At 40.8% G+C, this 54,348-nt stretch overlaps 3 protein-coding genes across 9 annotated transcripts; 1 reads left to right on the top strand and 2 right to left on the bottom strand.

The window, feature by feature from the left end:
• Positions 1-6,046: 6,046 nt before the first annotated feature.
• On the top strand, positions 6,047-19,577 carry LOC101166305 (troponin T, slow skeletal muscle). 3 transcript variants are annotated; one of them, XM_023957787.1, is made up of 15 exons: positions 6,047-6,158; positions 11,101-11,128; positions 11,221-11,234; positions 11,302-11,367; positions 11,495-11,512; positions 13,660-13,680; positions 14,667-14,688; positions 14,769-14,829; positions 15,302-15,418; positions 15,502-15,579; positions 16,935-17,048; positions 17,120-17,229; positions 18,042-18,132; positions 19,274-19,314; positions 19,402-19,577. In XM_023957787.1, the coding sequence occupies exons 2-15, from the start codon at positions 11,103-11,105 to the stop codon at positions 19,445-19,447; spliced, it is 825 nt and encodes a 274-aa protein (XP_023813555.1). In that variant the 5' UTR covers positions 6,047-6,158; positions 11,101-11,102; the 3' UTR covers positions 19,448-19,577. The 3 variants fall into 3 exon arrangements, with proteins under 3 accessions (XP_023813555.1, XP_023813553.1, XP_023813554.1); XM_023957785.1 differs by lacking the exon at positions 6,047-6,158 and having other exon boundaries at positions 11,088-11,128; XM_023957786.1 differs by lacking the exons at positions 6,047-6,158; positions 11,495-11,512 and having other exon boundaries at positions 11,088-11,128.
• Positions 19,578-20,950: 1,373 nt separating this feature from the next.
• On the bottom strand, positions 20,951-38,017 carry LOC101166053 (synaptotagmin-1). Of its 3 annotated transcripts, none has more exons than XM_023957783.1 (10): positions 37,902-38,017; positions 30,934-31,072; positions 30,204-30,218; positions 29,291-29,472; positions 26,675-26,761; positions 26,048-26,215; positions 25,779-25,946; positions 25,573-25,690; positions 23,951-24,084; positions 20,951-22,524 (listed from the first exon to the last, which is right to left on the bottom strand). In XM_023957783.1, exons 2-10 carry the CDS (start codon positions 31,055-31,057, stop codon positions 22,315-22,317), a joined length of 1,206 nt encoding a protein of 401 aa, XP_023813551.1. In that variant the 5' UTR covers positions 31,058-31,072; positions 37,902-38,017; the 3' UTR covers positions 20,951-22,314. The 3 variants fall into 3 exon arrangements, with proteins under 3 accessions (XP_023813551.1, XP_004072047.1, XP_023813552.1); XM_004071999.4 differs by lacking the exon at positions 37,902-38,017 and adding an exon at positions 32,593-32,716; XM_023957784.1 differs by lacking the exon at positions 30,204-30,218.
• Positions 38,018-41,614: 3,597 nt separating this feature from the next.
• On the bottom strand, positions 41,615-48,714 carry LOC101171084 (ferritin, middle subunit). Of its 3 annotated transcripts, XM_023957781.1 has the most exons (5): positions 48,483-48,614; positions 48,183-48,329; positions 47,966-48,091; positions 47,706-47,892; positions 41,629-41,655 (listed from the first exon to the last, which is right to left on the bottom strand). In XM_023957781.1, the coding sequence occupies exons 1-4, from the start codon at positions 48,582-48,584 to the stop codon at positions 47,737-47,739; spliced, it is 531 nt and encodes a 176-aa protein (XP_023813549.1). In that variant the 5' UTR covers positions 48,585-48,614; the 3' UTR covers positions 41,629-41,655; positions 47,706-47,736. The 3 variants fall into 3 exon arrangements, with proteins under 3 accessions (XP_023813547.1, XP_023813549.1, XP_023813548.1); XM_023957779.1 differs by lacking the exons at positions 47,706-47,892; positions 47,966-48,091; positions 48,183-48,329; positions 48,483-48,614 and adding exons at positions 41,920-42,045; positions 42,138-42,284; positions 42,438-42,692 and having other exon boundaries at positions 41,615-41,842; XM_023957780.1 differs by lacking the exons at positions 41,629-41,655; positions 47,706-47,892 and adding an exon at positions 41,676-41,842 and having other exon boundaries at positions 48,483-48,714.
• Between the last annotated feature and the right edge of the window lie 5,634 nt (positions 48,715-54,348).

Here is a 54,348-nt window from a genome sequence, read left to right as displayed (position 1 = left end):
AAAGCTGCAGACAAGATGGCGTCTGAAAATCATTATCCACTAGTGGAAATTCACCAGGATGTCAGAGTAGTAGCTCCTTTTTAAAAATGTAAAACGATTACCGATTTTTCCATCTAGCATACTAAACCGTTTATTCTCTTAAAAGTTTCTAGGTGCTACTATTTCTGCTTCAATGATGTCTGGGTTAGGGTTAAAAAAAATGTGCCATCTTGTCTGCAGCCAGGTCCCCCTTAATAATGTAGTTCCCCAATCCCCCCCCCCAATGAAGAGCAGACTTTCTGAGTCTAAAATCCTCTGAAGCTCTTCTACCAATTCGGCCGTCCACTGCCAGGTCTGTACCTCCAAACCCAAAAATTCATCCATGGTCTCCAGCTCTGTTCCTCCTGAGCTGCTGCCCTGCTTGTTTTGTAGCTAACCCTGCTTCAGTGATTACTGGTCACCTGGATCAGGTGTGTTCAGTCCATCAGAAACTGGGCTCACTCGATCCGGCTAATCAGGACTTCCTGAAGCAGGTTAGCTGCATAACAAGCAGGGCAGCAGCTCACGAGGAACAGGGTTGCAGACGCCTGATCTACACTCTGGGTGGAAATCTGTCACCAACATTGGCTTGAAAAAACAGGGGCAGCACGTTGGTCTGTTGGCAACATGGTTAGCTGACGGATCCGTGTCTGCGTGGGTTTTCTCCGAGTGCTTCGGTTCCCCCCCACTTATCCAAATGTATTATTGATCGATTGGTGACCTTCAAACAGGTGTCGACCAAAACTTCCACATTGAACGTCCAGCTTTTTAAAATTGCTGTGGAGGTTCTCTAATCAAAGAGGTACAGCTCAAATTTCCCACATCCACCCCCCAACCCCCCACTAAAATAAAATAAACTAATGAGAATTGTTATAATTATCTTAATTGGAAAAAAATCAGTCACCAAAATGAATAGATTACCAAATTAAAGCCTGGCAGTCTTGTGGGTTTCCTCCGAGTTCTTCGGTTTCCCCACAGTAATTGTTAGTGATTGGCTAGTGACTGATAACCCCCTCCCTGAATCGCCACCTTATCGTGGTGGAGGGGTTTGCGTGCCCGAATGATCCCAGGAGCTGTTAGCCGGTTGATGTTCCACCTCAAACACTTCATGGGAGACGGGCCAGACTAAGAGCGATTCAAGCAAAAATCTTTTTATTTCTACCCCCCAACAAAGCTTTATCTGACCCACCCTGGAGCCAGATGAGTTATTTCTCATCTGTCCGCTCTTCCCCTATCTACTCTGGAGCAGCAAGCATGCTGTCCCGAAGGCCTCGCCTACTCAAGATCCCAGCTCCACAACTACAAGGGAACTTTTCCTAAAGGTCTTCTTGTGGTTGTGGATGTCACCAGTCCATTCCAGGTGACTGATGCTGGGGCAGGACGAGTGACAGTGGGACCCTGGCCATCTGTGGTTGGGTCCCTCACAGTGGATCAGTCAATCTGTCTGCACAGTGGCATCAGTATCAATGCCTGATTGAAGTCCACAGAAATGCAGAGCAGACTGTGAAGGTAAAGCAGCTTCATCAGGCCCTCAAGCACCAAGGGAACCTGCAGTGACTGAGGCTGTGCTAACTAAAGAGGAGCTTCTGCACGGCCTGAAACAGTTTGCTGCCATCATCTCTTCCAGAAAGGCTCTCCGGCTGAGAAACTCCTTCATGATCCACTTTCCTGCAGAGGCATCAGATCCATAGCAGCTTCAGAATGATGTTTTCTGTCCTCCAAAGATCCACAAAGGCTCTTTTAGGAGCCATCCACAAAACCTTCAAGAGCTTAAAATTTCTCATTTTCTCTGTTTGTAGTCCTAACTTTTAATGTACTACACTTGTGTAGAAGTTGATAAAGTAAGAGACTAAAACAGGCTAACTAGTACATTTGTAATGAAGCAGAGCTGCTCTCTTCTATGGCCTCAGACTTTAAACCCTTTAACATCAGAGCTTTAGCTCCAGGGTTCACATTCTTTCATCTACTGTAATTTATCAACCATTAATACAATTAACCTAATTCCAGCAGATTCTGAAGCAGCCTTGCACTGATGTGTAGCACAGTTGTGAAGTGTTCATGTAATCAACATTTATCAGTATATTAACAATGACAAAGAATTGTTCTTTTCCTCCTATAATCACACTCCTAAATGTGCTGCTCAGTAGCATAAAAGCAGTGTTTCTTCTTAAACAGTTACCTGCAGTCTAAAATCTGGCTTGTGGGAGTGTTAACATGCCTCTATGCTACACATAACACCTAAAATAGTCCAAGTAGATTATAAACTGTATGGTTTAATGGTGAATGTGCATAATTTACAGTGGCTGTGCTGGGAAAAATGTGGACTTAAGCATCTTTCTCCAAGGACACTTGGACAAATGTGCGAGTAAAGCAGGACCTGAACCATGAGATCAAAGGTCAGCTGTTCTTCTGTTCTATGTGTCACTGACTGGATAAGAGAATTGTACTCAACGACCCCTCCCCCCGGCGTTTCAAACAGGGAGTATCCACTAGTTAAAGGTTAAATGTAGCTTTTTAATAAGGTGTTTTCAAATTATTAGAACTAAAATTTGTGATGGATTTGATGTATGTGTTTGTGGTTACCAGGTTAGTAACTTTGTGTTCAAATTTCTGTTTAAACTCAAAGACTGAAAGAAATGGACAAGGCCATGTCAAACCTTCACCCAGTCTGAGAGCGCTGGAATTGTTGCAGCTCTTTGAAGATCACTTTGGACACTGTTACATTATTTATTTATTTTTTTACTATTGTTTAACCAGGAAAATGTTCCTTCAGATTAACTGATCTCTTTTCCAAGGAAGTCCTGGCCAAGACGAAAGCAAGTTCACTGACATGAAGGACAAACAGGCTTCACAGCTGGAAAAGTCTTAGCTGCAGTCATGATGCTTGTAAAAAAAGAAAGAAAAATAGAGACAGAACCCAGGAAACAATAATGTGGCCTGACAAAATGCAAGGCTGTTGGAAACAAAAGGGGGAAATGAGACAAAAGAAGGAAGCAAAACAGTTTTTCATGTGTCGCCCTCTTCTGGTCCTAACATCTTTTATCTTTCAACCATCATGCGGTCTCATGCTCGGTATGGTCACTGGGTTACTGCGGCCCATCCCAGCTTTTAGGCTGAAGGCAAACCTGAGCAGGTCAATTAGAGGTCACATGTTCACACTCATTCATTTCTGAGAAACAATAGAAATTAGGGTTGTGTATCTTTCCCTCTCACATGACTGTAAACACATCTCGATATATGGTCCACAAACCAATACAAAAAAGATTCAGCTAAAATCTTTTACCAAAATGAATACAATTTAGATGTTTACTATTCATTTGGCATTTAAAGCTATGAATGAAAATTCCTGTCAACAGATAAACTATTTTTTTTCTTTTTACTGGCTTTACTGGTTACGGGGCGGCCGTGGTGCAGCGGTAGGGCGGTCGACCCATGATCGTAAGATTGCAGGTTCGATTCCCGCCTTGCACGCCCATGAGTCGAAGTGTCCTTGGGCAATACACTGAACCCCACCTTGCCTCTGGTGGTAGGCAGGCACCTGTGTTTGGCAGCGGAGCCGCCACCAGTGTGTGAATGTGTGTGTGACTGTGTGAATGGGTCCGTGACTGTAAAAGCGCTTTGTCCTTGTAGGAAGAAAGGCGCTATATAAGTATATGCCATTTTTATGGAAGCATATTGCATTAATTTTTCTTTTTCTTTTTTTTGGTGTATTAAAAACAACTTTGCCCAAATCTTTTCTGTGAATATTTTTAAGAACTACAAAAGCAAAAAACTACAAACTACCCTCATCTGCTCATGACAACTATAAGATGAGCTGAAATTAAAAGTAGAAAAGTCACAATGTGTTCGAGTCACAGACATGATCCGTTTAGTTTATGTGTTTGCCACGATATCACCAATCTGTTTGATTCTTCCTACTGACTTTATCTACAAACATTACAGAGAAAAACGTTGATATATTTATATATATATATATATAGGACTACAACTTTTGCAATCCTGAAAATAATTATAGCGAATTGTAATTTTTTTTAGCTAAGTTGACAAAGTTGGCCACACCCACAACATCATCGACCAGCAGATCACTCATGTACTTTGCTGCTTTGTGGCCAATATTGTCGTCAGGATTGACTCAAACCAAAAAAATTAACAGTACATGGTCAATAAAACTATATCCAATGTTTGGCTCAGTAATGGTGGGAATAAGGAAGAACAAAACAGACGGGCAATATCATGACGAATACATAAAAGTAAACAGATCATGTCTGTAACACGGACATATTGTGGCTTTTCAACTTTTTTAGTGCAGCTCATCGTATAATTTTCATGAGGTTAGAGCCCAGCCTGTTTGGAGTTCTTTGCTTTGTAGTTCTTAAAAAAATTAGAACAAAAATCACAGAAAGAATTTAACTCGTTTTTTTAACTGAATCAATACGCTTCCATACATTGTGAATGAAACAGGGACAGATGAAAAACTGTGTTTGAAAAAGCTCTTAGGTCTGATTTACAAACTGAAATTGACGGGCCAAAGTCTCCCTGCTCAGCTCCATTCTAATGCATCCTCTTGTGCTTGTTCGTCTTTGGTTTTCTCAACCAAACTGGCATCTTACTCAAAACTGTACGGCTGGATAGCTCCAAGGTTGCCTGTCGCTTTGCTGCACTGGTAATGATAAGTTGGTGTTGTAAGGGGCTGTAAGCTAGCGGGGCAGCGTGTGAAATATGGCCCAGGAAAAAACCTGCACGTGTGAACTCCAACAACAAATCAGGAGCCATTTTACTGTGAGCAAACATTACTAACAAATCTTTTTCAAAATGAGATAAACCTATAATTGATGTTTTATGGATTGAGACATGGTAGATTTCTATTACTGTTGGGTAAAAATGAATAAGTGTATCAAGGTGGATAACGAGTCACACTGGGTGAATTTTTGGCCAAAGATCTCCTGTAACAATTTTAAGTGAGTGAATCAGATCCAATCAAATCGTTAAAAATGAACTAATATCAAGTTAGTCGCATCGGCAATGACAAATTATGATATAAATGTAATTGTTGCTAAAATGAATCGTTACACCCCTGTTAACACCCATCAACTGTCTATGAGAACTGGACTGAGCGAGTGTGACGTCATCTGTAGTAAACTGTCGCCATGTTAGAACCAGACAACGTCAGTAAGCAGTGATTGGTCCGAGTCGGTCCAATACATTTTTTACATGGCTCCCACTTTCACCAATCAGGGGTGAGCTTGCTGGAAGTCCACACCCCTACCACTTGAAAGAGAGCCTCAGCAGTGTGTCTGCTCGGGAGAATCTGAGAGCTCGGGAGAATCTGTCCATCATAGGTTTCAAACCTCAGACGTTAAACCTACTTTTATTGAGGCATCTGATTGGTCAGTTGAATAACTTTCATTAAGGAAAAACTATCATGAAAAAAAGAGGACTTTAAAAAAAGTATCAGATCCAGAACGGTTATTTTGACCAATAGAATGACTCAGTAACAGCTGTAGAAGTCTTTGGGATTTTGGCTTCTTGAAGCCACTTCCTGTATGGAACACCAGGGGGGAGGAGTCACTCAGTCCAGTTCTCTTATACAGTCAATGCTAACATCTTCCTTTACTGATAAACATGAGCCAGTTTGGTTGCGTTTCAACACCCAAAAGAGAGGAACGTCATGTCGGATCCGTCTCCCCTCGTTGCATTGCTGCTGGATTCTCTCCCTTCATCTGCCACACCCTCTCTCTCTATTTTCTGACACCCCCACCAGCACCTGCTTTACAGCACCCCTCCATTTGTCCAGTGAGGTCATCCCTCTGTTCTCCTTAATCCTGAGAGGTGCTCGTCTTTCTGCCTCCGCTTAATCCGCCTGTGGCCCCCAGCCCTGACCACACACACACACACACACCCACACACACACACACACACACACACACACACACACACACATACACCTGCATGGATTTACACAGAATTGCAGTTATTCTTGTATTGTATGCTCACGCTCAGTTATTCCACCGCATGCAGACACACGCAGTCATTCAACCACACACCACAGCCTCCACGTCCGGCTATAAAACTCCTCTGACGGTCTTCCTTTGTCATTCTCTGGGTCTGTCTGTCTCTTCTGATTTCACTTCTCTGCTCAGGTATGTCTGTCTTCCCTTAAACCTTTCTCCTCACAGCTTGGCCTCAGAAATAAATAGAGCAATTCTATTCATCATAACAGCTTTAGGTGCTGATTTATGGAGTTTGTTGTTGGATTCATGTGCTTCATCTTGACTGCTTCTACTAGAATAACAAGAAACATAATTCAAACAGACAATTATCAGCGTGTTTTAAGCAAAGTTTCATAGAACAGATGGGAGCTGGGAAAGGCTGTCAAAATACAGAAATGATAATGGTTTATTGATCTGAATTGACCCTTCAAAATACAATTAGTTTGACTGTGTTAAACCTTTGTCATAGACAAAGTCATCTAAAGTAAACAAAGGTAGAATTTCTATAAAATAAAATGATTAATTTGATTTGAAATGAACAGTAAAGCAGTCACTCCCCTGAAGTTGGAAGAAATAGAAAAAGATTTGTGGATATCATAGTTCAACACTGCATATTTTAAGTTAGATAGATTTTGATCAGTCCATTTTTTTTAATCCTACCCTCATCATGATGAGGGTAGGACTCATCTAGGTCAGGGGTGGCTGCACTTTTTGCAAAGAGGGCCAGATTTGGTGAGGGGACAATCTTTTATGGGCCAACCATTCAGCCTGCATTCTGAGGGTTAAATGCGCTGCCAGCTCCGCCCCCAAGCTAAGACAACCCCCCACTTTCTCCATGGAGCTAGCGGTGATCGACTAAACGCTTTACTCTTATAAACACGAAATGCACATCCGTCTTTGCAAAAGTATGGATGTTGTTTGTTTTGGTGGGCAAAACGCAGACAAGCTGCTGAGGCTGACTCTAGGTTGAAGTCATGAAATGGGCAGCACCCACAAGGAGAACAAGGCGGAGCCTCAGAGATCGAGTCGTCTTACTCCTGGGTAGGGAAATGAGCAATAAAAATAACTCATATTTTATTAAAAAGTTGTTCGTTGGTGTACCAAAAGTAATATACTATCATATACATGGATATAGTTTACTCTAAAAAGGCTCAAGAAAAGCAGGATATGGGCTCTTTAATCCTCTGAAGGTCAAGAAGTCATAGGTTGTCATCACAGGTTAATCACTTGTGCTATCGTGTGGGGTCCAGATGAACCCACAAAATAGCACAAGGGTTATAAGGACTTATGACATAATTTAGCAATTACAATCAAGAAATCGCAGTTCTCAGGAAGTGCTGATTATTGATATTATGACAGGTGCCTATAGGCTGCCGGTGAACGAGGGCTGCATTTGGCGCACGGGCCGGACTTTGGACAAGCATGATCTATCTATAATTCTAGTATTTTTTTATGTTAACAAAAAGTGATTTTTTTTCACCTTACATCCAGGTAGCTGAAAATTATTTTGGCTTTAACTGATATTTTTCTAGACCAACTTTCAATGGTTTCTTTGATTTGTTCCTCCAAATACATCAAACTGAATGAAATACGCATAAGTAAAGAAAAAGTGAGGAGGAGCAGTCAGCCAGATTCATAAATTATCATTCACTTTTCACAACCTTGGACGTCCAAAAAGGAGGATTTTATTCCTCCTGCCACACTGAACAACTCATTGTTTGCAACTTTACTCCGTCGTGACAGTTGTCGTTCTGTGGCCTCACAAAAGGAGGGTGTAAATTTAGCATCACGGCTGCTCCTCTACATTCCTCAAATATACCATGGGAGCACAATAAAGATCCATCAGTCGTCCCTTTCATCAGGCCGGTGGGATTAGCCACAGAAACACCGGTGTTCACTTCAGCGCCCACCTCACTCTCATTTCCGTGAAAAGCATTTGGCTGCACAGCAAGCGGCCACAATCCTCCCGAAGGGTTGGTTGGGTCTCATTTTTTTTCAATAATTCTTCACGATTTGTAATTTGATATTTTATTTTTGCTACCGGGTTTAGTCCAATCCTCCCTCACCCTAATTTGTAATTGAGACCACTGTAACATCCCTATTGTTCTGTGTGAAGATCTTTTGTTTATCCACACAAACTCTAGTGTTAACATCTTTTTATTGATTATCGCAACTAAATGTTTTTTTCTTGTAAATGGCTCTCACCTACCCTTTCCTCTCTCCTCTTAAACCCAATAAAAGCAAACAGAAGCCTCCTGCCATTGCTTCTGATGATGAAGGCTTACGCTTGCGTACACACTTCTACCCTCCCAGCCCACAGACTCATTGTCCTTGACCACTAAAGCCTGTCACCCTCTGGAATACGACTCTCACATTAAATCCTCTGATTTTTTTCTCCCCCTTTCATTCCTGTCTGAGGCAATGAAATGTGCACCTCTGACTGTTTCTCCACATGATCCCCAATCCCCAAGGATGATCCCCAATTCTCATCCTTTATCCCTTTATCCCTTATCCCTTTATTCATAGACCTCAGGGAAAAATGAGTGAGGGTTCCCCCTTTCTGTCCTATCTTCCAAGTGAACCTTGGTGTGTCTCATCTACTGTTTCAACGTGGAACTGAAAAAGACTGAGGGACAAAACACATATTGCAAGTAGTAAAAAATTAAACAAAGCAGAAAAAAACCCTGAAATAACTAGAAAGATCTGCATTTCCAGAAGAAAATGCGGGGTTAAATGCTATATTGCTGAATGAAAATAAATACTACAATAATAATAATAATAATAATAATAATAATAATAATAATAATAAATGTGAGTGCGGGGGATCGAACTAGCGAGCTTCTGCACCCCAGAAAGAAGCAAAGGTTTTCAAGGATTCCCCATGTATTTCAATGGAGGCAAAAATCCTGGAATTTCTTGAAAAGTTCAAGGATTTGAAGGTCCAAAATTCATAGCTGGAAAAGGAGCTGAACATTTTAATAGTTGAATGAAAATAGCTGAAAAAATGTAGAAGGGGTTAAGTGCCAAACATGGTGAATGATACTAGAATAAAGAGAAACAGAAAAACAATGGGTTAAATGCTTTATAGCCTTTAACGCATTGAAGACTATAGATGTACAGAAGTCAGGAAGTGCAACAATAGAGAACATTTAACAGCTTTTAACTTTATGGCTGTGGTAACTAATATGATGCACTCTATGAAAGTGTTAGATAAAAGCAAACTATTTTAAGTAGGACTATATTTTCTGAAATATAGACGGTTTTTCTGTCGTTCTAGGTCATTTAGGTCAAATCCCTAAACCCTAATTTATGCTTCTTTATGGTTAAATAGGAGCTGAAGCTGGTCTCCCTTAGCAGAATCCAGAACAAAGCCTAAATTCACTCAAGAGGAACAGCCCCTTTCAAAACGTCAATCATGTTCAATTCAGTAACCATTCCTGTGCTTCTTTGAAGTTGGAAGTTTTTGCAGACGCTGAGATACTTCCAGCATGAGAGCAATACTAACTGCCAATAGGAATGTGGGCATCCTTTACCACTGCATAACTGTATAGGTGTACAGCAGAAACACCAGCTAAAGAAAGGGGGGAAAAAACTCACACTTGCATCAGAGTATTTACTGGATTACTAACAAAAGAAACCAGGACAACAAATGAAAATTTGTTGGATCCAAAGGAGCAGCTGTCCAAGAAATTAAAACAAAAAAAAAAACACTATGCTGCCTTTTTTAAATGACTGCTGAGCTATTTGTGAGTTATTTAAAGACTAGAACAAAAACAATAGTCTAATAAATCCATTCAAGACCTACACGTCAATACAGACTTCTGGACATGAGGTGGACATGCCAGTATTGAATACAGAAACAGTTCACTGTTTCCAAGAGGATCAGTTCCTTTGAAACCCACGTCATCTAAATCAGAGGAAAGCCTGGGGTCGCTGTGAGCCAAGTCAAAGGTGTAGGAGGGGGAACTAGAAAGTGAGAGAAACCCAATCTTCTCTGATGCTGCCCCCTCCCAGGTCACATTCACACCTGTTGGCACCCCGTCCATCTCCTGCCCGCTCCCAGCCAGGAGGATGTCAGCAGAACACGCTCTCGACAAATGTGTGTTTGTGTCAGAACAATGGCAGCTCAGGACGACGGTGCAGAGCTGAGAGAATCTAAGTGTGAAATCCCAGGACAAAAGCCACAAATGCCTCCTGGGATTCAGGGAGGACGACTCACTCCTGCCTGATACACAGGACAGCTCCTCACATAGTTTGAACTCTCAGTTTGGCCTTTTTGAGTTCTGAGATCATTTATACTTCAAGCAGGCACCCAACAAAACCAACAACCACATATCACTGAAGACGAGAAAAGTCCAGAACTTTAAAAGTTCCCCAAATCAGGTGAAATCTCTAGAATCTGCAAAAAACACTTTTGCTTTTGTTTTGTCTCTACAGCTAAAACGGCTTTGGTTTATTCTTCCACAATGTTTGGGGTCTTTGAAACTGTTGACCCCAGAAATTTGACTCCAAAACAATCCAAAAGATTTATTTTGGCGCCGACCTTCTAAAAAGTGAGGGTGGTTTAACCCTTGTGCTATCCTAGACACTTTACCATTGTGAGTTGGGTCATCTAGACCCACTAGACAGTGCGCTGAACCTTTGTTCTTCAATGATTTGTGATCTTCACTGGTGTCCATGGATTACATGAAATCTTTCCACCTTTATCCACCTTTGTCATGGTAGGGAGAACACGTCAATGGAAGGGTGGGGTCATCTAAGATAGCACAAGGGCTAAGAAGGGAGGGAAGGCTGTGGTCACATGATGCCAGGGAGGAAAAGGGAATCACACACCAACTTTATTTCATAGACTCTTCATCAAAAATGAAGAAACCATTATTTCAAAATTAAAATGCTAAGGGGAAAAAATGACAACTTCAGTAAAGTTATCCAAATCTCTGCATTGCACTTTGCACCAATCCTGCTGGTTACAAGTTTTTATACTTATTTACATAAAATATTTGTTTAAAAGACAGTATTTTAGATAGTATTTCTTGATTTTACATGTCCTCCTCTTTGTCAGAGACTCTTCATCTTTCTCCTTTAATTGCAGCCATGTCGGAGGCAGAAGAGGAATACGAGTAAGCAAAGCGAGATTTGCGACAGCATCTTCTTCAGGCTGAAATCCATGTTATGTGTTATAACTTTCTTCCTTCTTCTTTTCTCTCTTAAGGGATCAGACTGAAGGTAGGTTTGTGGGTTTTCCACAGAATGGAAGACTGTCCGTCTCACGTCTCTGTGGATTTCCTTCCAGAAGTCGAGGAGGAGGAGGCGGAGCCTGAGCCAGAGGAGGAGACTGAGGTTGTGGTAGAGGAAGAAGGTAGCATCTGATCTGAAATTTTTCAACTAAGACCATAGAAGCTTTTCCTTTTTCTTTCTTGAAGTTGTAAACCCCCCCTGCTCCCCCTTTCTCCTTCTCCTCTCTTGACTCAAACCTGGACCCTCAGAGCAGACAGAGTACCAAGGTGAGATGAAACCACATCATGGATCTCCACCCTAAAGTCAGATCATTATATTTGGGTTTAGATGAAGACACATCTGAATCGGATTTAGTTTCTGAAATCAGATTCTGAAAATCAGGCATCGTTTTTTGTTTTTTTCTAGAGAATAATTTCTACCTGTAGCGTTAGAGATGGTCCTCACAGCCGTTCTGGTCCTTCATTCTCATCATGCAGACATTTTATTAATGGTGCAAACTCTCAGAACAGCAAGAGTTCAAGAATCTTCAGGTTTTCTGAAATGTTTCCAACACATTACATGTTTTATCCTCCTGACTATGCCAGCGATGCGAATGTGTCCCTTGTAGAGGACATTTCCAAACCTGAATATCTCTACTGAATGACCTTTTTGATATACAGAGGACACTGGGGGCTTATCAGTGATACCAACACTGAGGGGGTGGGGAGTGTGGGAATTAGAGTTTTGGGTGAATTCAAAGAATTTTGACGTGCCAAAATGTTTTTCTCAGTCAGTGATTTATGATACAGAACACCTTGACTTTCCACAGTGATTTGCAGAAAAGGCAGCCGTTCCTCACATTTCAGCGGACGACAGCGTCCGTTTTGGAAGTCGAGGAACTTCCGTGTTTCTGTTCATTCCAGAAACATCTGATTGTCTGTTCCTGGGATTTAAACTGAGCACGTCTTAACCATTAAATAAACCTCCAAAATGTTCACAGTTTTGTCTTCAAAAGTATAAAATCAAACTGCATCCATAGGAGAACGACCAATGTCAAAAATATGTTGTATTTTTTGATTGAATATTTGATTTGACAATTGTATATCAATTTATTGAACTATAAACATCAGGAGCTCCAAAGACGAGGACACAGACTGCTATGTTGAATATTTAGGCAACAAATACCAGATGTTTCATAAAATAATAGTCTGAACATTGTAGCACGAGCGTTGAGAATATCTAGCAAAGCAGTCAGCTGGTGATCCACAGAGAGGTTTAGGTGATCCACAGTGAGGTTTAGGTGATCCACAGAGAGGATTAGGTGAGCCACAGATAGGATTAGGTGATCCACAGAGAGGATTAGGTGATCCACAAAGAGGTTTAGGTGATCCACAGAGAGGTTTAGGTGATCCACAGAGAGGATTAGGTGATCCACAGAGAGGTTTAGGTGATCCACAGAGAGGATTAGGTGATCCACAGAGAGGACTAGGTGATCCACAGAGAGGATTAGGTGATCCACAGAGAGGTTTAGGTGATCCACAGAGAGGATTAGGTGATCCACAGAGAGGACTAGGTGATCCACAGAGAGGATTAGGTGATCCACAGAGAGGATTAGGTGATCCACAAAGAGGTTTAGGTGATCCACAGAGAGGTTTAGGTGATCCACAGAGAGGATTAGGTGATCCACAGAGAGGTTTAGGTGATCCACAGAGAGGATTAGGTGATCCACAGAGAGGACTAGGTGATCCACAGAGAGGATTAGGTGATCCACAGAGAGGTTTAGGTGATCCACAGAGAGGATTAGGTGATCCACAGAGAGGACTAGGTGATCCACAGAGAGGATTAGGTGATCCACAGAGAGAAGTAGTGAACCACAGAGAGGTTTAGGTGATCCACAGACAGGATTAGGTGATCCATCATCCATTCTTGTTTTTTGGAAAGTAAAAAATAAACAGCAAAGTTGTTTTGCAATGGGAGAGATTTATAATATAAGAAAATCCTCAGTTTTAGTTTTTATGCAGAAAAATAATACAGTATTACATTTCTGATTTCTCTAATCTAAAATATTAATTTTGTATTTGAATTAAGGAATGCAAAACAGAAGACTTGAAGGTATTGTCCAATATTATAAAAATGCAGTTTTTTCTAATAACTTGATGCTATTTGTGGTAATTCTACATCTTTTTAATCATTTCTCGCTTTCCTCGTGTTTTTTCTGTTTAGCCAAAATTCTCAATTTTTCACATTTTTCTTCAAATTTTCACTCCCTAATTCTTTTTAAATAGGATGTTGAAATTGCTCATCTTCATGTTGCTTTCTCCTTTTGATATCATTTTCTTTTCTTTCATATTAAACAATTAATATCTTTTTCCTTTCATGTGACGTTTAATCAACATTTGTGCGTCTTTCCCGTCTCTGTGTTCCTGCCCTGCAGATCAAGATGCTCCGGAAGAAGGTGAGACATGGGAACAAACATTTTCATTGAGTTCACATCCATCCATCCATCCATCCGTCCATTCATCCATCCATCCATCCATTCATCCATTCATCCATCCATCCATCCATTCATCCATTCATCCATCCGTCCGTCCATCCATCCATCCATCCATCCATCCATCCATCCATCCATCCATTTATCCATCCATCCATCCGTCCAGCCATCCATCCATTCATCCATCCATCCATCCATCCATCCATTCATCCATCCATCCATCTGTCCATCCATCCGTCCATCCGTCCGTTCATCCATCCATCCGTCCGTCCATCCATCCATCCGTTCATCCGTCCATCCATCCATCCATTCATCCATCCATCCATTCATCCATCCATCCGTCCGTCCATCCATCCATCCATTCATCCATCCATCCATCCATCCATCCATCCATCCATCCATTCATCCATCCATCCATCTGTCCATCCATCCGTCCATCCGTCCGTTCATCCATCCATCCGTCCGTCCATCCATCCATCCGTTCATCCGTCCATCCATCCATCCATTCATCCATCCATCCATCCATCCATCCATCCGTCCGTTCATCCGTCCATCCATCCATCCATTCATCCATCCATCCGTCCGTCCATCCATCCATCCATTCATCCATCCATCCGTCCGTCCATCCATCCATCCATTCATCCATCCATCCGTCCATCCATCCATCCGTTCATCCGTCCATCCATCCATCCATCCATCCATCCATCCGTCCGTTCATCCATCCATCCGTCCGTCCATCCATCCATCCATCCATCCGTTCATCCATCCATCCATCCATCCATCCATCCATCCATCCATCCGTTCATCCATCCATCCATCCATTTATCCATCCATCTGTCCATCCATCCATCCATCCATCCATCCATCCATCCCCTTAAATGAATCCAACATTCTGTATTTGTATTCTTCTACATGAGTCTAATGCTAAAATCTGCTGCTTTTCTCTCCAGAGGAGGAACGTCCGAAACCCAAGTACGTTCCTCCACATTTGGTACTAAAGAGTCTTTTCAAATTCTTTGGCTTTTTTCCTCTAAAGTTTTTGTTTTTCACAGACCCATGGTGCCCCAACTCGCACCTCCAAAGATTCCTGAGGGAGACAGGGTGGATTTTGACGTAAGTCCACATCTAATCCAATCAAACGGGAAGTAATTTTACCATTTCCTCTGACTTCTCTGGTGCAACAAAAAAAAACCTTGTTGCAACTTCAACTGCTGACGGCTAATAATAAAAGTCTGAGTTTGGAATTGGACTGTTGTTGAATGTCAGTCATCCGGTTTTTAGTGTGGAGAAAGATAAAAACATTTGACCAAAATTGGGCTAAGCATGGAAATATCAGCTTGTTGGTGGGACTTTCCTGGGATGTTGTGTGGAAAACCTTTCATTAGCTGTTGGATCAGGAGAAACTGAGAAACTAAGAAATCTGTATGAGAACTACTCGTAGAGCTGGGATTGAATCCTTTTGCAGCACAACTTTTGTTCTGCGTGTATGAGTTCATTTCTGACTTCACGTCAACTTGCTGTTTTGAGACGTACATGGAGAGAATCCGTCTTCATCCGGTTTCACTGACAAACTTTGGTGACACAGGACATCCACCGGAAGCGCATGGAGAAGGACATGCTGGAGCTCCACACTCTGATTGATGCGCATTTTGAGCAGAGAAAGAAGGAAGAGGAGGAGCTTATTTACCTCAAGGAGCGAATTGTGAGCTTTTTTATTTTTTAAAGATGCATCAACTTCCTGTGACGGTTCAGTGCTGAAATATAAATACCAGATGTTTCCTGCAGGAGCGCCGGCGGTCTGAGAGAGCCGAGATCCAGAGGGTTAGAGCTGAGAAGGAGAAGGACCGACAGCACAGGATTGCGGTAACAGAAACCGTCACTTCCCACGTTCCTCATTTGAGGAATTAACAGCCTCATCCTGAACATACAGCGTTCAAAGCTTTAGTCACATGCATCTATGCAGGGGTCGACCTCCGTGCCCTGTGCGCCTTTGCCCATTTCTTTTTTTTTTTTTTTTTTTTTTTTTTTTTTTTTTTAACTTGTCCTGTCCAACAGCTAGGCAAACAGATGAGAGCTGAGGGCCTCTTGTGTTGGACATATTTTATTTTAACAAGAGGGGTTATTCATCTTCAGACAAACCAAAGGTATGTCTGAATAAACCCCTTTTGTAATTGAGGCCAAAATTTATTAATTTCAATCATGTTTGAAAATCTTTGGTGTTGGACCGGACGGAAAAGGAAAGAGGGGAAGAAGAGAGAGGGACGTTAGAGAGAGGGGGGGGGGAATGAGGGTGATAATAGGAGGGGAAGGGGGGTAAGACCATGAAGCAGCATAGAGCAGACAGGCTTACTGGTTGTTTATCGTTAAGGTACGGTTCAAATGTAGTACAAAAAGGGCGGGGCCTGTTCACACACACTCAAATATTATCAACACACCTGCTAGCCGCAAAAATGTCCACATGTCAACATGCACACAAAACAGATAGTGTTCACGAACGCATACCTATGCCTTTAAACCAACTAGTGTGAAATCTTTCATTCATTCAATCATGCAAACTATTAGTGCAAAGGTGAGCCAACACCTGTGCTCAGGTGAGTATTTATGTTCTTCTAAAATGGATGGTGGAATGTGAAAAGAAGGAGGAGGAGCGCCCAGCCACCCCCACACCCATACCCCCGCCGCAGCAGCAGCGGCAGCCGGAATTCCCCCAACGACACACGGGAACAGGCCTTTGCCCATTTCTTACCTATAGCTCGCCTTAAAAAACCTACACCAGCTTTAGTATCAAACAATACAAAAAAAAAGCATTAAAAAAGCATATAGGTTTTCTATCACCAAAGAGAAGCTCATCGACTTTATTTGGAAACACGTTACTTCCTGTTTAAGACCAATTTCAAAATAAAGTTGAATTGCTGATCAGAACGTTTTCATGAATCTCTGGAAGCTGAATGCTGCAGAGTTTAAAGACCCACTCCAATGAAAACTGTGTTTTTGGTGTTTTTAACATCTTCTTGTAACATTTGGTCCTGATTTACGATTTATTTTTTAATAAAGAAATACTTAGAAATGCCATTTTAAGCTTAAGTTCTATGTCCTTCATCGTGACAAAAATGCCCCAAGAATATGTTAAAAACTCAATTTCTGTCAGAGTGGGTCTTTAAAGTAAAACAGGACATCCACCGCTCTATTGTCATCAATGTCTGCTTCCCACATGACAGGAGGAGCGTCTGAGGAAAGAGGAGGAGGAGGCCAAGAAGAAGGCAGACGACGATGCCAAGAAGAAGAAAGTGCTGTCCAACATGGGGGCAAACTTCGGAGGCTTCCTTGCTAAGGTGACAGTCAGGTGGGATGATGATGAGATGAAGACAGACTTGGGGTGACGGCAGACTGTGCTCCATTCCAGGTTGAGTCGAGGAAAGGCAAACGCATGACAGCCAGAGAAATCAAGAAGAAAACTCTGATTGAAAGACGGCAACCTCTAGGTATTGAAAACCTAAGGGAGGATGCTCTGAAGTAAGTCACGTGTACTAAAGATTTTTAGCTCTTTTATTGTTATGTGAGAAGACTATTTATATTTCAAATGTGTTTTGGGTGTTTTTTTAAATGTTCCTGCAGCATTGTTTTCATGTGGGAGGACATATGCAAAGAAAATGAAGGATAAAACTGAATGTCTTAGTATGTCTTTATTCTAATCATTGTGAATCAGGAGCAGACAAAAATATGCCAATTGAAAAAGCTCTCAGTTGTGATTCAGCAACAGAAATGGGCGGGCCAAGGTCTCCCTGCTCCGCCCTATTCCGATACATCCGCTTGCAGACGAATACGTCTTCGTTTTCCTCGTCTGAGCTGGAATCTGACCCAAAACTGTTCGGCTGGATAGCTCCCATTTCGCTTTTTGTTGCACCAAAGATTTTAGGTCGGGGTTGTGAGGGACTGTAAGCCAGCAGGGGAGAGTGTAAACAAAGGAATGATGGGATCTGAGGCTGACTTCTGCATCAAAAGTCCTGCCCGTTAATAAGAGACGGGTTTCTGATGAACCACTGTCGCTCTGCACAAGCTATGTCCTAGATAGAAAACAACACAGATTGTTTGATTTAGGCTAAAAATGGCATCATCATGCTTTTAATTCATATTGTTTATTTAAAACACATTAAAGCCTAAAATATTTATTGTTAATTGGAAACAGGAAAGGTCTATTTAATCACATGTTAAGTAACAGCAAATGAAAAACAACTGCATTAGTAAACAGAAATGTATGAACTAATAGGAGGAAGAATCCACAGAATATAAAATAATCGGTTGACTACTAACTTTGTGTTTCTAAGGAAACGGGCTCAGGACATGTGGAACTGGATTTACCAGCTGGAATCAGAAAAGTTTGACTACATGGAGCACATGAAACACCAGAAATATGAGGTATACAGAAATGTCAAGATGACAGATGTGTCTGTTTAAAATCAGAGTCGAGACGTTAACGAACAAATCAAGACTGTTTTTTAAGGCGCTGGCTCTTTGTTTCTATTTTGTGAGTTCACAACAGAGAAAACGTGTTTCAAAAAATAAAACTTGGTTTTTATTAAAAAGGCTTTTTATTAACTTCAATTTTAGCTTCATTTTTTCTGATCTAATTTATTAAGGAAAAAAGAAAGATAAATATTTGTAAAAATATCAATAAGGGTAATTCAGAATGGACCTAAACACAATAAGGGGCCAAAAAAAGATCTGACCATTTCTATAAGTTGTCTGGTTCAAATTCAACACAGATTCACTTCAACTGAAAAAGACAGAATGTAAAAAGGTTCCAGGAAATCATATTGTTTGACTTTTAAGGATAATAATATTCATACATTTCCTAGCATTTTTTACAAGATTTTCACACTCTGCAGCAGCCATGTTGGTCCATTATCCCACACAGATCTTCTCAAGAGTGGGGATGTTTTGATGAGGAGGAATGTCAGGGATCTTCCATTTCCTCCAGATCCTAATAATTGCTCCAGAAGTCAATCAATTCTCTCCAAGCTGCTATTTTATCGTAGTTTGGTTCATCCCAGTCTTGTTCAGGTCTACAATCTTGTCCCTGGTGTCCTTCGACAGCTCTTTGGTCTTGCTTGTTGGGAAAGTTGCCGTTTGACTGTTTAAGGGTGTGGACAGGTGTCTTTAATACAGGCATACAGGTAATACAAGAAGTAACGTGTGTGAGGAACAGAATTCTGGCTTGTTTTCATGATTTAAATGCTCATTTTCTACACCAATATACAAACAAATTCTTTAATGATATCCTAGATTTTTTTTACATTCTGTCTCTCACAGTTAATGTGTGTCTAGACTGAACATTACAGACCAAACTCATCTTTTTAAATTGTACATCTTGCAGAATCAGTGGCTGACAAATACTTTTTACCCTTCTGTCTGCATTTAAGTTTGTCTGTTTGTTTGTTTGTTTGAATGAAACAAACAAGAAAAAATGAATAAAACCTCTCATCCGGATCAGTTGTATCCATATTTATGCAGAATTTAATGAACAAAACAAGAATGAATTTCTCCATGCCTCCTACAGATCACTGTGTTGCTGAACAGAATCCAGCATGCTCAGAAATTGTGAGTAGTTGTTCTTGCAGCGTTTATAGACTCATTGTCTACACTGTCAAGAAACATGACTTACTTTTCACTTTCTTTCCCCTTCAGTAAAAAAGGCCATGGCAAAGCAAAAGTGGGCGGTCGCTGGAAATAAACGCTGAGGATGTCAGAAAGAGAAGAAACATTTCTGCCCCATGATCTTAGCTTCCTCTTTGCAGGCAATTTTAGTGGGTGAAGAAGACTACTTCAAAATAAATATTGATAATAAAATGTTCAGCCACTAATATCTGGATGTTTTATGTTGTTTACTGCAGTGGTTGGATTGGATTCACGCACATTTTATGACGTTTTTGATATTATTGCAATCATTTCAAGGTCAGCCTGTGTTCACTGACTCTTAAGCTACGTTCACATCATCCTCTGCAACAAGCATTAGTGGCCAATTACAATGAAAAGTCTATGGGTTTCAAGCTTCTGCGTTCACAACTCTTGTCTTCACACGGAGCTACGCAAACTTCTATGTGTTTATAATCATGACACGCCATTGAACGCACGTTGGATTTGTCAAAAGCAGCAGACAAATCCAGTAAAATACGGACAACACAGTTCCTTTGACAGTTGCCTGAAAGATATGAATAAAAATCCTCAACTGAGCAGATTCTGTGCTTTAAAGAGTTTTAAAAGGCCTATACCATGCAAAATCAACTTTTTAAGCTTTTAATTGTATTATAATGTTCATTCCTCACAAAAAACAACCCCAAATCAGTATTTTGATCCAGCTTTTGTAATATATTATCATATATATGGATAAACAGTAGTTTACTCTGAAAGGTTTAACCGTTGTGCTATCCTAGGCACTTTAACATTGGGAGTGGGGTCACGTAGACCCACTAGACAGTGCACTGAACCTTTTTTCTTCAGTGATTTGTGATCTTCACTGGTGTCCATGGATTACATGAACATTTCCACCTTTATCCACCTTTGTCATGGTAGGACAAACACGTCAATGGTCATCTTGACGCTATAGGATAGCACAAGGTTAAGAAAAGCATGATATAGGCTCTTTAAAGCCAGACAGACACATCTCCAGGACATTGTTCCTCTCCTGGGAGGATTTTCTATTGTAGGTAGACCACTCCTCATTCTCATCATATTAAACAACAGAACACTCTGAGACCTTTAAGGGTTCATAAAGCCTGCAGTCCTTGTTACCAGAGGAGATTCCTTGATCTTTATTGTAATACATCTTTCACTAACGGATGTAGCAGGCCAATGTTTTCATACAAACAGCTCGAGGTGCAATTCTCAAGAGAAACGTCAATCATCAAATATTCCAGGGAGGGTGCACCTTATCTGTAACACCAAGATATTTTCCAGCTTCTTCTTTTCTGTTATCTTTTCATGGATATGGGCTCATAATACTGTTACAGCTGGGGGGGGAAAAAAGAATATCTCCTATCTCACTTGTGATTTTGGGTTTCTCAGTGATAAATCAAAATTCATAACCAAAACTCTACATGAACTTTAGAAAGCAGTTATATTTCTGTCCTTTTCATTTATATTTTGAGGGATATCTTAAAGTGCTTTGTAAAAAAAAGTGTGAAAAAAAGTCAAATTAGATTAAAAAAAATCAAGAATTAAATCAAATCAAATCAAATCAAATCAAGCCAAACTTTATTTGCAGACCACTTTTACAATGGGAGCCACTTCTTTCTTTTTCTCAGTAATTATTAGTTTACATTAAAAATAAATTAATTAGAATAATTACAAACTAGTCTTCTGGGAGCCTGGGGGAGGAGGGATGGAGTTCAGGATGTCAGCAGGACAGCTTTGGAGATGCAGATTAACAGTATTTTGCAGTTCAATTTGATGTAAACACTCATAATTTTATAAAATGTGAGATTAAATGAATTATATTTACAAAACTTAGCTTCACATCTTTTATAATTTACAACAGATTTTTATTTATCCTTTTTAATATCTCCTTTTTCAGAATATTCTCCATTTGCCATAATTCCACATCTACCCTCCCTCACAGAATATTTCCTGTTGAGCTTTAGAGACAAGGATTCATTGGCAATTCATTGTCTGCTCATGTAAATGCATCCATGCTGTTATGTTTATATCAAAAGTATTTCATTCCCTCTGCTAAGAACAAAATGTCAACTTTCTATGCACAAAAAAATAAATCCATGCTTCCACCAAACCATCTGTCACATGTTTATTTACTGCTCTAGTTTGGATAATCAGTCAAACAAAAAAACAATTTCCATTTTTAGGAAGAATATAAATGATAATACACACCCAGACACTGTGTTCCCACATGCAAACACTGATAACAAATCCACGATTGGTGGAAATAAACCAACACATCAAATCACAAGAAAAGTGATGACCAAACTAATCCAGTCGAAATTATCTGACATAAGTAAACACAAACATTATATGTCGTAAAAAGTAGCAAAAATCTTGTTTTAGGCCTTCTTTTTTTTCTAAAAGTCATTTTAAAACATGTCATTTCCTTTTATAGGTTGAAGAGTTTGTTAAAGAACAAAAATAAAAACATTTTACTCAACAAGAAAAGTAAGACTATGCTAGAATAAGTTACAACTGATCATATTTAGATGTATTTTCCTTGTCTGCTTTATTAACATGTTTCAATAAGAAATAACAAGTGTTCAAAAAAATCAAGACAAAGTGGGATTTTTGAAATATACAGTCAATTCCGTGAATTGAATTTGTATTTCTTTAAATATGTAAGAAACATCTGAATAATTTAAGGTGGAGAAAATTATTCGCTTGGTGCAATCTCTGGTGCTAAAGTGAGTTTTTTAAATGAACAAGTCAACAGAAATCTGTGGCGGCACATTTAAGCTAGTGTTATTTCATTTTATTTATTCAGACAGACACAGCTGGATGACAAAGGAAAGTTCTGACAGTTTCTTAAAGTTTCTATCCAAGTTCTGTCTTCTGTTAGAAGACCTGCGCTTGTGTGTTTTGACGGCAGCCTGGCTGTTGTGCTCAGCGGATGGGGGCCTTCAGAGCAGCATCCACCTCCTCTTCGGGCAGGAGCGTGTGCCACTGGGCCACCGGACGCCTGGGGTTGGCCAACATGTCAGACCAATGGCGCAGCCCGACACCGGAGGCGCCATAACCGATCCAGCACTTGCCAATGGGATCGTTGCTGCCCAGCTTGTCGTAGTCGTAGACTGTGATGAGAACCTGCACTTTCTACAGAGAAGACGAAGGAAAATTGCCAACAGAGTTGGGAGATGCAGATGTTGAGTCTGTGTGGCGGATCTTTAAAGGTTTTGAAATATTTGATCTTAGAACTCGGAACCCTGTTCACCGATGTTTAAAAACCTTTGTTCTTTCAGTTACCATAATTTTGAATTACGTGTCATACTTTGTTTTTTTTTTGCTAAACTATGTGACCTTTGTTTTTTCATCCCATTCTAACGTTTGGGTGGCAGTATCATGGTTAGGGAAGAAGCAGGCCATCCCCTCATCATATCTCATGGCTACTTTTGCTTAAGGACTGTTGTAATCTGGGTTGAGAGAATGCCAGGTGATTTTAACCCTATTAAAATAAAGATGAAATATCAAAGTAAAGAGAAAATAAGAGAAAAAGTAAAAAGTGCATTAACTAAAATTCCATTTTTTGAACTAAGAAATATTTTATGGCAACAAATATTTAAAAAATGTCACGTTCTAATGATGGGATAAAACAGAAGCTGAGATTTACCTGGAACAGATTTTTAACTGATACTTTTATTGAGATGCCTGATTAGTCAGTTTCTAACTTGAATAACTTGCGCTACAGAAAAATTATTGTGAAAAATAAATTAGGATTACAGAGAACATGCTAATAAAAAGTAGTGGAGGAAGAATGGTTATTCTGATGAACATAGTGACTGAGTAATCGCTGTTTATTTCTCAACAGAAGTCTACGGGATTTTGACTTTTTGGGAGCAGAGGGTACTTCTTATTTGGAACGGGGGGGGGGGGGGGAGTGGTTGTTTAGTCCAGTTGTTATTTTACTGTCAATGCTTTGAGCCCATGAGATGATTGGTTTGGATCCTTGGAAGAGTCATTTTGCAGACATTGATAATAGGATGCAATGCCAGTATAAGGGCTTGGAGTAGGGGCTTACCCCTTTAACACTATAGAGATTTTTCCATTGACATGAACTAACACACGCTCCTCAAATTACTGTAATTCTTTGATTATTTGACCATTTACGCCGTTATTGTAATTCCAATTGATTTTGAAGTGCAGAAAAGAAGCTTTGTACTGATATGTAACACCTTATTACTCTACAATAGAAAAGCAAAGAGCTACTTTTCTCCGCATAAGAATCGGTTTATGTTGATTGCGGAAACACTTTACTACTGGAAAGTGTTGCATACCAGTGCAAAGCTGCTTCAGAACTCGTTGGAATTACGTGAATTGCGTGAACGATTGAAGAGTTATTGTAATTCAAAGAACATCAACACTGGAGCTTAAGTTCCGGTGTTAAAGGGTTAATTCCCAAAGTGGTTCCTGAGCACAGCCATGACCATAGCACTCTACTCCCCCCGTGGATGGCTCAGTTGTGGAGAACAATTTTCACACAGCTGGGTTGGGGCACTAGAATTTATCTCTGTGGAGAACCAACCTGGATCTGGGAGAAGGGAATTTCAAAGCTGAAGCTCTCGTTGAAATAAGGATTCAGGGTGTTTTGTTTGACGGATGTCTTCTTTTTCTTGAGTCTCTTGCCGTTGTGCTGCAGCACCACCTTCACAAAAGGATCTGGAACCGACAAACACACATGAATCCTTGGTCCTTTGTTAACAGTCCTTGTGCATTTAATGTTTTCAGATCCTTGTAGCTGGGTATAGTCAAAGTAAAAGCTGGACTGTAACCCAACGGTGTTTGGGTGAAAACAAATGTGAGTCACAATCTCAGCCAGACAACAACATAAGAGAACATTAAATCCACCCATCCATCTTCAGAATCCGGTGAATCCCTTCCATGGTAATTGGGTTGCTGGAGTCAATGCAGTTACTGGGTGGGGCTGCCGAGGTGCAGTGGTTGACCTCTGATTGGAAGATTGCAGATTTGATTCCCGCCTTGCCCGCCCATGTCTCAAAGTGTCCTTGGGCAAAACACTGAACCCCACCTTGCTTCTGGTGGAAGGTTGACCAAGGTGTTTGACAGCAGAGCCGCTGTAGGTACCTTAACCATTCGGCCTGGAACTTCCGTTCGGGGTCCTGGGACTAATGCTGACGTCACATTATGTGATTGGTCAGACGACGCATCAGATAGTGATTGGTCTGGACAAATGACGATACTACAATAAAAGAAGATATTATGAAGTCCGTTGTAAACAAACAGAGCTCCGACTTAGAGCGAGATTATCTTTTAAACGTGCCTTTATTATTGCTATGATTATTATTGAATGCATGTTCGCTTATAGTTTTTTTAATCCATGAGCACAGTGCTTTATAATTGGCCGAACAGTCCCGGAAGAACAACATATAGCCGTGCTAACAACATTTTCAGCCAAGGCTGTATTTATACTGGAATAACAAGCAGATTGCGGCTAAATCTCTTTAAAAAATTACAAAGAAGATCATCAGACACAATTTATGAGGGAAAATAACTTTAACTTAAGCCAGAGCAGATCGACGCTACGTAGTTTGTCCAAGTGGGGTTACCGTAGTGTGACGGTACCTTCAGTCGAAAGGACCTTGAACGGATTTTCCAGGCCGAACGGTTATGGTACCTACACCGCCACCAGTGTGTGAATGTGTGTGTGAATGGGACTGTGACTGTAAAGTGCTTTGGGCCTTGGAAGAAGGTAGAAAAGCGCCACATAAGTATGCGTCATTTGCCATTTACTGTTGTGCAATGGCAGGGTACAACCTGATCTGCTGCAGGCCCACACACTCACTCAGTCACACCTAAGAACAATATAAAGATACCCACTGTACTATGAAGCATGTTTTTAGACTGTGAGAGGAAGTCGGAGTGCCAGGAGAAAACCCACACATGCACAGGGAAAACACGCAAACTCCACACCGAAAGAACCCAGCTGGGATTTGAACCAAGACCCTCCCTCTCACTGAGAGGGAAGAGCTGGAATCACTACTCCATCATGTAGTCCCAACTTCCAATCCCAAGAGCCAAATTATGGCTACCAGTTAAACCATCAAACCCCTGGATTAATGCAAATGTCTGTCATCCATGACATTTATGCTATGATGTGAGCCAACCTTCTCCCCTCTAGATATTCACCTGACAGTCCTCCTACGTCCATCTTTTTCAGATTCTTGGCTTCCATTATGTTGACCGTTAGCTTGCCAGCCGTGGGGACATAACGCAGGGAAATGCAGATATCACCCAATTTCTCTTGCTGTCAGGAAAAATATAAATTGTTACGTTTTAGATATTAATCATTAATGTTTAATTCACTGTGGATATGATGCATATAAATCAACAACCTCTTCTTTTTCTCCTCCAACCAGATCCTTCCATTCATGTATTGGTTGTCCGAGGTCAATACTGTTCATTGGGATCTTGATTTCACCAATGACGTCATGTTTGCCAAAACGATCAAAGTCAAAAACCTGCAGCACCAGAGTCTGACCCCCCAACTCACTGTAGGGTATCTGGAAGAGGAAGGGTGAAGTTCTACATGAATGAGCTGAAAACAATAACAGAAAAACAAGTCGTCAGGTTAGACATCATGAAAATGTCCAAACGGATGAACCTTGAAGGTAAACGTCTCATTGAAAACGGGGCACAGGTTCTTGCGTTGAACTTTTGTCTCAAACTTTTTTTTCTTGTCTGGCAACATGTACACCTTGACGTAGGGGTCTGAAGTGCCCCCCATGTCCATGGCTGGAAGGTCTTGAGCCTGAAGGATGCCCACTATGAGCTGAGAGGAAGAAAGAGATTAGGTTTAGTTTAGCTGTGGAAAACAACACATTTCCAGATGTTTACCTGCACGGTTTGAGGAACGCTTGCGACATTAGTGATCAATATTGCAATGACTATATGACTTGTGATACAAGACATGGCAAAACAAGGAACTACTGACACATAATTTCCAATTCACTACCACAGTTTTGTTTAAATAAAAGAAAATATAACTTAAATTATACTCCAGAAGTTCTAGGAGACGGTCGTTTAACATTAAAGGGCTCCATCTTATTGGTCAAATGCATGCAGGGCTTTATTTGATTTGTTCAACACTTCCAGCTGCCATGAGGTTGTTTTGTTGTGTCTAAACATTTCTGGTAACCATTTATCGCAGTTTACATCGTCTGATACATGGGCTGATATTGCATTGATGATACGTTTTCGCTTCAATGTGCAGGTCTACAGCCCAGTGTACCTGGTTATCAGTGAAGTTATAATCCAGAGAGTACTCCAGTTTTCCTAAAGACTCCTTCTCCTCCTCCTCTTTCCCTTCCTCTCCTTCCTAGAAGACAAACAAAAATCAATACATTAACCTTTTTCACTTTTAACCTCTTGTGCAGAAGTGAGATGAGGTTTGGGTTCTTTTCTGAGCTAAGGTGGAGTTTGGGTCCTTTTTCCAGTACATTCAGTTCTATCCTGCTACGGCTTTCATCCCTAGTCCTGACCTGGATGGATGCCAAACAGCTGTGGACAGTTAAACAGAGATTACAGTCAAATGGAAAATGCAGTGAGACTCTGGAAACAGTCATCTTCATCTGTATTCCTTAATCCAGGGGTCGGCAACCCAAAATGTTGAAAGAGCCAAATTGGACGAAAAAAACAAATATGTCTGGAGCCGCAAAATATTAAAAGCCCTATTTAAGCCTTATAATGAAGGTGACACATGCAATGTGTATTTATGTTAGCTTTATTAGCCTGCTATCAAAATGACTAAGTTGCTACAAATACATAATGAGCATTATTAACGATTAAATGTTTATTTGCCCTGCAGTGCATTCTGCGGAGAACGACGCGTCACGTGACTGCTCTGTTGTGCAAGTTTAACTTCATTACAATATCAATGAATTATGTTTCATTGCTTTGATAAAATAAAGAAATGTAATAAAGAAATCCAATTTTTGATGTCATTTTTATTTTGAGGATTCGAACAAAAAACAACTAAATGGAACGTGCCGACGTGCCCCTCTCTGGGAACTAAACAGAGTGCAATAAAATGCAGCCTACGTTTATAAAAATAAAACAACAGCCTTTTGAAAAGGTAAAGTATATCAAATCGAATTGATACAGTTAAGTTTGATTTCTGTGCAAATGCCAAGCAAGTCAGTGCAAGCGTAAAACGCAGCGGCATCCTCTTCTCTTCTTCGCTGTACATCTCTACAAAGACAGTCAGCTTGTGCTCGAATGACAGAACAGCTTCAAGCATTTGCGGCGCCTGCAGACTTTCATTCAGCTCGTTTAGGTGACTTGTCACAGTCATATCCACTAAAAAGTGCAGCTTTTCAAGCCACTCAGTATCTTCCAGTTGCGGGTAGTTCAGGTCTTTGCTTTTCAGGAATGTTTTCATGTGTTCTGAACAGACGACAAGTGACGCAAAACGTCACCCTTGGACAGCCATCGGACTTTGTTGTGTAGGAGGAGATCAGAATATTCGCTTTCAACTTCATCAAGCAATGCACGGAACTGACGGTGGTTCGATTTCCATCAGCCACCTGCCTAGTGGTCCGCTGCCCTGCTGGTAGAAACGTGTGTCGCAGACTATGACGCAAATCTTCGGTGACAGAAATGTTGAAAATTAATATTTATTCTACACATTGTTACAGCATTGGAAAACGTTAAGAATATTTGTGTCTTGTTTTTCCTCCTGCAGAAACCATATCTAAACAAAAAATATATTTGTCTCTCCCATCTTTTTACATTTTCAAACATTTTTGAAAATGCTCCAGGGAGCCACTAGGGCAGCGCTAAAGAGACGCATGCGGCTCCGGAGCCGCGGGTTGCCGACCCCCGCCTTAACCACACAGATAAATGTTTAAAGAAATATCTTATTTCATTTGCACAGAAATTGAGTCATTTAGCCAGCCTCACCTTGAGCATGTAATCTAACAAGCAGCTCTCAACATGACACAAGCATTTTAAAAAGAGAAATCGTCCTAAAAGCTTTTTATTTTATCCTCTTGTGCTTATTTTTATCAAAGAAAATTAAATTCAACACAAGTGAGTTCAGGTCCTAGTTGTTTCAGAGGGTTGAAAGCTTCATTGAACCAAAACATCCCCGGCTGCTTAAACCTAGCTCACACATCCCAAAATACCAACACGCAGCAACCTGAATGCAAGTTTTCCAGCAATATCAGCAGATGTCCGCGCAGCGACATTGGTAATTTTTATACACCGCACGGCAGCCACCAAGGTTTTAAAAAGAAGTTAAAATTAAAAGACAAAAAACCATTTTGTGACATCGGTCAGTGGTCATTTGGTGGTCATGCAGTGGCAGTCCAGCTGCAATCGGTTCGCAGGACGACAGCAGGGCGATAATTAACTGATAAGAGGATGTCCAAGGTCCCCCAAATCATCAATGATCAGCTAATTTCAGACTTCCACTTCAGATACTTCCACCTTTGTTCAGCTTAAATACTAATTCAGGCCAAAACTGTTTTGTTTTTTTTTCACACCAAAACAAAAGCAGGATGGTACTTTAAAACAAATCAATATCTAATAAATTTCTACTTTTTTTTGTGAATATTCAAATAGAATCGTTAACTTATTATTTAGAATTGAACCGATTGAGAATATTTGTCAGTGGTAAAAAAACAAAAAACACTGAAGCATAAGTTTCCTAAATAACAAGTCTACATGTAAATAAAGGATATTAGTCATCAGAGTTTTCAGAAAAACAACACAAAACTCACTCAGAGCCATATCTAGTGTCACATTGAAGTTCCTGAGAATGTTGTTTGAAATGAAACAGGAATATGTGGTTCTGGCTTCTCTGAATTTCTTCTTAATAAATTCTACATAACAGAGGGTTTCCCACCTTTTTCTCCTCTCCTTCTTCTCCCTCCTTGTCCTTCTTCCTGCGTCCTCGGCCTCCTTTCCTCTCTCTGGTCTTCTTGGGCTTTTTGCCTTTGTTGACGCACTTCTTGTAGATGCAGAATCCCAGACAGCCGACAAGTGCGAGGACCACGACCACGATGGCACCCACAGCCCACATGGGCACTGGAAGAACGGAGAGTTGTTTTTTTTATCAATTAAACTCAAAGAACTTATTTGATGGGTCTGAGTTTTACACTGCAAAAACTGAATTTTAAGAAGTTAAGAAGAGCCTTATTTCAAGAAAAAAATAGTCCGTTGGAAAGCTGTTGTCATAAAAGTCTTTTTATGAGATATCAATAGTATCAATTATGATTTGTTAGGTAATTTGGTAAGTTTTTACATATGACCATCTCAATTTAAAGTATAACAATATTGACACGAGTGTTTAGAAAAAAAAAAGCCCCTTATTTACGCACTGACTCAAATTTGATCCATATTAGTTATGCAGATAAAGAAAATTCTGAAAATTTGATTAACGCAGCTAGGAGAGAATAAAAAATTATTATTCCTCTAATGATGAGTCAATGGAGTAAAAAGATCTGCAGAGATGTTAGTTTGTGGGTAAATTTGATCTTGATTATGACTCAGTGTATAATTGACATTTAAAGCCCCGTTAATGTATGTTTTCAAGTGCTAAAAGGATTTTTCTCTCTAACTTTTCTAGTTACCAATCCATTTTACTGGGAAATATTCCAACAAACGTCTTTTTTGGTGAATTAACTGAAAATATATATATATTTTTTAAATATCCCGTCTGTGCAGGGACATCTCTGTCTTTACTTAACGTTCTCTTATAATAGTTTTCATTCATTTCTTCTTCCGAAAACAGCAGGATGGGAGTGAAACAGACTTACTCTTGAGCTTATGATCTTGAGGAAGATGGATGATGGATCACATGAGGAGAAGATGAAAAGAGGCAGAAAATAATCAAACAAATGGATGAGAACAAATGAAGAGACAGTGATGAGATGATGTGGCAAATGCTTTGTAACGTGTAATGTTAAAGATTTCAAAAAATACTGTTTTTCCATGTTAAAAGATTATTAATCAAGATAAAAAAATATATTTTTGCTACGACTTAAAGTCTGATCATTACTGAAATCTATTTTTTTAACTTCTTGAGGGCCACATATTTGGGTGTTTCTGCTTAAAGACCCACTCCAATGAAAATCATGTTTTTGGTGTTTTTTTAACATGTTCTTGTGGTATTTTTCTCATGATGGAGGACTTTTATAAAAGAATTTAACTTTAAAACAGCATTTCTGAGTATTTCTTTATTCAACATTGTAATCAAAAGCCCACTGGGAACGCTTTGAAAACAGATCCAAAGATGGTCGGAGTGGGACGTTAACCCTTGTGCTATCTTAGATGACCCCCCCTCACATTGACGTGTTCTCCCTACCATGACAACGGTGGATAAAGGTGGAAAGATTTCATGTAATCCAAGGACACCAGTGAAGATCACAAATCATTGAAGAAAAAAGGTTCAGAGCACTGTCTAGTGGGTCTAGATGACCCAACTCCCAACGTTAATGTGCCTAGGATAGCACAGGGGTTAAAGTATGGGCCTCACAGAGAGCTCACTTGGCAGATGTGTGAGCTCATTGAAGAACTTGTTCTTCATGCTGGTGAACTGGTGGTTGGAGTGGTGGGAGGGAGGTGGAGGCGGACGCTCCTTCTCCTCCTCTGCCGCCCTTGGGAGTCGCATCCTTCACCAGTTGTTCTAAAAGAAAACAAAAAAAACAAGAACATGAGCTCCATCATCGGAGTCAGATCAGTGAGGAAGATGTTCGGTCCCGGAATCAGGAGCTGTTGAAAGACAGAGTGGAACTTTTTCCTTTAGAATCATAAAGAACAAATGATCATTTCTCTTTAATACACTTTTCAAAATCATGGACTTGTTGTTGTTTTATGAATCTGTAAAGTTGAAGAGGCTGTCTCAAAGAAGAGGTTCCTGCGTTCCTGACTAATCCTGGACATCGCTGTGTCCTTCTCAGCAGCACTCAGCGCCATGGAAGATTCAGAGAAACCAGAGAATTCCTCGCCAACATGTGGCTGGAAAACCTGTGTATCATTCATTCATTCGTTTAGCAAATTAAATAAAGAAAATTTAAATCCAGATCAGACTTTAACATGTTGTCCACACATGTCAAATGAAGCTATGGCAGATGTTTCAAAAATAATTCATACTCCAGATCTCCGACCCTGTGTTTATTTCCAGGATTAAATGAATAAACTCCAGGCTGGCTTCTGAAAAATGACTAAATATAAAAAGAGCCAGTCTTTTTAAATGGCTCTTTGAAATGAACATTCCACCCTAACCTTAATGTCTGAAGAGTGTCAGTTCATGACACTTCTTTACAGAAAACAAACGAAGAGGCAGAGAGGGGGGGGGGGGGGGGTTGGAGCACGACTGAGCAGACCGATGACTCCGTGTGTTTCTATTTTTTTCATTAATCAGGTCAAAAGTGGCATAATTTTTCTATTAAATGCAGAACCACTCAGCAAAATGGAACCTAAACAAATGCAAACTCAAACTTTTTCTCATAATTCCATCATCTGAGTGTTTAAAACGTTCCAGGACGTGTTGAAAACAAGCGTTTAATTTCACTAAAATTACACAATTTCACTTTCACCATCTCAGTAACAAAAAAAAAACTGCACAGTTTTAATTTTTCTTGAAGATATCTCTAAACTTAAAGTTAAAACTTCTACAAACAAAATATTTTTCATAAGCCTTTTTTGTCATTGCAACAGTGGTTTCACAAGTACAACCAATATTGCACTTTTTCACGATGGAAAGGGGGGGGGGGGGGGGGGGCAAAGTACAATAGGGGCAGAATATAGGTGTAAAAAAAAATTACCCCACCAAAAACTAAATATATATGTAAACTGAACATTGTAAAAAGAGCATCATTTCAGCTTCAGCATCCTCCACAAAGCAAACTTAAGTTTATAAGGTAAAACGTTTTAAACCAAAGAATGACGTTTTTCCTTTTGCCTCTTCTGTTTATTCCATTGCTCATGTTGCTTTCTGCGCTCATGTCTTCTTCTTCTCTGATTCACATCTTACACGCTGAGACAACAGGCTGTGTGCTCTTGGACTTACAGGTACAAGATCCAGCAATTAGGACCACTTTAATACCTTTCTCTTCCTGACAGTACATTCAAATCTCCTTTTACTTTATGGTTCATTTTTAGCACATTTCAGGATTGAATGTATAAAAGCAGATAAGCATTTACCTTCTCCCTTCTCTGTCACAGCGAGGAGAGAAAACAGTGAAAAGTAATAAAAAGTCAGATTTCCTTAATCATGCCTTCAGCTTTAGGACTTATGAGCCCAGTATAGAGCTGCAGCTGTCAGTATTTTCACTAACACACACACATGCACAGGCCCCGCCCACACCAGACCCTGTGTTGCTGCACAGCAATGTAACAAGATTAATTGCCAAAGGTAATCCTAAAATCCTCGGCTTAAACAAATTGAGGCCTCTCTGGTTTTCCTCCCCGTTCTCCATCCATCATGCTGCGACCTTCTTCACTGCTTCCTCCCAGCCACTCTCTACACCTCCTGCTAGCTCCTCCTGCCCCATAAATATGCACACAAAACATATTTACAGAATAAAATCTGATTTAGGATCAGATCTGTGACATTGACCTTTGGCATTACTTGCAGAAGATTAGGGAGAGACTCTGCTGCTTGTGTGACATTAAAGTGACATATAGACACGTACAGTCAGGACCATAAATATTTGGACAGAGACTTTTTTTTATTTAGTTTCTCTACATTACCACAATGAATTTTATAGAAAACAACTCAGATGCCATTGAAGTGCAGACTTTCAGCTTTCATTCCATGGGTTAAACCAAAAGATTTCATAAAAATGTGAAAAACTAAAGCATTTTTTAAACACAATCCAGTAAGTAATTGGACAAATGAAATAACTGAAAACAAAATGGTCATTATTAATGATGCTGGGTTTTCTCCTTCTGAATGCTCTGCCAGGCCTTTACTGCAGCAGCTTTCAGTTGCTGTTTGTTTGTGGGCCTTTCTGTCTCAAGTTTAGTCTCCAACAAGTGAAATGCTGCTCAATCGGGTTAAGAACAGGTGACTGACTTGGCCATTCAATAATATTCCACTTCTTTGCTTTAATAAATTCCTGAGTTGCTTTGGCTGTATGTTTTGGGTCGTTGTCCATCTGGATTATGAAACGCCGCCCAGTCAGTTTGGCTGCATTCACCTGCATCTGCGCAGACAGTTTGTCTCTGAACACCTCAGAATTCATTGGACTGCTTCTGTCCTGTGTCACGTCATCAATAAACACTAGTGTCCCAGTGCCACTAGCAGCCATGCACGCCCAGACCATCACACTGCCTCCACCGTGTTTTACTGATGATGTGGTGTGCTTTGGATTATGAACTTCTCCACGCCTTCTCCATACTTTTCTCTTGCCATCATTCTGGTAGAGGTTGATTTTGGTTTCATCTGTTCAAAGAATGTTTTTTTAGAACCCTGTTGGCTTTTTTAGATGCTTTTTAGCAAAGTCCAATCTAGCCTTCCTATTCTTGAGGCTTATGAGTGGCTTGCATCTTGCAGTGTTCTTATTCTTAATATTCTTCGGTCTTCAGAGATGCCAGACAAGTAAAATCTTAATGAAAGATTCTAATTCTCTTCCAACACTTACTTGTGGATTTAAAACATAGGATATGGATATCGTATGTTTTCTATCTAGGAGTGAAAGTCAACTAAGGCTGACAAATATGAGACACTTTTGATTGCTAAAACTCATGAAATCCATACTCAGATCAGGGTCTAATCACTGCTGGATTATAAAAGCCATGCTTCTGTCCCTGCTAAAGTATTTTTTTTCATTATATTTCATCATATTATTAGTTATTTCCATAACAAGATTCCTTGAGGGATTTCTGCTGATAATTTCTAACGAAGTGCAACTGTCAGGAGGGGTTATTTGTGACCATGTCAAAGAGCACATTCAACTTTACTAATCCTAAAAAGTGGATGAGCCTCAGTTCAAAAGCTTTCAATATGATCAAAAACGATGTGGGGGTTCAGATGTGGTTGTTTGGACTTAATATCAGTTTTTAAGTGATCAGTGGAGATTCTTAGTCATCCAGATCTTCTTTTTTCCTTTCAGCTTTTTCCTTCAGGGGTCGCCACAGCCAATCAGCTTCCTCCATCTAACCCTGTCTTCTGCATCCTCTCCTCTAACACCAGCTACCTTCAGGTCTTCCTTCACTGCATCCAGAAACCTTCTCTTTGGTCTTCTTCCAGTCTTCCTGCCTGGCAGCTCTAGACTTAGCATCCTTCACCGTCTCCTCTGGACGTGTCCCAATCATCTCAGTCTGGCCTCTCCAGATTTTTCTCGAAAACCTCTAACATGCCCTGTCCCTCTAATGCTCTCATTCCTGATCCTGTCCATCCTGATCACATAGTCATCCAGCTCAATGTATTTACTGATGTTTCTTCATCTTGGAGTGAAATGTCCTCTCCATAAACTTTGAATATGACCTCATTTGACGCGGTAAAGACAAAGTGTGAAACGCTGGAATGACTGGTTGTTCTCTGTTTACCCAGTGTTCCACAGTTTTCTTGTTCAGTACAACTTTAGAGTTTGTCACTTTTTATTGCCACTGATGCAACAACTGGAAACATAAAACCGAGCAGAGTGTGCAGCTCTGGACTGAGCAGCAGGGCCCATAGCTGACCAACGTAAAGAGCAATTCATACTATGGGACTATAATCTGACCCAGAAAATCTCTGTCTCTCTGGTTTGAAGGTAAACAATCCTCCAAACCACTTAATGTTTCCGGGATTTTGTCGAAGCCAAAAATGTTAAAGCCTCAGTGACTCATTTTAAACGATCTGACCATGTGGACATCACAAACACAGGAATTCAGATTTGTTTCAGACGGCATTACTGATGGCGTGTTTGCTACAGGAAATGTGTTGCTGAGGCGTGGAAGATGAAGAGCACTGGCCACAGTCCAAAAGGAAGCAAGATGGTCAAAAACAGATACACATAAAACGCACTTCACAAATGACAAAAACGCTTTACAGAAATGACAACTAGTCCTGAGCAGATGAAGAACATGTGAAGATCTGGGGCTTACTCACACTTATGAAGTCACAGAAAAAATCTAAAGGCCGTGTCATACAGCGACTACGTACAATTAAGATAAGATTTGTCATATTTGAATATACGTGAAACACGTGAGAAAAGTTTTCGTCTTCCATGTAACATTTTTAGAAATTGACGTAGAACATGAATTGTGTTTGATTACTGCGCTGTTTGTATGCAATTCATTAATGATATATATATATATATATATATATATATATTTATTTATTTTTAGATATATATTCTTTTTAATGTCATGTATGAAAAGAATGTGAAAAAGGGCACTTTTAGGAGTTTCTCATATAAAGGATTTATAAGTCTTATAAGATGCTCAATATATGTGAAACACACTGCATGGTGATCTAAGTTTTCTTATGATTTTTCTCTAGTTCTTTTCCGTATGGGACGTGCACCGTATACGTGATATAAAAGTTCTACAAAGGTGGTACACATGTTAGAAGTCCGTTAGACATACATGGAACAGTCGTAGAAAGTTTGTGTGCATCTCACAAAAATCACCTGCAATTGTGTAAGATTTATTTAATAAATATGTATTAACTGCGCAAAATACGGATGAACTGCATAATTTTGAACCAACCAAAATTTCTGAACAGCTCAAAACCAAATTCATGCAAAAACCCGCCGGCCAAAACCCTCGACAGACATCTGCCCACTTCGACGAATGAAAAACACGCATGTGCTCAAAACGTACATAGTGGACGTCTGACACGCCCTTTTGTCACATTCACCCATACGAGTGGTGTGAGTCTTTGGGTTGTCCGGAGGGTCGTACGGAGGAGCGACCACATCTTAAAGAGGAGCACATGCATGGAACCTACCATTGTCATGCGTGTGGTAAGGTGAGCGTACTGGCTCCTTACTGACTGCACAGAAATGCCGCACACCCTCGGTCTGTAGGTGATACATAGGATGTCCTCACAAACTACGCTCTGATTGTCTAATTTGCTCGTTTCTAACATTCAGACTGGACACCCTTATCACTTGAACCGCTCAAAATGCGCCTAAAGTTTTGTTAGAAGACTTTAAGAACCTCCACCAAAGCCAGGTTCTTTGTTAGGAAGAGATCCAGACAGGCAGACACATCTACTAGCTCTGTATAAGTAGAGACGACTAAAATATGTATCACACAATATGACGGCTGGAAGCGTTCTGGTTAAATAAGAAAAAACAGCTTATACCAACGTTGTTGAATTAAAAACTGGGAAATCCAGTACTTTCTTTGGATCAAAAACTATAAGAAGTTTCCAAAATAATCAATGACCCATCAAAAACAACACAAAAAAGAATTGTCATGGACCAACAGCACCTAAAACTGGAGATGATTTGTATTAACTAGTTTGATGAACCCTTTTGCACAGGCTTGAACTTCCACAGATCCATACATAGGACTTTCATAATCTCACAGGTCGTGCAGTAAACGTATTAAACTTCAGAGACTAATATCAATAGAAGACATGCAGGTATATTCCTTCAAAATCTGGACTCTGAACAGGGTCAGCATTCTGACACACAGATCTCTCTGGTCAGATTAACTTCAAAACCCTTATAGCCTCAGCTGTCAGCCAATCACTTTGTTTGTTTAAAATGAAGCAGAAATGACGCCCAGCGCCCATTACTATCGTTTTCATTTAGTATTTAATGTGAAGGTTTTAAAAAAAGTATTTAAAAAAAGCTTTAAAACAAATATTACAAGATAGTATACCCTTTGGTCATTTAGGGGAGGATTGCTTTTTTAATGCAATTGTTTTAACCTCGTCTTTTCTTTGGATTTATACATTTTTAAGTAGTCTGTACATGTTTGATATGTTTTGTATAAACATTTTAACTGTTTCATTTCAAAATTTGCTTTAAAGAAAATGACCAAATTGAGTTTTTTAGTACAGTTTTAGGTGTATTTTGGAAAAATTATTATATTGAAAATATGTTGTACTTTGGTTCCAACAGGATCAAAGTCTTTGCAAACAGCAAGGCGTCTTTATATTTCCAGAAAGTGACTTCACGTGAGCGCAGAGGCTCTCCAAGCAGAACTGCTTTAGCCTCCAATAATCCACTTCTGCTAATCTGTGCTACTTTGGGAACAAGCCCCACTTCATGACAAGTGAAAACACTCTTCTTTTGCTCAAATCTGTTTAGTTAAACCCAATAATGAAGACCTAAAAAAGGCCGTAGATGCAGTAAAAAGGTCTGATTCGTGGGATGTTAATTCAGAAGAAAACAAATTCATTTTGAGCAGAAAATGCTGCAGATGAACCTCCTGATGCACAGCAGAGGTTTAAATCAAAAGCAGGATCAATGACAGTTACCCTGAAAAGCTTTTAGGAACTAAAACTCTTCCTCAGCAAATGAACCCATAAAAATATTGACAACTGAGAGAAAATCATCCAAACTCACATAATTCTGCTTCCTTTCTTCTTTCTTCGTCCTTTGTTTTACTGTTACGACAAACAGTTCACTGAGTGGTGAGATGTAGTTATGTGCAGCCTCTCCTCCTCCTCCTCCTCCTCTTCCTCCGGCGTTAATCTTCACCGGATCCGTCTTTACTGGTTACATGCTCAAAGCTGCAGAGACAGGACTGCAGATTTTGCTGTTTGAAACTAAAAAAAATAAAATAAAATAAAAGATCTTCTTTGTGATTTCTATCATTTTTTTGTTTTTGTTTGCAGGAAAGCAGGAGGTGGTGTTTTAGGAATTTGCTCAGGATTAGTTCAAATAAGAGCAGAGCGCACACAGACAGACGTGCTCCTCTTCCCTCAGCAACGTTGGTTTGATCTTAATTAAAGGTTTGACCCCCAATAAATTGAGTTAATTCCAACAAGTATCCGTGCTGCTATTTTTAAGGCACTTGCTCCATTTCTGCAGTCTTTGTTCTTGTGCTCACATCTGCACACTGAACTTCAACGGAGTTTGTGTTACTAACAGGTGAAGAAATCACAGCTGATCAAGCCCTTTCTGATGAAAAAAATAAAGAAATCACTCCTTTGACCTCCATGTTTCTGCAGATGCAGTACGTTTCTCCACACACACACATACAAAACTTACCGGTACTCTTTTTCCTGTTGTGCTGAAAACTAAATCTGCTATAAAAAAGCACATATTTAGTGGAACTGAGGAACACAACAAATAGAAGAGATACATAGGAGTATCAAAAACCATCATTTTTCATTGATAATTTCTAGATCTGATCCGGATGTAGCATATTTAGCTGAGACAAATAGACAAAAACAGTGTTTGTGAGAATCAAATTGTTTTCAGATTTCTCTTGAAAGCATAGTTTGTGATGAATTGCAGTATTTGATTTGAGACATTGACATTCATACAATATTTATGGAGGAAAATTGTAAATTTTCATTTGTTATTTTTGTGCCTCATGAACCTTTTTCTAAACTGAAGGCTGTCCATTTATTTTCATATCTGTTTGTTTAACTTTAACATGTCTCTTTATTTTTTCCCTTTTGAATGAATGCAGCTGTTTTCTGAGGAGTCAGATAATCTGCTCCAGAGTTTCATCTGGAACACCGTCAACACTGAGGCTAATCCCAGTTAATCTGAAAGGATTAAGGGCATTTTTATTTTTTAATCAAATTATAATGTTGGAGATGACTGTAACTTTATGAGAATATAAACTCTAAGAATATCAAGTGATCCAAATGAAGGACAGTGTTTTACAACATGTACTTTTGGATAAATATGTAACTTTTTATGTTAAATATACGTCCTGGATATTCGACAAAATACAGTCTGATAGGAAAGATCTCATCCTTTCTTTGACCTTTACCACATTCCCCTTGTGCTTCATTTCGTTGTGCTGTTGTCTTCTGTCCTGTCAGTGTCCCACTTTGTGTCCCACTCTCTGACAGGTGTTGCAAACGTGGCCAGGCTGGCCGCAGTAGCGGCATTGCTTCTCGTAGAAACTCCTCGCTCTCTTCCCTGGAGGGAGCTGGGTGGAGCCAAATTGCATGGCTCCACCCAGCAGCCCCTGGGAGAAAAGGTGAGACGGGCATGACATTGGCTGAGGTTGGGTTGCGTGGCCGCCGGGTTCTCAACAGGTTATCCAGTTTGATGGTGAGGGATGGTGAGGTAAGCTGTCACCTGCGAGCTGCTTGTCCAATCTGTGCGCCCCGACACAGTCCGGATTCGTGGCAAGTAGGCGGCTGCGGTCTGTCGCCCCTGTTTGATCCCAAATAACTGTTCACCTGGATCTTTGCTGTCCGCTGGGTGGTTAAACACCTCCAGAAGTTGCTGTGTGAATGTAGGAGTGGAAAGGTATCAATCCTCCAGTCCAGAGTGCAGCTATCCACTCTCACGCTTCTCCGGTCAGGAGGGATCACACCAGTGACACTTTGGCATCTTCTGGGGGATAAAGGCTAGATTGCTGGCACAGAAACAGATCACACTGTATAAAAAACCCCACGCCTTGCTTGGGGTCTCCGTTGAATTTGTCCGGAAGTGCCCTTCTCGGTCGCGGTACATAAGAGAGCGTCCCTCTAGGGGCGCCAACTCTGGCGTCCGCTAAGGACTGAGCGACCGAAGGATTCGTGGCAGATGTGTCATTGACAGGGGGGTTGATTTGTAGCCATGACATGATGGCTTCGGTGGCAGAGGTTAAACAATGGATTGGCGACTGTACTCCAGCAACAAAGCAGCAAACCCCATCGGGTTCGTCGGGCCAGGAACTCCTGCTGATGTTTCCATGTTTGGCAAAGAGTTCTGTAAAGAACAGGCAGACGGCTGGATCAAAATGCAGCAGGTTTATTAGCTCAGCTAAAAGTCCATAAAGCTAAATCAGGGTCAGGCTGGCAGGGGTCAGTAACAGGCATTAGATCATCAGAGGAGAGACAGGGTAGTCAGGATCCAGGTGAGAGTTGGGGCAGGCAAACAGAGAGACAGAACATCAGGGACAAATCTAACGCAGATGCAGCACGTTTCTCCACACAGACATAAACAAAACTCACTCTTTTTCCTGTTGTGCTGAAAACTTTAGTCAATTAAATCTGCTATTTAAAAAAGCACAAATTTAGGAGGCAGAGTGGCACAAACAATACTTTGCACTGAGTGTGGCTCAGTGCAGTGCTTACGTAAACTGTGAGTGGTTGAGTGAATGAGAGTCAGGTGTGCGGCATTCAGGAGTGTTCGCTGGGGTTGCTGGGAGATGAAGTGCATTCGGTGCTCTGGAGATGGTTCCCACTGGTGACCAGAGAGGGAGAGACAGAGTTCTGACAACTATGATCAGGAAAACATTCTAAGGCTTAGTCGCTTCAAGGCCATAAAACTCTTTTGGGAGATTTTATCAAGATGTTTGAGGATCTGGCTTCAACAATCAGCTCTTTTTGGCTTTGTTAACCCGGCGGACCACCAGAACTTCAGCCGCATTTTGTGGTAAGTTCCATAAGAGACTTGGACTTTTCTCCTAAACCTCATTCCAAAGCTGGTGCTGCTGCTTTCGTCCATCTCATCTGCCTCAGGAGAACCACCTCTGTCTGAAAGTCGAGTCCAAGTCACCTTTATACAGACACACACACATTCAAATTATTGAATTCTGCCTGTTTATTTATTAGCGTTTATCTTTTTAATGCTAATCTAAGAAATGTCAAAAAGGCATCCATCATTCATCTTGTTCTTTGTGATTAGATCCCTTCAAAAGAGAATTTACTTCTTAAAGTCTTGAGATTGATTTTGAAGATTCCTCTTTTAAACTGTTTTTCATATAATTTTGATACATATACAAAATTGAGCAATTTGTCCATTAAAGAAGGTGGTGCCCCTTAACAAGACATTGACTTTGACCCCTTTACACGCTACAACAAACTTCTCCATCCCTTGCTCATCAGCTGTTTCCCTCTACCACAACTGTTCAACAAAAGGTACAATAGTGGTTACTACTAAAGTTTTGCTGCCATCTTTTGGTTGGAATAAATAATCATGGCCATAACGGGCAAAACTGTTAAAATATCTAAAGTACTAAAACTACATTCAAACTTTTGCTTCTGCAGTGAGACAACCATGTTTAAATAAAATCATAAGATAGGACTCCAGCTCAAATGTTTATTGATGGTAAAGTTAAATTGATAAGATATACTAAAGTCACAGAAAACAGATTTAATACATTTTCCAGTCTTTCAGCAGGCGGAGCAGGACGGTTTGAGGCCTGCATCTGGAAGGTTCCTCCAGTTCTTCCTTTAGCTTTTGCTGCCCAGGGTGTGCTTGTCAAACAGGTACTCTGCCATCTTGTTGGTGTGAGCATCCATGCGGGTGAGGTTGGTGATGTGGTCACCAATCTTCTTGATGGACTCCACCTGTTCGTTCAGGTAGTGAGTCTCCAGGAAGTCACACAGCTGGAAAAAATACATATATTTAATAAAGTTACTTCAGATTCAAGTTTAATTGGTGGAAGGAGTTGAATGTAACCTACATGAGGGTCATTGCGGTCAGAGGCCACCTTGTGCAGGTCCAGCAGAGCCTGGTTGACGTTCTTCTCCAGCTGTAGGGCGCACTGCATGGCTTCCAGCCCACTGCCCCACTCATCACGCTCTGGTTTCTGTGGGAGCAGACATGATACCAACATGAGTCATTCAGAACCCCAAATGAAGAAACATTTAGCTTGTAGGAGACCAGAGTCCGTGTTCAGACCTTGACGTCCTGCAGGAAGATGCGTCCTCCTCTCTTGTTCTGGAAGGACAGCAGTTTGTCCGCGTGCTCCTTCTCCTCGTGGCTGTTCTCCTTGAAGAAATGGGAGAAACCTGGAAGGGCCACATCGTCACGGTCGAAGTAGAAGGCCTGTGAGGGAGAGACGGGACACAACCAGACGTTGGACCATTCAGTCATTGATTTCTGACTAAAACACAGCTGCATAGTCACAAAGTAAAAACCAATAACTAGATTTCCTGTAACTATAGATAGAAAACATTTTAAGACAGCCAGAAGTCTTACCATAGAGGTGTAGGTGTAAGAAGCAAACAGCTCCATGTTGACCATCCTGTTGATGGCGGCCTCACAGTCACGGTGGTAGTTCTGACGCACCTGGGACTCCATTTCAGCTGGTTGGTTTTCTCGCTTTATTAACAAAAGGCGGTAGAAAAATAAACTTCTTTAGGCAGCGTTCAAGTAGAGCAGGATTGAAGCAGTTGAAGAAGAAGCTCCGTTCAAACACTGTTGAAGCAAGAACTCCTTTCAGCTTTCTCCACGAGTGTGAAGGAGGAGGAGAGCTGCTCCCTGTATTTATACCCAGAGCTGATCTCGTGACCAAAATGACGTCACTTTCACCTTTTGACCAATCACTGAAATAAGACATTGAGAACAGCTTCAACCATGGTCATGGATGATGCACAGGACTTTTTCCACCAAGTGAGAATGACTCAGGGATTTGGTTTGAAGTGCTGACTCTCTGCTGAAATGACAATGCACTTTTTGCTTTTTCCAAGAAACAGCAGACTGAAATACAGCCTCATTCTGTTCAATAATTGATTGTTATCTCCACTCACACTGATGGTCTACAATCCAATTCCACATTCAGGACCAAAGCAGAAAAATGCTGACAGGCATCACCGGCAACGTACAGAAGTCTGGAATTTGGTTCAGTCTGGACTCTTCATCTAATCTGTTAAACTTGCAGATGTAAACATTTCAGATTTTTAGACAGAAGACCCAAAAGAGGAAAATGCAGAGGCAGTAATTTCTTTTCACTGAGAGATGTGCACTTAAATATTCAAAGCAGACGTCATTAATTATTTAAAAAAAAAGACTAAAAAATGAAATGTGCTCATTGGTTTAATATTTTTAAACAAATGTGGAACAACACAAAGTTTTCTACAGCTGAACAAAATATTACACATCTTTTAGTTTCTTTGTTCCTGTGACAATGACAAATAAAGATTGTTCTATCTATCATTGTCAGGGGACTTAACAGACACAGACAGATACAAACAAATGGGAATGACTACAGAACATTTCTATCACCTCAATCAAACTCAACAATACAGTCTGACTTCATTTTTAAAACACATGAAATTCCACCATTCTTTTTTCCACTTTTTTTTATGAAAATGATATTTTCCCAAAATCAGGAGGATGTTCACTGATTTTCTTGTCTCTTTTGACAACTTCCTGTTAGAATAATTATATTTTTCTGTGAAATGAATGATGTTCATTCTTTGACTAAGTCAATTATGAACATCTTGTCAGAATCTTAAGATACTGGACATGAAAAAATCAGCTGTCTGGTTGTTTCTGGGGCTACATGACAGAAATCCCACGGATCAACCTCAAAGCCAAATACTCCTAAATGCCTCTGCCGATGGGTAATAATTGTTTATCATTTTGAACTGCATTTGTTTAAGTCTGGGGACCACTGGCCATTTTATGACTTTCCATATTGAGCTCCATGATGTCACAGGTTTCTCAGTGGTTTTATATTTCACTTTTCTGTTAAAGTCACGGTATAATTTTGTCATGGGTCAGCTGGCAGCTGCACCCTCCTCCTCTCCCTTCTATGTGTTCACCTGTTTCTCTCAGCTGTTTTCAGTTTCCTGATTATGTGGTTTGGTATTTAAGTTTCTGTCCTTGTTGTTTTCAGTGTCGCAGAGTCCTGTTTGTTTGTACAACTGGATGTTTGTCTTCTTTGAGAATTCGGGTAAATCTGTGACAGTCTACTTGAGTTTTGAGTTCTTCCTTCCTGCGTTTGGGTTCCTTCGGTCACGAGTCATAACGAATTTACCTTTAAAGGATTTGTTTAGGTATTTATTATCACGTTTTTTTATTAAGTTTTATTTCAGCTATTACTAAGTTTGGTAGTATAATTTGAATATTGGAAGAAAATATTGTATTTTTTTTATGTATTGGAGGAATTAGAATTGATCTGCAGGTTTTCTGAAATTCCTTGGTTGAACATTTGATATCATTTTTGCTTTTAAAGTTGTTTATTGAAGAATTTCTCCATTCAAATCAAGAATTTTGCGTACAAAAATAATATTGTGGTCAAACCAATTCTGATGAAACATTGTCTTCCAGTTTGGGGTAATTACTTTGTTGTTCCACAGGGTGGCGCAGTGAGGAGTGAAATTGTGACTAAATATCACTTTCCAGTGGAAAAGTACTTGTTTGTGAAATTCTGAAATCTTTATAGGAAGTTTGGAAATTTCAAAGTCACATATCCGTAAAAAATCGAATCGACCTACATTTTTAAAGATGTTTTTGGGAATGTGAAACCTTATTAAGTCAGGGTTAGCCATAAAGTGTTTTAACCTTTTTATTCTAAAGGTTCCTACCATTGATTCAAAATCAATTGTCTTTATACCTCCCGAATTATATTCCTTAATTAGTTGAGATTTTCTGATGTAATGGGTCTTATTTCTCCAAATAAATTGATAAATAATTGAGTTAATTTTTTGACATTCTTCAGGTTAATGTAGAGAGATTGGCATGGATATATTGATTTAGAAAATTAGTTCTGATTTGGACAACAAGCTTCTTCCAAAAATGATTAAATCTCTGAATAACCAATGATTTAATGACTTCTGCATTTGGTCCATTTTTTCCATCATGTTTTTTCTTCTCTTTCTTTTGCATCTCTAATTGATTTAATTTTGTTGGAACTGAGAGACTTTATGAGCGGAATCAGAACAAGGAAGTGAAGACTTGAACCACTTCTGATTGGTCAGACTGATGACGTGTGATTAAGCCTCCAAGAATGATTGGTGGAGACAGTTAAAGGGACGGGACTTTTCTGAAAACAGAGTTGAAGCTGCTGCTAAATGGCGGTACCGCCATTCTTATCAAAGTGTCTTTAATAGAATCAAATAAACAAAGAAAAGTATTTTATGATCTTTCTTATTCCTAACTACTCAGTGTTTTATCAGGGCCCGTTTGGATGAACAACGAGCTGATATCCTGGAGATGGGAAATGTTTTTAGATCAGTTAAAATGGCTAATTTCCCAAGGTACACCTGACCATCTAGTGTGCTGTGGCACAACGGCTGAAATACACTGCCTAAAGAAATGGGTGCTGCCTTGAATGTTATCTTAAGGACGCTAGACCTGCTTTTGACCAAGCACAAAGCCCTGTGGTATACCATGAACGACTCTGTTGTGTGATTAAAAGCTAATCTTTTACAGACAAAAATGGAAATCTATAATAAGTTGTTTCTAACTTGTCCTGTCCAACAGCTGAGCAAACAGATCGGCACAAAAGGCGTCTTGTCTTGGACATATTTTACTTTTACAATAGTGGTTTATGGATCTTCTGACACACGAGATGTATATTTGAATAAACCCCTTTTGAATTTGATTCTACCATTATTTGATAGTAATTGTGTTTTTTTTTACATTTCCTGTTGTACATGACATAAAAAAAAGGGGGGAGGAGAGAGTGAGATGTTAGAGATGGGAGATAAGCTCACTGGCCTTGTGGTTAAAGTGTAACTGGAAGGTCGTGGCTTCAAACCCCGGCCGAGTCATACCAAAAACTTTAAAAATGGGACCCAATGTCTCCCTGCTTGACACACAGCATTAAGGGGTTGGATTGGGGGGTTAAGCCACCAAATGGTTCCCGAGCATGGCTGTGTCTGCAGCTCATTGCTCCCCCAGGGGAAGGGTCAAATGCGGAGAAAATATTTCGCACACCTAGGTGTGTGACAGATAGTGGGACTTTAACTAACTTTAACTAGAAAGGGGAGAAAAAATGGGGTTAAAGAAGTTGGAAAATGAATAAAAAGTAGGACGGGGTTGAATCACAAAGGCTAAGTTCACACTGCAGGGCTTAATGCTCAATTCGGATTTTTTGCAAGACCGTTCACATTTCCAAGTATATCCGAACGTTTGTGGTCTCCAGTGTGACCGTGAGATGACCCAAAACTGACCCGCATGCGCAGAAGAGTACTCAATGGTGAACGACGTCACTCGTTGTTTGCGGAGCCAACGTGAACAATGGATGTCAACAACAGCGTTGTCAACAGTGGAGCTCTTTTTGCAATATTACATTTCTTTTCACGAAGGAGCAGCACAATTACAATCTTCTCATTTTAAGAAGGCAATGGAGTCAGAATCGTCTGTACCCACTGTAGTAGAATGAGGATGTGTATGTGTTTGGGCCCCGCGTGCAGCGGTGGAGAATTGGGGGGGGGGGCAGTGTGGGTGCGCATTCATGTTGTGTGTTACGGAAGAAGGAGAACGGTAATAGAAGAAAGTTTCCCCCAGAATAAATGCTATTGATTCTTTATTAACCCGCTCTGGAGAATCCTGGAGAATCTAAGGCTCAGAACAGGGAGGAGGAGGAGGATCCGCCTTGGGTCCCCCGCGCTTCTGATCACGGTCGGAAAGGGGAGAAAGAAAAAAAAGTCATTGCGGGAAAGGTTCAACACCACACTCGGCCATTTAGCTGGAAATTTTTCCAAAAACCGCACGGTTGCGATAAGAGCCCTGGAGTTTGGCCTGAATAGAGCGATCACCCCAAATATTAATCCAATCGGGGACATCGCTTCCCTTCCACTGACTGGTCTCAGCAGCATCGTCCGCCATGGTTGTTGTTTATGTTCTCGTTCACGCCTACTTCAATGCAAAATGATGACGTTTGTTGCGTATCGATGACGTACGGTTCGGAATCAAGCCGCCTGGCCGGTCAGACGGCGGTTGCAACTGAAAAGATCCGATACGTTTCGGAATCAGGACGGCATACCCAAGTGGCCTGGGTCGCAATTGTAATGATCGGATCTGTGTCGTTCAGACTGTCATAAAAAGCTCGGAATTGGGTTGCATAGGGGCAAATAATTTTTGGAATTGGGTCGTTTCAGCCTGAAGTGTGAACGTAGCCAAAGAGACAAGTTGCTGAAGAGTTTGAAATCATCTTGAATACAGTTCCTGTGTGAAAATATCACCCTCTATTGTGTCAACTTTGGAGCGGAGGTCCTAGAGAACAATCAGAGAAACAAGTCCTCTGTCTGCAGCCATGAGCAGATGATTGAAAACCCTCGGCACATCTTCATCTATCTGAATGCAGTTATATTGAACTTACTGGTTACTTTCAAAATGGCTTCCAATTCAACAGGAGTGTAGATACTTTAAAAAAAAACAGGACAAAAACTCAGCTCTAAATATTTATTCAGGTTTAATCAGTTTGAGGCATTAAAGTGAATCAGAGTCACATGACAGCTGAGAATCAAACAGATTTCAGACATTTTCCAGTCTTTCAGCAGGTGGAGCTAAGGCCTGCATCTGGAAGGTTCCTCCAGTTCTTCCTTTAGCTTTTGCTGCCCAGGGTGTGCTTGTCAAACAGGTACTCTGCCATCTTGTTGGTGTGAGCATCCATGCGGGTGAGGTTGGTGATGTGGTCACCAATCTTCTTGATGGACTCCACCTGTTCGTTCAGGTAGTGGGTCTCCAGGAAGTCACACATCTGGAAAAAAAAAATGTAATAAAGTTACTTCAGATTCAAGTTTAGAGTGGGTGAAGGAGTCAAAATAACCTACATGAGGGTCTTTGTGGTCAGAGGCCACCTTGTGCAGGTCCAGCAGAGCCTGGTTGACGTTCTTCTCCAGCTGCAGGGCACACTGCATGGCTTCCAGCCCACTGCCCCACTCATCACGCTCTGGTTTCTGTGGGAGCAGACATGATACCAACATGAGTCATTCAGAACTCCAAATGAAGAAACATTTAGCTTCTAGGGAGCAGAGTCCGTGTTCAGACCTTGACGTCCTGCAGGAAGATGCGTCCTCCTCTCTTGTTCTGGAAGGACAGCAGTTTGTCCGCGTGCTCCTTCTCCTCGTGGCTGTTCTCCTTGAAGAAATGGGAGAAACCTGGAAGGGCCACATCGTCACGGTCGAAGTAGAAGGCCTGTGAGGGAGAGACGGGACACAACCAGACGTTGGACCATTCAGTCATTGATTTCTGACTAAAACACAGCTGCATAGTCACAAAGTAAAAACCAATAACTAGATTTCCTGTAACTATAGATAGGAAACATTTTAAGACAGCCAGAAGTCTTACCATAGAGGTGTAGGTGTAAGAAGCAAACAGCTCCATGTTGACCATCCTGTTGATGGCGGCCTCACAGTCACGGTGGTAGTTCTGACGCACCTGGGACTCCATTTCAGCTGGTTGGTTTTCTCGCTTTATTAACAAAAGGCGGTAGAAAAATAAACTTCTTTAGGCAGCGTTCAAGTAGAGCAGGATTGAAGCAGTTGAAGAAGAAGCTCCGTTCAAACACTGTTGAAGCAAGAACTCCTTTCAGCTTTCTCCCCGAGTGTGAAGGAGGAGGAGAGCTGCTCCCTGTATTTATACCCAGAGCTGATCTCGTGACCAAAATGACGTCACTTTCACCTTTTGACCAATCACTGAAATAAGACATTGAGAACAGCTTCAACCATGGTCATGGATGATGCACAGGACTTTTTCCACCAAGTGAGAATGACTCAGGGATTTGGTTTGAAGTGCTGACTCTCTGCTGAAATGACAATGCACTTTTTGCTTTTTCCAAGAAACAGCAGACTGAAATACAGCCTCATTCTGTTCAATAATTGATTGTTATCTCCACTCACACTGATTGTCAAAATGTGTACACAAAGACGGTGTCATTAATTATTACATAAAGTTGTTTATAAAGAATTTTGGGAACAGCTGGCAATAAGACAGAATGAGACCATTAAAGGAATTCAAACCAAACACAGCCTTAATTAAATTAGTTTCTATGCAAATGACATATTTCTGTTTTTAAACAATTCACGGTCTGTAAGTGAAACAGCAACAGCATTAATGAATTCTCCTCCATATCAGATAAATCAATTAATTGGAATAAATCTGTTTTATTATTACTAAATAGTAATGCGGAGCAAAGTTTCTCTATACCAGTCAAATCAGACAATGTCAAATATCTAGGTATTTATTTTTCTCCCAAATTATCAGAACTGATGCAGCTGAACTACACCCAATTACTGAAAAGCATACAGGACGATCTAACCCGCTGGGTCAACCTGCCTCTGTCCCTTATGGGCAAGGTAGCCACGGTTAAAATGAAAATCTTACCAAAAGTTTATTATCTCTTCTCGATGATCCCCACACAACCGCCACTAAAATGGTTCAAAACATTAGACTCATCCATATCAAGCTTTTTATAGAACAATAAACCTGCAAGAATAAGTCTAAAAACTTTAAAATCTGCAAAAAGCTGTGGAGGCTTAGAATTACCTAACTTCCACACATATTTTCTTGCAAATAGATTACAATACATCTTAAAATGGTTAAAAATAATCCAGAAACCAACTCATGGTTGGACTTGGAACAGGCCTTATGTGGAAAGATCAACCTGTCAGATCTACCATTTATTAGCCAAACAGTTAAAAAAACAGGATTGTTTTCAAAGTATTAATATAAACGCCAATTTAACAGCCTGGTGGGAATTTCTCAAAATATCAAAATCATCAATTCAACCGTGCAAAATGACACCCATCTGGAACAACCCGGACATCCTTATAAACAAAAAAATTATACACTTCCCAGCTTGGCAATTAGGGGGCGTAAAACAACTAGAGCACCTAATTATTGATAGAAGATTCATAACTCCCCAGGAAGTAAAAGACAAACATGGAATAAATAACTTCTTGGAATATCAGCAACTTAAATCTATTATTAGAAAAAAGTTTAAATACAAAGACAACGATTTAAAGCCACCAGAAGTAGTTACCTCTCTGATCAATTTTTCAATGAATAAAACTCTCTCCAAAATATACAAACTCGTATGCAACCTAGATAATAATATTTCACTTCTGATAACAAAATGGGATGCAGATTTGAGCATCAGCACAGATGAAAGCTTCTGGTCAGAACTTTGTCTAAACACCTTTAAACTGACAAAAAGTCCAAATTCAAAACTTTTTATTATTTATTACATTGGACAGAGGACGTTCAAGATGGGTCTCAGTAACTCAGACATTTGTGAGCACTGTGACAGTAATCTACCCGACAGTTACATGCATGCACTATGGTTCTGCACGCCTGTCCAGGCTCTCTGGCAGCAGGTATGTGCCGATCTATCAGTCTGGCTTAAGGTTTCAATCACGGCTTCACCGTCACTAAATGTGCTTGGTGCAGGAGAATTAGTATCTACCATTTTCATATCTCTTTGTATTGCTAAAAAAACAATTTTAATAAACTGGAAAAACAAAAAAAATATTAATGTAAGTTAATACAGAAATCGCTGTTTGACAAAAAAATCGGCTTGGAAAAAATGTCAGCCCAAAGTTCAAGTAATTTTGAAACAATTCAGTCTCTCTGGTCTCCCATAGCTAACTCCATGAAGCGGAGGGTCCACTATCGGTATGGGACCTTGGAGGTCTGACGGATCGGGGTCTCTGCTGAGGCAATCAGCGGTCGCCCAAGCTTTTTGGTTGCCTCTGTCCCATAGAGGCCTGACCAGAGCTCTCCAAAGGGGGGCTTTCTGGCTCCTCTCTCGCTGTGTGAGGTGGGGCCTGGAGGGTCGCCGCTGCAGGGGATGGGATCCCTGGGCTGAGGGGACCTGTGTCCTATGCTGCGGGAGGGGGCATAATCTCTTATCAGGGTGATGGGGGTGGGGGTTTCAGCCTGTGATGCACCCTGGGGGGAGGAGCTACTTGGCAGTGTTCCCCCTCCAATGGTTGCCATATGGAATAGCCACCCCCCTCGGTTTTAATTGCACCTTAGACATGTGGGACCCTTGGTAGGGCGGGCGCTTGGACATCACTAGCCGCGGTTACATTAATATCTTGATCGGAACAATGGTCGGATTACAATCCAACCGTGTTCATGGGCCCAGAAAAACTTTTTCCGATTACAGCGAACGTTCACATGGTCACACTTTCGGTCGGAATAAATCATTTGGACATGCACAGTAGTGTTGAAAATACCGGAAAAGAAAATACCAGCAGAGGAAATGAATCCCGTTGTAAACAAAGTGAGCTGCCATAGACATTTGTGCAGCAGCTCGGTAATATACAAGATGATCTTCTAAATGTGCTTTTTTTAATATTATGAACATTATGAAGTGCCTGTCCGCTCATCATTTTATTTTTAATGCGTGTGATCAGTGCCTTTTTTGTGTGGAAGAATGGAGCTGGAAGAAGCCAGTGTCAGGAGAAGACTAACACGCGCTAACAACAACATTAGCCTTGTCTGATGATCATAAAATCCATGTGGGAAATGGTGCAATCTGCATCTTGGTTGCAGGGAAATATGTGGGAATAACATCAGCCTTTATTTTGTCGGGACACGACTGGAAACACAAAACTATGTGATTGTTTGAACGTTTTCTAAGGACTGAGCAACATTTCTGCTTTGAAAAGCTCACACACACCGCCCCAAGTGTGTGTGAGCTGGAAGTCGGAGCTCTGCTCAGACACACGATTCTCCTGAGTCCTCTCTCCACGCAGGGAAAGGGATCCCTGATCTCTCTGGCAAGACCAAGAGCCGGGGATCACATCACATCTGAGCCTGGGGTGTCCGTGTCCCTGTGGTGTGGGTTCTGGTCGTTGCCCCTGAGCGCTGGGTCTCGCCAAATTTCCAACTGTGGGCAAGCCTGGTCGGACTATGTTTACAATACTGCATATGGACCCCCTCTTCCCCTGGGTGCCCTCCTCCTGGGCGGGGAGGGCTGGCCCCTGCCTTGCTCTCTCCTGGACCAACCGTGGACTGGGTGGGTGGCTGCCTGGAGTGTGGGGTGGGTCTCCCTTGGGGGGTCCCGGCTCATACCTGGGGTTAGGGTGGGGGGATGCCCAGAACTCCTGGTGATGAGGTGTTTGTCTGGGGCTGTAGGCGCTCTTCTGGGGCGGGGTCCCGCATTGAGCCCTCCCGGCGAAGGGGGGGGGGGCTGCTCTCCTAGTTGGGGTGGAGCTTGCACTCTCTGTCCCCCCCTTGCATCCCGGCTCTCTGGCTCTGGGGGCCCCGTGGCGGTCCTGCTGGCCCTGGCCTGGGTGGCGGATGTGATCGCCCGGGGGCCGGTTGTTCTCTATCTGCTGCTGTGTGGGTGTTGGGGGGTTCTGGCTGCTGGTGCTGCTGCGGCAGGGGTTTTTGTTTGGGGGTGGCTGGGCACTCTCCCTCCTTCTTTACACATTGCACCATCCATTTTAGAGGAACATAAACACTCACTTGAGCACAGGTGTTAGCTCACCTTTGCACAAATATTTTGCGTGATTGAATGAAATGTTTCTCACTAGTTGGTTTGAATGCATAGGTATGTGTGTGAACATTATCTGTATTGTGTACATCTTGACTTATGAAAATTTTTTGGAGCCAACAGGTATGTTTATGGCATTTTGGTGTGTGCAGACAGGCCCCGCCCTTATAGACTTGTATTACATCTGAACCTCACTGTAATGAGTATAACCATTCAGCAACTTGTGGCTTTATGCTGCTTCATGGTTTTACCCCCCCCCCCCCCCCCTTTTTATAATCACCCTCCTATCCCCCCTCTCTAACATCCCTCTCTCTCTTCTTCCCTCCTTTCCTTTTCCGTCCTGTTCAACACCAAAGATTTGAGGTTTGGCCTCGATTATAAAAGGAGTTTATTCAGACATACCTCTGGTTTGTCAGAAGATTCCTAACATGTGTTGCTAAAGTAAAATATGTCCAACACAAGAGGCCTTCAGCTCTCATCTGTTTTCCCAGCTGTTGGACAGGACGAGTTAAAAGAAAAGAAAAACATTATTGCATAAAGTATAAAAATTAAATGTACGTATTGGTTTCACATTTTTCAACAAATGTAGAACAAAGCTTAAGACTACACAATTTGACAATAAAAATATTACAATATTTTTAATTATAATCTACCTCTGACAATGACAAAGATGGTTCTATCTTTCAATGTCAGGGGACTTAATGGACACAGACAGATACAGACAAATGGGAATTACTACAGAACATTTCTATCCCCTCAATCAAACTCAACAAGGACTGAACAGAACATTGGGCCTGACAGAAAAAACACAAACAGTCAAACTTCAAAGCTTTGGCATAAATTGCTTTCAGAAAGAAGGCTGTTCCTCAAAAAGCTCCCCCAGTGGAGAACATTTTTGCAACGTCTCCCTTTGAACTTGAGTCCATAGACTATCACTGAATCAGAAAATCGTGACACTAGAAAGCTTCTAGTATTTACTGATCATTCACAGAATTTGCAATCGCTTTTCCAACCAAAGACCAAAATGTCACATTGGGGGGGGGGGGGGGGGGGGGGGGGGGGGGGGGGGGTTTGAGGACGACCCAGGCGCAGAGAGGATGAGGCAGGAGGTACCAAGGCGACAAAGTCTTTTATTACTCGGAAAAAAACTAAATCCACTGCTGAGCAGAAAAAGCCAAACTAATGAACTCTAGGAGCAAAAATACAGACAGGGAACTAACAAACTAGTGCAGACTTACAAACAGAGAATCAGAATGTATGGACCAGCACAGGAGGAAGGCAAAGACAGGACTTAAATAGACACAGAACTGACAAGACACAGGTAAGAACAATCAGGACAGATGGGTACCAGGAAGTTAAACTCGAAACTGACACAACTAGGAAAACTTTCAAAATAAAACAGGAAACACAACTCAACACATGACAGAACAAAACAAAAAAAAACAAAGAAACTCAAACCGTGACACAAAAAGCCAGAACTGTAGCCAGAGCTTCGTGGGAGTCCCTCATCATACCTATGGTTTTGTACCACTCCCTATCATCTTAGGAGAAACCCAGTAGAGCAGTTTTATAGGACAATATTAGACATGTCTGGTACACTGGAAGAGAGAGAAAAACACCACTGGAGAGACTTTGTCAAACCCTGCCGTATTCCCCTTATGAACATGTTTGGCAGACAACCAAGACTGCCTATTGATCTTGTTGTTGGTA

This window comes from Oryzias latipes, chromosome 8 (assembly GCF_002234675.1).
Source record: "Oryzias latipes chromosome 8, ASM223467v1".
NCBI lineage: Eukaryota > Metazoa > Chordata > Actinopteri > Beloniformes > Adrianichthyidae > Oryzias > Oryzias latipes.
This window is presented reverse-complemented; position numbering and strand designations above follow the sequence as displayed.

Bases quoted from the DNA above. Each gene is read 5' to 3' on its own strand.
- LOC101166305 (XM_023957787.1), top strand. From the start codon at position 11,103: ATGTCGGAGGCAGAAGAGGAATACGA. The intron at 13,681-14,666 runs GTGAGACATGGG...TTTTCTCTCCAG, and splicing joins TCAAGATGCTCCGGAAGAAG to AGGAGGAACGTCCGAAACCC. The intron at 15,419-15,501 runs GTGAGCTTTTTT...TGTTTCCTGCAG, and splicing joins TTTACCTCAAGGAGCGAATT to GAGCGCCGGCGGTCTGAGAG.
- LOC101166053 (XM_023957783.1), bottom strand. From the start codon at position 31,057: ATGCGACTCCCAAGGGCGGCAGAGGAGGAGAAGGAGCGTCCGCCTCCA. The intron at 26,216-26,674 runs GTACACTGGGCT...TCTTCCTCTCAG, and splicing joins ATAACTTCACTGATAACCAG to CTCATAGTGGGCATCCTTCA. The intron at 24,085-25,572 runs GTGAATATCTAG...TGTCGGTTCCAG, and splicing joins GGACGTAGGAGGACTGTCAG to ATCCTTTTGTGAAGGTGGTG.
- LOC101171084 (XM_023957780.1), bottom strand. From the start codon at position 48,584: ATGGAGTCCCAGGTGCGTCAGAACTACCACCGTGACTGTGAGGCCGCC. The intron at 48,330-48,482 runs GTAAGACTTCTG...TCTCCCTCACAG, and splicing joins CTTACACCTACACCTCTATG to GCCTTCTACTTCGACCGTGA. The intron at 48,092-48,182 runs GTCTGAACACGG...CTGCTCCCACAG, and splicing joins TCTTCCTGCAGGACGTCAAG to AAACCAGAGCGTGATGAGTG.